The 71,359-nt window shown below is 46.8% G+C and overlaps 2 protein-coding genes and 1 long non-coding RNA gene across 4 annotated transcripts in view; 1 reads left to right on the top strand and 2 right to left on the bottom strand.

Moving 5' to 3' along the window:
* The window catches only part of PTK2B (protein tyrosine kinase 2 beta), a 102,365-nt gene extending 70,333 nt beyond the window's left edge, over positions 1-32,032 (bottom strand). For both annotated transcript variants that reach the window (XM_081810442.1, XM_081810447.1), the window contains exon 1: positions 31,835-32,032. The gene's annotated coding sequence lies outside the window, so the exon portion shown is untranslated. The remainder of the gene's footprint in view (positions 1-31,834) is intronic.
* Positions 32,033-37,537: 5,505 nt separating this feature from the next.
* Positions 37,538-43,695, bottom strand: LOC145718936 (uncharacterized). The gene is made up of 2 exons (XR_014142103.1): positions 43,220-43,695; positions 37,538-41,025 (listed from the first exon to the last, which is right to left on the bottom strand). It is a non-coding gene; the product is annotated as an uncharacterized LOC145718936 (long non-coding RNA).
* On the top strand, positions 43,654-70,724 carry TRIM35 (tripartite motif containing 35). Its single transcript, XM_081810433.1, has 6 exons — positions 43,654-44,192; positions 57,352-57,447; positions 58,650-58,880; positions 61,840-61,862; positions 62,664-62,782; positions 64,119-70,724. Exons 1-6 carry the CDS (start codon positions 43,758-43,760, stop codon positions 64,694-64,696), a joined length of 1,482 nt encoding a protein of 493 aa, XP_081666559.1. The 5' UTR covers positions 43,654-43,757; the 3' UTR covers positions 64,697-70,724.
* The last annotated feature ends 635 nt before the right edge of the window (positions 70,725-71,359 follow it).

The raw sequence follows: 71,359 nt of genomic DNA, 5'->3' as shown, positions 1-71,359 counted from the left end.
GCCAGGGTCCAAGGGTCCTTCTGGCTCCCTTAGAGCAACCTCCTAATTTTGCAGAGCAGGCGCCTGGCACCTGCATGGGAGACAGAGCTCTCCCAGCCCAGGGCTCTTTCCTTTGAAAAGCCAAATTCTCATCACCCTTCCCTTCATCACTCCACTGGCTATTTGAACCACCAAACATTTTATTTAGAGAATAATCAAGGGCCCTTTTTCCTGGTTATCATCTGGAAGAAGAAATCCCCAGCTCTAGACCCAGAGGGCAAAAGACATACAGTCCTGACCTTTTTTTTCCCCCCTTCCTGCTAGTCAAAATATACCAGGTACGATGGTCTTTGCACAAGTTTTTCACACCCCTTTTTTTTTTCTTGTCGTTCACAGCATATATGGCATCATTTTGAGGTAGTTCACTGCACCTTGGGGCATTCTGCCAGGGGAAATCCTGCCCCCGACACCCATCCCCCACATTTACATAGCCCTCCTCCCACCCCCCCCCCCCCCCCCCCCCCACCGCCCGGCCTGTACCTGTAGTGTTTAATCACCCTGAGCTCCTGCCACCTGGTCAGGGAGAAAGTTGGCTCCCAGATCACCTGGCTGACACAGCAAAGGGGTGGGGGGGGGCGACAATCCTTCCCCTTGCAAAGAACTCCTCCTTAGGTTGTCCTCTGGCCTTTGTGATATCTTGGCTTCTTTCCTTATAGCTGGTTGAGTCAGGCCCCACTTGGAGCATCCACTGCCTTTTCTTAACATCACTTGCCAGAATTGCAAATTTACATGGATTCCTTAGACTACCTGATCCAAGTCGGCCTCTCTCTTTGAAGGCTAAGTTCTGGGAGGGCAGGGAAGATGGAGTTTCTTCACTCAGCACTGTGACACTTGAGTCTAGTTGACTCGATGACATTTGCTGATTGATAAAATGAAGGTGGCCTGCCGCCTGTGTAAGAAGGTGTGAGCGTGTGGTTTACAGTAACTGTGAGAAACTGACCTAATGTGGCTGAGGCCCATCCCACTCCAAATGTGTAGAAATGCTGGATAAGACATAACAAACATAATCGTAATCGCACCCAAGCTGGGAAGAGGAAATTGGCAGAGATCAGAAATAGAGGGGGCTTGTGTCCAGAGCACTAAGGGAGAACTGAGGCTGTGGACACCTCGGGAGCTGGGGCTGGGGGGTTGATGTTCGCGTGGGTGGTGTCATCCCACTGCAGATGCTCGGGAGGCGGGGACTGAGCACAGAGAATGAACACTGCTGTGATGATGTGATTATGGGAAGGGCACCAGAAACACTGCTCACCAGCCCGCAGAGGTGAGAAAGCTTGACTTCCGCCTGGGCCCAGTTCAAAAAAGAAAAGAATGAAAAACCCAAACCGTGCCATTCTACCTAAGTGGGCTAGGAAGTCCAATCCAAGGAATTAAAATAAAAACAAAGCCAGAAGTGGTAACAAATGACTCAGATGTTTCCTCTGAAAAAGCACAACTCTGCAGGACCCTTGCTGAGTCAGAAATACATGGGGCCCCCTTCCCACCTCATGTACACACACACACACAACAATTCAAATTGACAAGCTACGCGGGCAGACAACCAACACCGAGGGAGGCTCAGCAGATGCAAATTATGGACTAGACAATCAAGAATGGAAGTTAATAGAAAAATTCAGGACTATACGAAGCATATTTGAAATCTTTAAATAGAGAAAAAATATTATGAGAAGTCCAAGTGGATGATCCTAATGGCCACATAGGGAAGGGGGACGTTGAAAAGCTAGAAACACAAAAACATGAGTTGACGGTAGTTTGGAAAATGGAAGGAAAACGATTACAGTCAGAGCCTTACGATAAGGTCTTTCTACTTTGGGGAGAAGGGCAACAATATTGACCAATGGGAGATTTTCAAGTCATGTACCAAAAGTGAGCAAAACAACTAGAATGACAGAATTGTAATATATAACTTCTAAATGAGGAGGGTGAAAAAGAAGGAAATAAAAGAAACACCGTGAATCTTCTGAGAGGCAGTAAGGTAGGAAAAAAGGCAAATATGAAATAATATAGCAGAAATGTCTTAGTAAATAGAAGTCTTAACAAATTTTAAAAAGCCTGAATTGACTCTTAAAAGACAAAGACCTTCAGACTCAATTTTTTTTAAAAAATCCAGCTCTATGTAGTTCACAAAAGACAAACCTAAAACATTAAGACATAGACCAGTTGAAAATAAGGGGGTAGAAAAGTATCAACCAGACAATTACTAAATGAAAGTGAGTTGATACAGAGATAGAAAACAACAAACTCAATTTGAAAAAAAAACAAAAAACAAAAAACCTAAAAATATGATTACAGGGAAATGACTTTAAAAAGGAAAAATTCACCAGGAAGGTATAATAATAAATAACCCAAACGCAAAAAATTCAAAATATAAAGCAAAAAATTAACAGAAGTAAAAAAGAAGTTTTTCTTTCCCAACTTCACTTGGCCTGCACTCCACAGAACTGTAGAGTGCATTCAATTCAACTGAACCTACAAGACTGAGCTATGCCTACAGCCCTATGTGGCGGTGGGACTCAATCTATATAGAAGGTGAGCAAAGAGGGAGGACAGTGAGAACTAATGGAAAAACTGAAAACCCACTACATTTAAGACCTTGCACTAGGCACTTACAAACCACCTTAGGCAACCTCACAGAAATCCAAAGAGGTTGGATTAATAACTGCAATCTACAGAGAAGAACTCAAAATTCAAACACATTTAGTAACTTTTCAGAGGTCACAAGACTAGTGAGCAATAGAGATTGAATTCAGACCATTGATATGATCTCCGTGAAGCCAGGGACCATTTTTCACCCTGTCACCCCAATACATCAAACTATGCCTACCATAGATTAGGTACTTGATAAATGCCCACTGCTATAGACTGAATGTTTGAGTCCCACCCCCCTCCCCCATTCATACACTGAAATCCTAAGACCCAGTGTGAAGGTATTATGAAGTGGGCCTTTGGGAGATGATCAGGTCATGAAGGTGGAGTCCTCATGAATGGAGTTAGCGCTCTTATAGAGGAGACCCCAGAGAGCTCCCTCACCCCTCCTACCCCGTGAGGATACAGCCAAAGAAGACTGTCTATGAACAAGGAAGTGGGCTCTTCCTAGACACAGAATCTGCTGGAGCCTTGTACTTGGACTTCCAGTCTCCAGAACTGTGAGAGATAAATGTCTATTGTTTAAGCCGTGTGTCTGGTATTTTTGTTACAGCAGCCTGAAGAGACAAAGACACCTGCTGAGTGAATGAATTCAGATACCCCCAACCTGTGTGTTCCCATTACGGCCAGAGCACCTACTTTACCAACTCCCTTAATCTTGGTGATCTGTCTCTTCACTCCACCCTAAGTTCCCCTCCAACAAAGCCTCTTCCTTTCTCCAGCCTGTTCACTGGCCAGTTCCCCCTTCCTTATCCAGAGTTTGCAAAGGAGAGAGAAGAAAGCCAGGCTTTCACAACATATCCAGATTGTCTCACAAACACAGATTATTTCCTCATAGGCTGGCAGTTGGGAAGCGATGTTCCTGATAGTTGCTAAAGGAGAAGGCAGGCACAGGGTGGTCCAATGCACTGGAGATTTGGGGGAGAATCCTCCCTATACCACGCAGCCAATAGCAAGCAATAGCTGCCAATAGCTGCTGGCAAGTGAGGTATTTAAACACCAAGTGAGGGCGCCTGGGTGGCTCAGATGGTTGGGCGTCTGCCTTCGGCTCAGGTCATGATCCCAGGGTCCTGGGATCGAGTCCTGCATCGGGCTCTCTGCTCCTTGGGAGCCTGCTTCTCCCTCTGCCTCTCTCTCTCTCTGTCTCTCATGAATAAATAAATAAAATCTAAAAAAATTAAAAAAAATAAAAAAATAAACACCAAGTGAAACTGACCTGGAACTACTGAGTGGTGAAAAAATTCTTGGGGACAAAAAAGTGTAATCAGGCAGAGGAATTTTTGTCTGTTGCTATTTTAACTTCTTATTTTGAAATAATTATAAACTCATAGGAAGTTGCAAAAATAGCTCACAGAGTGCCCTGTACTCTTGACCCATCATCCCCTGGTGGTGCAGCATAATATCAAATCCAGGAAACTGACATTGTTATAATACTGGGGTGAGAGGACAGACCTAATTCCATTTTCACCACCTTTCACACGGATTCGTGTGTGTGTGTGTTTGTGGTCCTATGCCATCTTATCTCATGTATATGGATGCATAACTACTGCCACATTCAAGATACAGAATAGTTCCATCACAGTGAAGGAACCCCCTTGATGGTCACACTTGTCCCCCACCTCTGCAAGTACTAATGTGTTCCTCATCTCCATACTTTTGTTTTAAGAATGTTGTTTAATAAATGGAAACCTTTTGAGACTGACTTTTTTCATGATGCATAATGCCCTTAAGAACCATCCACCCAGGGGCGCCTGGGTGACTCAGTCGTTAAGCGTCTGCCTTCGGCTCAGGTCATGATCCCAGGGTCCTGGGATCGAGTCCTGCATCGGGTTCCCTGCTCCGCGGGAAGCCTGCTTCTCCCTCTCCCACTCCCCCTGCTTGTGTTCCCTCTCTAGCTGGCTCTCTCTCTGTCAAATAAATAAATAAAATCTTTAAAAAAAAAAAAAAAAGAACCATCCACCCATAGTCTGTTCCTTTTTATTGCCGAGTAATATTTCATTGTATAGATACACCAGTCCCCCACTGCAGGACGTCTGGGTTGTTTCCAGTTTTGGGGGTTGATTAGAGCTCTTTCACAAGAGGGTGGCTAGACCCTTCAGAATTCCTGGTGAGCAGCCTCCACTTTCAGAGATGTGCCTGCCCAGATCAGGGAAACAGTTGCAATCCATTAATTGGCTTTTCAGCCATGGCTCATTCCTACTGATCCTTCAAGTTTTAAGTGGAACATCACCTTTTCTGAGAAGTTTTTGTGTTGATAACTATATCCTGGGCCAGGCTCCTGTAGCTCTCCATAATCCCCTATGTGTCCTTTGCCTCTGTACCCTCAGCTCTGGCTCAGGACCCCATGCTCAAAGAGCATCGTTGAATCACTAGATTGTCAGCAAGGCTATCACCGTGGTCCGTCCCTTCCATCCATCCTTCCTTCCTTCCTTCCTTCCTTCCTTCCTTCCTTCCTTCCTTCCCTCTCCTCTTTCCTTCTTCTTTTCTGTCTTTCTGTCTTTCTTCACAACAATGGTCATTTTCTAACACAGGCTATCCCTTCCTGTGATTACAACACACTCCTGAAGCAATGTCATAAAGGAGGATGGTCATCACCCGGTGGGCCATATTTCTTACTCAAACACTGTTGTAACCGTAATAAAGATAAGGCCACCAGGAGGGCCCTTTGGTGGTTTCATGGTTTTGCTATTAGAGATAATCTTGTAATGGACATCTTAATATGTAAGGACATTTCTGCATATCTGATTGTTTCATAGGAGACAGTCCTAGAAGTAGAATGACTGAGTCAGAAGGCATCAACTCTTTATATTTCTCAGTACATGTTGCCAAGTTGCTTTCCAGAAAGGTAGTTGTATTAGTTTCCTACTGCTGCTGTAACAAATGACCACAGACTTAGTGGCTTAAAATAGCACAAGTTTATCATATAGTTCAGGAGGTCAGAAGGCCTAAAATTAAGGTGCCAGCAGGGCTGTGTTCCTTCTGGAGGCTCTAGGGGAGAATCCCTTTCCTTGTCTTTTCCAGCTTCTAGAGACTGCATGTATCAGCTCCTGGTCTCTTCTTCCATCTTCAGAGTCAGTAGAATAGCACTTCCAACTCTCACTCTCTGACTTCTGCTTCTCTGGTCACACTTCCTTCTCTTGTCACCTGACCTTCCCAGATAATCTGCGATATCTCCCTCTCTCAAGATCCTTACCTTAATCGCATTGGCAATGTCTCCTTTGCCCTAAGTTAACAGAGTCATAGCTTTCCAGACTAAGACAGGTACATCTCTGGGAGGCCATTACTACGCACACACCTGGGGAGGATTAAAGCACTGAAACACTTTTTGAGCAAAAGGATCGCCCGAAGAGTTAAGAGGCAGAATAAAAAATAGCCATCTACTCTAAGAACACCATTCACTCAAGACTGAAGGGCAAGGCGGGCTTTCAATTTTAGGCAGGCGCAGTACAATAAAAATACCATTCTTGAAAATCAGAGCTGATTCTGCTTCGGGAAGACTGATGTTGACATTGCGTTCAAGCCCAGGAAAGGAAGAACAACCAGTAACCACATGAACTGGTCTGTTAAATCCTATAAGCAGGGCAGCATGACCAGGACGTCAAGCTCAGTTATCTCTTTCATATAATAACTGTTGTCAAACAGTCCAGCAGGATGGAAATGATTTATTGATGTGTAATTCATGACCTTGGCGCTTGCTCTTTCTGCAAAGTTTTATTTCGTCCTAGCCATAACATAATTATGTCTTGTCAATTCCCAAGCACTATAGAGGTCACCATTTCCCTTGTTTCTCAAGTTTAACGGTCCTCCCAAAGGCACACCTGCTAGCCACAGAGCATTAGCTGCTACAGGACCAAAGCTCGACTGTTTGGTCTGCCTGCAACGTCTCCTCCCCCTTCTTCAGAGAATTTCACTCACTGTCTTTGCAGGGAACTACCCCTTCTTCCACAGCAACTGAGTAATTCTAGTGGGGGCTGCCCAGCATGGTAGACCACCTCTTCTATCTGTCCCCTCTGCTCTGAACCACAGCATGGAACCCATTACCCAAGCTGGGGTAAACATGGCACCCCGCCCCTCTTGGTCTGTGTCAGGGGGGATTGGTCCAGAAATGGACACATGCTCTTAGCCAAACCAATCGGGTTCTTTGGCATTTTTTAAATGTTAGCCTAGGGAAACAGGCTTTCTCCTGTGGGTTAAAAAGCTGTAGGTGAGAGCCTGGAAGCAATTCGCAGCTATGCCCCCTGCCTTTTGCAGAGTTGTTCTGAAAGAATGAAGCCAATGTGCACTGAGAGCCAGAAAGGCAGAAGGGCAGACCCAGAGACACTTGGCCATGTCTGAGTTCCAGTTCCAGTTGCTCCTGAGTTCAGCTGCTTCCTAATTCTTCCTTAGTATGGGTATGTGAGCCAGTGTATCCTCTCTTTGGCTTTCTGTCACCGGCCGTAACGACAAGAGCACTAGGACAGCAACAGGTGGGTGACCCCTTCCTCTTTTTATTTCATTCTCAATAGCAGGCTCTCTTCTGCTGCTGCTGTTTATCTCTCCTGCTCTGGAGAAACATCTTCCAAAGCACTTAGTCAGGTCTAAGTGACTGAAGTCACTCCCAGGCTATTCACCATTAGGCAGCTGGACAGTGGGAAGCCACGCCCCCCAGAGCGCCCTCCCCTCCTCTCAGAACAATCCTACCACTGAGGTGCCTCATTTGTTCCAGTACTGGTCTTGGTCTGATCTCCAGTCATAGGGTAGATACGGGGATGTGTTGTGGTGACCAAAGTATGATCGCACGCGTGTGTGTGTGTGTTTGTGTGTGTACATTCGTGTAGCGCAGGGTCGGGGGGGGGTGGAGAATGAGGGAGAGAGAACACCTGTGAGTGAATGAGTTAGGAGCTCTGTTACTCATATGCATAGGTCAGCATGTACAACTAGGCCAAATTTGGTCCTTCCTATCCCATGAGATGAAAGGAGAAGGAGGGAGAAAAATCCTACAGCAGATTGGCAAGCGATAGGCATTGCATCTGAGGTGTTCTGGCAAAAACACCACTTTCTTGGACAGGGCGTGCCATCCTCCAAACTAAGGGTGACTCACTGACTTGATATGGTGGCTCTCCATCTGCCCCATTGCGTTTATCTTTGGCATCTTCTAGAACACAGCCTCCAATATTAACGACCCCATTGATGTGTAGCCCATAGCAAATTTGTGCTCTAGCCCTCTGGGCCTCTTCTGTAGTGCTCAATAAGTATTTCTGGAATTGAATGCCACTTAATCCTGGGACTAGATCAGTAATTCCAGGAGCATGCAGTTCTCTGCTTCTCTATCTCTTTGAGGTGACTGTGGCCTCCGTTGGCTTAGGGGAAGCAGACCCCAAGCTTCTTATTCAATACTTTCTGTTGTTCTTGTTATAGAGAATGCTGGGGCCATTTTACTATCTCCTTGAATAATGTGCATCCAAATAAATTCAAGCTCCTATTTTGATGCTTAAGCCAAAACAAGTTCATAAGTGTGGGCTGGTGCAGACGATCCGTCCCCTATAGACATGAAGTATACAATATTCTTGCTCTAACAAGCATTTAGAAGAGGAGAGGCTTTTCCTGTCTTTTGTTTTTGTTGTTCACAGGAACACATTCTGACTCTTACCTGGCCTTCTGTGTATCATGCATATGCTGGAGACCACAAATTCTATGGATGAGTAGGTGGGTGAAAAAAGCACTTTGGCAATTTGTCAAGATAAGTGTATTGCACTTTTAAAAAAAAGAATGGGGCAGTGGGAAGCCACCACCCATATTAATTGCAAGCTGGGAAGGGTCAGGAATCTCAGTGCTCAGAAGAGCAGAGGGAGTGTGGTCAGCCAGGGGGCGGCAGGCGGCTGGACCAGTGGGGCCCCAAGCAGGCCCCCTGAGTCACCCAATGACGGGTACAGCACAGCCCCGCTGTCAGCTCTCTGCCCAGGGGAAGTGGGGCCCAAACAGCACACTGAGTCATATTTATTGAAGAGACCACAGGAACAAAAGCTGTACACAGGAGCCTCTGCGGGGGATGGCATTCACACTGCTTTTACCACTCCATTAACAGCGTTTCTCTTTCCTCTACTGGATGGGCTACGTGGGATGTGGGTTAAGAAAATCAAACACAGGTTCCATTTTCACATTATCCTTCAGCGGGCGGTTTTAACTCTGTAGAACCAGGTGTGTTTTGAGAGATTGGCTTACAACTGACATTTTATTTTTAACATTCCCCAGAGAATAAGTCTAGGTTTAATTAAGAGAAAATTGTTCATGAAATCATCCTGGAAATTGTAAAATCCTGATCATTTAGAGTTAAGTATTAAATGGTGAAGACTGATAAGCAGCATGATTGCATTCTTATTGCAAAAGATCTTTTTGGAAGTCTGGTCCTAGCCTCAGATACCATGCCCAGGGGACAAGCAGAGGACAAAAAGTCAATGGATTTGGGAGCGAGGCAAGTTCTGCTCTATGTGGCTACAGGACCTTAGACAAGTCACTTTCCTGTTTTCTTACGGCTATATTTTTATTTGAAAAGTAAAAGAAACAATCAAGAAAGTAACAATCACCCACATTTCCACAATCCCAAATCAACCACTGTTAACATGTTGCAGACTATTTTCTCATTTGTTAACAAAGTGGTTAGACTGGGTGATTGCCAAGGTCCTTCCGGCTTAACATTCTCTGATTCTATGACTAATTAGTCCATGGGTTCAGACATACCGTAGATCAAATTTGTCTCCCCAGTGCTCCCCCACCAAATACCTATATTTTTAAGAAGTTAGTGGTGATGTGCTTAACCATGGACATTTGTCTTATATCTGACCTCTTGCAACTTCATTATGAAGCCGGCATTTGCAACTTTTTAACAGATAATAAAAGGCTCTGTTCATCTTTCCCTTGAACTCATGCGATTGGAGGATGGGTAACAGCAAAGTCTCTGAGTGAAGGTGCACCCCTCTCCCTAAAGGGCTTGGAAATAGATCTTCCAAGCAAAGCCAGAGCTTTGAGAGCTACCGTCTTTCCTGTTGACATCCGCTTTAGAAGGAGACCCTCCAATGGCCTGGAGAAGTCTCACTGAAGGCAGTGCCAATGCGTCTGAAATGTTCATTCATCCTTGGTGAGATTCCCAATCTTCAAGATTTCAATAACATCCGAATTCTATTCATTGGTCACACTTTCATTTAGCTTACCTGTAAATTCCTGACGTTACATACTCTAATCTCTTGCTTCAGCTATCCTCTGTTTGCAAATCCAGCTCTTTTCCAGGCCACTACTAAACACATAACCACCATGGAAGTATCCATGACATAAACTTCTAACACCTACACCAGTGATTGCTTCCCCAGTACCTCTATCACACCTTGGGCAAGTTCTGACTCATTTGTTTTCCTTATTGAAAGGACAGAGCTATATACATTCCCAAGCCAGAACTAGAAGAAGCCTCTAGAACATTCCTGGGCTGAGGTTTTGACGAGGTGATGAGCAGCCATCTTGGTCATGGGCCCCAGGGATAAGGGAGTGGAAGTATTATGGTGATGTATTCTTACAGCCACAAGACACATACTCTCTTTGAAAAGGGATTTAGTTCTGTCCACTGAGGCCTTTGGAGGGCAAGTGACTGTCATCTTTTCAGTTTGCTACAATTTTAGGACATCAAGGGGGTTTTAGACATTTTGGAATCTAACTCCTACCTTTTACAGGGGAAGAAATGGAACCAGTTTTGTCCAAGATAATTCTTATGTCTATAATTTGCAAACCACCTTGAAATGTGTAAAAGATACTGACACATATTTTCTCCTTTGAGCTTTACTGCAACTCTGTGCATTAGACAAAGCAGGTGTTCTTAGCTCCATTTTATAGGTGAACAAAAGAAACTTCAGGATTGTGGAGTGCAGGACCCAAGATCAGAGGTACTGAGTACTTAGCCTTCTTGTCACTGCATGCCATGGCCTCTTGAGAATCTAACAAGCACACTGGTTTTCACTTGAGGAAGAAGTAGGTCCCGAAGGAAGAATGAAGAGTTAGACTGTAGACCTAGAAGGCTCCTAGAGCACTCCAACTATATGATAGGCATCTCACTGGGTTCTTTCTATTCATTACTTCATGTAATTGCCATAATAGCCCAGTGAGGCAAATATTCCAATCCCCGTAGGAAACAAACACTTAGGTTGAAGAAACTTGACCCAGATCCAATAATGACAAAAAAAAGAGGGGATTTGGGATATATGTCTTCAGACTACAGACTCTTTTGCCTTCTCTACTGTTCTATGCTCCATGACACCCGGGGATTCCAAGTCACAGTCATCCAGTTTCTGATCAGGACACCAATTGAGAGCAGGAGATGGGCCTCAGTCCATTTGTGTGGCCTCTGGCCCAGTGGTCTGTGGCTGGGATGAAAGGAATGGAAAGGACAGAGGTGGGGCAGAGACATGGCTGATCTGAGGAGCTGGGGCTGTCCAGCAGCATGGAGGAGCATCTGAAAGGCAGAGGGCCCAGGCACTAGAAGAACAAGAGGGCTAAGTGGGGAGCGGTGGGCAGGGCAGTGCCAGAACACTGAAGAACGACCTCCAAATGGAAGAGACTGCAGAGAACGCGGTGGCAGGGAGGATGCAGGCTTGGTGCAGGGCAGGGCTGCGTGGGAGCAGAGAGGATTCTGCAAGCTGCCCTGCCTGCATCACAGGCATCCTGAGAACAAGTGCAAGCAGAGAGATCCGGCCCTTCAAGAACCACCTACCCAGCCGCCCCCATGAAGACATTACCCAATGCCAAGTAAAAGCTAAGCAGCAACCAATTTTGGGCCCCCAGATGATGAGCCAATATCTCTGGAGCATAATGCTGGCCACCCCTGACAGTTACCTTCCTCAGTTGCAGAAAGAAGCCAGGGAACTGTTTGTATTGTCTGCAGGGTTCCATGGACAGTGCTGGGAGGTGTGATCACACTTCCCTTACTGGTTGCTAAGCAACAGCATTAAGCCAATGTACAAGGCTGAAGCTCTAGGAGGTGTGTGTGGCGGAGTGTGTGCATGCTCGGGAAGAACAGCAGAGTGGAGTGGAAAGAAAAGTAGGCTTGTTGACTTTGTTTTGACTGAGAGATCTTGGCAGGTGAGGTTAAGAAGAACCCTGTCCTGCAGAGGGAACAAGGAGGAGACTGCAGTATTCCTGAATTGTGGGGAACAAGGGAGGAAACATCTGAGTATTTACAACAGTGGCAGAGGACCAAGTTCTGTTTAAAACTGTTCCCCAAGAACAGTACCTCAGAGTACACAGGTTTCAGGCATCTAGTTTCACTAGTTTTCAACTTCCGGGATATTTTGGGCTTATCCCCCCCCCCCCCCATATGCTACTCAGGGCTCATTTTATCTAGAGATAATTTGATTTATCTGGAGATCATTTTATCTGAAATGAAAGGGAAAGCGCCTTTAGTGTGTGTAACACCTGAGGCCTTTCTAGGTCCACGTTGCTAGGTGGAATGCTATTGAAGCAAGCAGAATGGGCTGGCTCAGGAGAAAGGAATTTCTCCATCTCTGTGGGTATCTAAACTGGACTGGACAACCAGTTGGCATGAAAGCTTCCTAGAAGAGTGACCTCGAAAGAGAAGGAGGGTGAAGCAGGGCAAGAGGCAGGAGGAACAAAGCCATGAGAGATGAAAGTAAAGGGTATGTTCTGAGAAGATGAGGTAAAATCAGCTTAACTACATGAAGGTAAGGTAGAATGTTAGGGGCTGAATTGTGTTCCCCCCAAATTCATATGCTGATGTCCTAACCCCCAGTACCTCAGAATGTGACTGGATTTGGAGACACATAAAGTAAGGACCACATAAAATTGGACCCTACTCCAATATGACTGGTGTCCTTATAAGGAGAGGAAATGAGCACAGACAGGAACAGACCATATGAGAACACAGGGAGAAGAAGCCCATCTACAAGCCAAGGAGAGAGACCTTCAAAGAAGCCAACCTCATCCACACTTCGATCTTGGACTTCCAGCCTCCAGAACTGTGAGAAAAATAAATGTCTGCTGTTGGAACCACCAGTCGGTGGTATTTGTTACAGCAGCCTGAGCTGACGAACACAAGAAAAATGAGAAGCAAGGCTGAGGGAGGAGACCAGAGACAAAATGCAGAGGATTCTGGGACCATGAAAGCCAGGCTGAGGAATTCAAACTTAAAGACATCTGTAGATGGATTTTACATAGTAAGTTTAATTAGCAAAATCTTTCTCAACCAAAGGCCCATTTGGAGAGGGGAAAGATAGGAGTGCATGGTGATGAAGAGGGAGGGACCACAGCTGAGGGGTCTTGTTTCTTGTGGAATGTTATGTCTACTGCTGGCCGTGACATTTTAAGATGGTGACAAAATCACTGATGCAGAAGTAGAGAGCCAGATGGGCAGGGCATCTGAAAACCATGTCATGCAAGGTGGAGGGAACACTGCTCTCTATGTTGAGCCTGGATCAGAAAATAATGGGTAGGTGGTCCCTCTCTCAGGGCTATCATACTGAAAACCAGTCATTATTCTGGGCTGTTCCAGAGGGCAGTTCTAGCACCAGTGGGTGAGTTTCTGACAGAGTTCAGAGCTCAGCTCAGTGAAAGGAGGAACCTTCTATCAATGAGAGTTTTCCAACAATGATGAGTTTTCTGTGGGAGATATTGTTCACAGGTGCCCAAAGAAAAGACCTTTTTCCATAAGAAGGAGTTTGAACTACATCACTTCAGTGGTCCACCCCCTCCTCCCCCACATCATTCTCTGTTCATGGAGGCATGTCTGGTCCTTTGGGACAGTCCAATATTTTTGTGACCCAAGGAGACTCCCCATTCACTCTTCCATTACTCAAGCAGCAAGGTGAGCAGAGAGCAAATAGTTCTATGAGAATAGAATAAAAATAAAGATCCACAGAACCTCTTTCTTGGGCTCTTTCTTTCCCATCTGCAAATGAGAAATGCAAACTACCTATAACACCTGCCATGGTCTTGCGCGACCTGAATCAGGTTCTCCTTTGCTTCTGGATTGCTGTGAACTTCCCCTGATGGCATGTTTAATGGATTTTTAAAGATAACTTAGTGCATGCCAGAGACCGCCCAAGCCACTAGCTAGGGTCGAGAGTGGGGAAGACTGTCTCACAGGGTTCACTGAGAGGCAGAAGGAGGAGGGTGCCCACTGTTACCCAAGGCGGTGTGCTGGGAGAGCAGCAAGAACAGGGCCACTCACTCTGACTACAGGCAAGAGCAGATCAGGAAGGCCTCACAGGGGTTGAGCACAGAAAGCCGAGGAGGGTTTCAGAGGAAGAACAAAAACGTGAAGAGGCAAGAGGGAAGGAAGAACATTTAAGTGGAAAAACAGTTCTCCTGGCAAAGGTGTGAGAGGTGAACCTCATTTTGGGAGGTGAGGAGTTTGGACACCTTTGGTACGTGACAGATCAGTCATGTCTCAGCCATCGGTATGAGCCTCTCCTGGTTCTCAAACTCAGCCCCCAGAGCCTGGAACTCTCATGGTGCCCCCAGGCTCATGAGCTCCTGGTCTCCTCCATGGGAGCAGTGGACATGTTTTCACTTGACTCATCTACATATGTGTCAACCCTGTCATAGGTTCTGCTTGTTTTCCATGGCTGAATCAACTGTGTGTAATAGAATTTGTCTACCTCCCTGGCTGGAGCAGAAAGTCTGTGTAGTGCTGACTATCCCCCATTGTCAGGAGGTTAGGTCCATAGTTTGGAAAGCAACGGCTTCCCTCACAAGCCCTGACTCAGTTTGCCTTTGCAGGGAAATGGGCATCTGTTCCCACAGACCTTGTTTTCCAAGCCATGAAAACCCTCAGGCAGAACAGCCACATTGTCCCCTCAGTGGTGGGCAGCTCCCCACTTTTTATCATGCTGCTCACTTTCAGGCTTACCCAGATATCAACACGGGCAATCTTGTCCCCAGGAGGTAGCTTCTTTCCTTAAACACGTGTCAAAGATGATGAGGTTTCTATTCCCTTAGGAGAGGTAACAGAATTCCTCCAGGAAGAAAACTGTATTTGTTTAGGAATATGTCTGCTATGGTCTGAATGTATGTGTTCTTCCCCAAATTCATATGTTGAAATCCTTCCCCCCAAGGGGATGGTATTAGGAGGTGGGCCCTGAGGAGGTGATTAAGTCATGATGGTGGAGCTCTTATGAATTGGTTTACTACCCTTATAAAAGAGACCCCCCCAGAGTCCCTCACTCCTTCCACCATGTGAAGACACAGCCAGAGAAGACTGTCCATGAACCAGGAAGTGAGTCCTCACCAGACACTGAATCTGCTGGTGCCTTGATCTCGGACTTCCAGCCTACAGAACTATGAGGAATAAGTGTCTGTTGTTTATAAGTTACCCAGTCTGTAGTATTTTGTTAGAGCAGCCCAAATGAACCAAGATAATTCTCTGCTAATAGGCAATGAGGCTTCAGGAGCCCAGGCAGGTATGTGCTCATTGCTCCAGAAAAGGAAGGGGAAAAGGACAGGAAGGAGGATGGGGAGGAGACCAGAGAAAAAGTGGACTTCTGCAGGATAGGACCCTCTTCATAACACTCTCTTCCTCCCTCCAGTTCTGCCATAAATGTTCTGTGGGGTTAGACTTCTTGGGGTAATTGGTGAAGGAGCTGAGCTCTGTGCCTTGGGGTGATGTGAACAAGCAAGATCTGGTATCACAGAGGTGGTGAGAAGCACAAGGAAGTGAGTCTAGAAACTGGCCCAGCAGAGAGCTTGGCACAGGACCTCGGGCCACCTGCCACAGGTGGGGTCTCCACCAAGCCTGACTAGAAGACAAGGCGGGCAGGGGCCCCGCATGAAATTGCAGTTAACACATACTTCTGTCCTGATAATATCTGGTGAATGTATTGAGTGCTATGTGCAACGCACCAATGCCAAGTGCTTTATATACATAAATATATGATCTCTTTGTAATCTTCGCAGTATCTCTTTAAGAAAAGCACTACGATTATTGCCATTTGGCATGTGGGAAAGCTGAAGATTGGAGGGGTTAAGAATGTGCTGGAGGCCACGGGGCTGGGAAGTAAGGAGCCACACCTTGAGTGTGAGTGCTGGCTCCCAACCATTACGAACACTGCCCGCTGATAGATTGTGATGTGAATTGTTTGTGTGCAGGCCGGATGTTCCTCTGCCTCCACCAGGAGACTGGATTGCCCCATAGTCAAAGGAGTAATAATATCAGGCCCAAGCTTGTGAAGGGAGGAGAGGAGTGGGTGAAGGAAGGATAAGGAGTTGGGGGATAACACACAAAGTAAGCTGAGGTTCTTGCCATTTTCCTGGAAAGTGGAAGGGGGGGTCAGGAACTGAGTTCTGGAGTCCTCTCTCCAACCTTAGGGCATTTTCCTTTAGTTACAGGACTCAGAGGAACACACACACACACACACACAAACACACACACACACACACAAGGAAGAAGGCCAGAAGGCAGGCAAGTTTCATGAATATGGTAGAGGTTGGAGAAGGGTTATCAGGAACACTTTTGTGAAGAAAAGCTGTGACCTGTTCAAGGCCCATTCAGGGAGCTGTGGGTCTCCTCCAGGGTGACCTTGTCATTAAATAGCTATAAATAAATGGCAAAGGACAGGAGTTCCCAGAGATGTACCTGAGTCACTCGGGTCACCATCAGCCTAGTGGCTTCATTGGACAGAAATGAGGTGAAAAGCAAGAACTAAAAGACAACCTTGGGGGAAAAGAAACTGCATTTGGAAGTTATTTGAGTGTTGAAGAGGGCAGAGTACGGGCTTGGCTGTGCATCAGCTGAGGGATCTGGAAGGAACAGAATCTGGAAGAAGTACAGGAAGAAGAAGAAGAAGAAGAAGAAAGGGGAATCAATCATAAAATGAAATTCCTGAGTCTGGCTTGGATGCCAAAGGCAGCACATTTTTTGCCTGAGGAAAACATTCTTAATACAGCTCTGGGGGTGGTATTCCTGAGTGATACAGATTAGTAATCAAATTATTTTCAAGGCTAATGAGCCCATGATGACCCTGGCACCCAGCCTCATCATCCCATGGACGGGGTTCAGCAAATGCCTTCTCCTGTCCGTCTCCTCGACCCTTGTACACACATTTCAAGAACTAGGGGCCAGTAAAGGCCAAAGGAAACAGATCTTGGTTTGTTTTTCAGACCTTCACCGATCCTGCAGACACTGATCGATCACCTCTTCCACAATACCTGAGGGGGGACTCAGTCACCGTGACTCACTGACCTCCAAGATTCAGAGCCTAATTGGGAAAGACGATGTTATGGACTGAATGTTTGTGCCCCCACCCCCACCCCCCAATCCTCATGTTGAAGCCCTAGCCTATAATAGGATAGTGTCTAGAGATAGGGCCTTTGTGGAAGTAATTAAGGTTAAATGAGGTCATAATGGTTGATCCTGACCCGATAGATTTAGTGTCCTTATGAGAAAAGGAAGAGCAACCAGAGTGCTCTCCCTCTCTCCTCGTGCAGACACTTGGAGGAAAGGCCATGAGAGGACACAGCAAGATGGCGGCAGTCTACAAGCCAGAAAGAGGGCCCTCACCAGAAACGCACCACGCCGGCACCCTGATCTAAGAATTCCTGCCTCCAAGACCTGTGAGAAAATAGATGTCTGTCATGTCAGCCCCCCAGGCTATGGTATTTTGTTATGGCAGTCTGCATTGACGAAGGCAGAGGGCACACATATAATCAACGACAGCACAAGGCAGAAGGAAAGTCAGGAAGAGGGTTGCGGGACCAGAGAAGGTGGAAGGTGAAGCCAGACTGAGGGCACTGGGGAGAAGGGCCTGGCAGGGGTGGTGCTCAGGTTAGAGACCGAGAGGTGGGAGTTTGGGAAGCCCAGGAGAGGCAGTCCTGACTGAGAGAACACCACGGACAAAGGTCAGAGGCCTGGAAAGTCCACCAAGCTCTCAGGGAGCCTTGGGCAGATAAAAGGTTGGGCTTCACGGGGGAGCCCCATGGAGACACGGTGGGTATTTCCACCAGGATGAGCATGAAACCATTTTTGTAGTGTTAAAAACAAAGCAAAGCAAAACCTAAGGAGGAAGAAACAGCTGCCCAATTCTGACTGCAGACAGAAGCTGGTGCTAATACACGCCCCTAAGAAACAGAATTGGCTTCACACTAGACTAGGTTGTCAAAGTGTGGTCCCTGGGCCGGCAGCATTAACAGCACTTGTGAGACTGTCCAAAAAGCAAATTCCTGGGCCCCACCCCAGGCACGCTGCATCAGAAACTGTAGAGTTGGAGCCTAGTGATCTGTGTTTTCAAAAGCCCTCTGGGTGATTCCGATGACACCGATGTTCGAGAAGCACAACTCTGTGCAACCCGGAGCAGCTAGGTTGCTTCCTCTCGGGATGTTCTCCAAAGTGCGTTCATCCTGGGATCAGGAAGTCCTCTGCCCACTCATCTCTTTCAGCAGCTGATGAGATTTTGACCATTTGGTTTTTTATTTGAATCCCTCTACTGCCCCTCATTTCCACAGGTTTTGGAGAGCATCTCTAAATTAGCACTTTTTCTTCCTGAAACCTCCTCAGGTCTGAACAAATGTTTACTGAGTACAGGTTTCACATCCTGGCATTTGCTGGAATATGATTGGGAGACAAAGAACCACAAGACAAGGTCTCTGCCTTCCACCATTCCATTAGCAAGGCATGTACTTGTGAAAAATAAATTTATCTCAAGATAACATGTGCCTGGCAGACATGGATGGTACAGCCAAGAACTCCGGAGGAGGGGTGCTCGGGGAGGGTGGAATGCGGGCTCTGTCCTGTGCCCAGTTCCTTTCCCCCCACCAGAGTTTTCTAGTCCTGAATACCCTACGTGTTCCATAATTCCTGTGAAATGATGCCTGTCTGCCCCATTGCTTTCCAAGTGGGTGTCCTCTTCACAGATTCCCCATTCCTGTAGACCGAACACCACCTCATCCTCTGAACTCCCCCCCACCCCACCCAAAGGCAAGTTGGTTCCTGCTCATCCGGCCAAGCCCCTCTCTGTTCTCACTGCCCCACTCATTCACCACACCGAGAAGTAAGGAGAAGAAAGCAGGAAGAGGGCTGCTCCTGAGGGCCAGCCCTCCCAACACCCCCTCTGGCCGCCAGCAGTGTGGGCAGATGTGACAGCAGGAACTCCAGGCCATGTCAACACGTCAACACCTTCCTTTACTGTCCCTTGCTTCCTGACCCCAACTCCAACCTCATGCACTCCAGAGTAAAGATCATAGGAACCTGCCTTTCTGTACTGCCATGGAGGTCTCTCTCTCTCTCTCTTTTTTTTTTAAGATTGTATGTATGTATTTATTTATTTATTTATTTTTAAAGATTTTATTTATTTATTTGAGAGAGAGAGAATGAGAGAGAACACATGAGAGGGGATAGGGTCAGAGGGCAAAGCAGACTCCCTGCCGAGCAGGGAGCCCGATTCGGGACTCAATCCAGGGACTCCAGGATCATGACCTGAGCCGAAGGCAGTCGCTTAACCAACTGAGCCACCCAGGCGCCCTAAGATTGTATTTATTTATTTGAGAGAGAGAGAGAGAGAACGAGAGTGTTTGAGAATAGGAGGAGGAGCAGAGGGAGAGGGACAAGCAGACTCCTCACTGAGCAAGGAGCCCGACCAGGGCTTGATCTCATGACTCTGAGATCATGACCTGAGTTGAAACCAAGAGTTGGACACTCAACCGACTGTGCCACCTGGGTGCCCCCATGAAGGTCTTTCTAAAGAGCAATATCATCTCTCACTTATTCCCCCTGCAGGATCTGAGTCTTTAAAAGCTATCTCTCCAGCCTTCACCCATGTCTCCGTCACTTCTTCATAGGTCTGGCCACAACGTCCATTCCGTTCTTGTTCTCTTGTCTGCTATTCTTCCTCTTTCCATGCCTCACTCTCACCCCAAACTCCGGAGTAGTCCTTTCCAGTTCACCCTGTCTTCTCAAGAGGGGACCAAAGGGGAAGAATGGAAGGGGCAGTCTCTCTCTGTGGAATTGGCTAGTGAATCACTGGGGAATGTGGTTTGTGGTCCGTTCCATCCCTGAGACTGGACAAGGCAAAAAGCCTCCAGTGATGGGCTCATGCCCGAGGCTACAGCAGCTCTGAAGTCCTCATGCTGGCAGGAAAGGCAGCGCTGGACTCCAGAACTGAAGAAATCCTGCTGTATACAATCACCTCCCTAAAGGTACTGCTCCCGTGACTTACGACCCTGATTCAAATCCTGCAGTCATGTTACATGATCTTTGGGTTTCTCAACCACGTCCAGGATACTGGGCACACTCAGATTCTCCCATTTTAAAGGACGTCGATAAAGATATTCTAGGCAACAGAAAATACAATGTCTTGTTTCCAACTTGTAACTGCAAACCTGTTTTTTCAATAATTTTATATATGGTTCTAGGTAGTGTAAATTAAAGACCAGTGCTGGTTTTCTCAGCAGGAATTAAGAGAGGATAAAGAGGGACAGATCGGTGTGGCTGCTTGATTGACTGGCTCACTAGCTTATAGCCCTTCTTTTGTCCGTTTGTTCATTCCTGAAGTTATTTGTTCATCCATCCATCCATTTTTATATATCTATTTTTATATATTGTATATGCTTGAATTTAAGGTAAAGCTCTTCCCTTCCCCAAATGATCTGTCAGAAAAAAAAGGCAGTATGTATTTTAGCCCTTACAGAATTTTTCATTGTATGCGCTGCCCTCTCAGCTACCCTATTTTGAACAAAAATATACTCTCTGGGAAAAGTATTAGCCTGATACCCCTTCAATCAATGCCTCCAAAAGGAGGCTTACAAAGGTCACCTAATAGATTTTTTTTTTCAGTAAGCCTGGTACTATAATATAGATTCAGTAACTTTTCTTGAGGTTATAGACTCGCAATTACAAGAGCTGAATTTTGTCATTAAAAAAACATTTAAAAGATCTTTTTTTTTAAAGCAATATACGAAATGGTTTTATTGTGAACATCAAAAACAAACAAACAAAAACCTTCTAAGGGATTTGATTAAACTTTTCAACAAAAAAGGCATACAAATAACCAATACGTACATGAAAAGATGCTCCACATCGTTAGTCATTAGGGAAATACAAGTGAAAACCACGAGATACCACTTCATGCTCACTAGAAGAGCTAAGATCAAAATTACAGACAATAACAAGTGTTGATGAGAATCAGGAGCAATTAGAGTCATTACACATTGCTGATGGGAAAGTAAGATGGTGCAGCTGCCGGGAAAGCAGTTTGGCAGTTCCTCAAAATGTTAAACATAGATCACATGACCCAGGATTCCACTCCTAGGTAGATAACTAAGAGAAATGAAAACACACGTCCACACAAAAACTTGTACATGTATGCTCCGCAGGTGCATTATTTACAATGGTCAAAAAATGGAGACAACTCAGATGTCTATCAACTAATGAATGGATAAACAAAATGCAGCATATCCATACACTAGAATATTATTTGGCAACAAAAAAGGAATGAAGGACTCACACATGCTACAACCTGGATGAACCTTGAAAACATGATGCGAAGTGAAAGAAGCCAGTCAAAAAATGTCGCGATATTGCATGGTTCTGTTTATATGAAAGGTCCAGAATAGGTAAATCCATAAAAACAGAGAGTAGATTAGTGGTTGCAGGGGCCTCAGGGGAGAGAAGAAGGAATGACTGCTGGTGGTATGAGCTTTCTTATGGGGCGAAACAAATGTTTTGCAACTAGGGGCACCTGGGTGGCTCAGTGGGCTAAGCGTCTGCCTTCGGCTCAGGTCATGATCTCAGGGTCCTGGGATCGAGCCCCCCCCTGCAATGACGGGCTCCATGCTCAGCGGGGAGTCTGCTTTTCCCTCTCTCTCCCTCTCCTTCCCTCTCTCTCTCAAATAACAAATAAAATCTTTAACAAAATGTTTTGCAATTAGACAGTGGTGTCTGTTGTACAAGTCTGTGAATATACCAAAATCCACCACATTTTAAAAGGATGAATTTTACGGTATGTGAAGTAGGTCTCAAGAAAGCTGCTATTCAAAAATAAATAAATATCTTCTGGATTAAAAAGAAATAGCCAACTCTCTTTAGACTGTAGGGACAATGATAAAGGCTAGAGCGTGGATATGGTTCCAGTGGCCAAAGGATGCTGAAGTCAAAGATGGGAGTGGAGCGTTGGATGTTTTGTAACAGGGGGAGTTGGAGAAATGTTGTATTTTAATTTAATGTATTATTTTGTACAGTATGTCACTTGAAACATGTCACTAAATATATTAAATATTACCCGAAAACATTTACATATTCACATCAGCTTTTTTTTTTTTTTTAAACAACCCTCCTTATTGGGAAGCACACATATGGTCAGTTTCAAGCACACATTGTATGTATCAAGTGCAGGCTGTGTGTCAGGCACCAGCTGCGTCCTCAGGAGAGTAACACCGACTCTCAGTACGGACATGGTTCTGACCTCAACAGAGCTTCCAGCCTCGTTCGTTTCAATTAAAATGGAGCTCAATTTTGAAGCAATTTCTATGAAAAGTTTTAAACTGATTATAAAACCTTGTGGGTCATTCCTAATATTTCGGAGTGCCATCAGTTCCTCGGAGCTCAGATGCAAATTCTGTACCTCTTCCCCATAATCATGTGCATTTGCTCAGAGGGGAAATTTCTTTTTTTTTTTTTTTTAAAGATTTTATTTATTTGACAGAGAGAGACATAGCGAGAGAAGGAACACAAGCAGGGGGAGTGGGAGAGGGAGAAGCAGGCTTCCCGCGGAGCAAGGAGCCCGATGCAGGACTCGATCCCAGGACCCCGGGATCATGACCTGAGCTGAAGGCAGACGCTTAATGACTGAGCCACCCAGGCGCCCTCAGAGGGGAAATTTTTTCATCTTGTCTCAGGCCGTTCATGTATACAGTTCCCTGCCACCCCCACGCACACACATGCCATGCCCCGGGCTGGATTCCTTACTTTGAGATCATTCTATATGGAATCTACTTGAATCTGGACCCATTCTCTAGGCCCCAAAACACATAAACAATCAGGACCTCAAGAACTGGAGGCCTGGAAAGGATCCAAGATGACCTGAGCCCCAGGAGACGCAGGGAGGGCCCCGGGACCACTGTGTAAGAGGGTTGAGGACCCAACAGGCACCTGTCTCCCCATTTTGACCCCGAGAGGGTCTACTTTTACCTGGTTTAACACAGGGCTTTCGCCTGAGATCCATTTTCAAGAAAGCTCTTCACTAGTTAACAAGTCCCCAAACCTCCTTATTGTATGAGCAAATGAGAACCCTGAAACTCAAACAGGCTGACCAGGTGACTCACCCAAGATCATGTGGCAGGACAGTGACACAGCAGGCAGTGACCAGACCCAGGTCTCCCCGTCCCAGAGCAAGGCTCTCTCTGTCCCTCAGGCCTCTCCCGGGGAGGGAACACAGGTTGGGGGCTAAGGATTTAGCAAACAGGAGCAGGAAGGGTTTTTCTTAGAGAGAAAGAGGGAGAGGACCCAGAGGTACCCTCGGACCAACGGAGGGAGGGCCACTCTCTGGAGATAAAGGAGCTGATGCGTACTAAGTGTTTTCCAATCTTGGGACTGCAGGATCCAGAAAGCTAAGAGCAGTGACCATGGCAAGCCCTATGCCTGTGCACAGTTAGGTCGAAGTCCGGGGTTCTAAAACCGCCAACCTGTCCCTTGCAAACCTCTCTTCCATATTCCCACGGCAATTTCACCCTCGACCAAGGCTCCCTGCTTTTCCTACACCCTTTCTCCTGTGGTTCAGTCTGGCCTATATGAGCTCAATACGCAGGAGGATAAGGGAGAAGGGAAAGGCAAGGATCCATGGATTAGAGAAACACGGGAGCAATTTATAAAGAGATTATTGAGCTCCTGCTCTAAGTCCCTGGGCTCTAGGAAACCTCCACATTCAGAAGAAGCTAGGAGCGCATCCTGACCCCTGGGAAGAATGTGGTCCCTGCTGTTACAATTGACTGTTGTCATGCCAGCACAGGGAATGAGGAAGACCCCACCTGGCCCAGTGAGCCATGCATCGGTGTGCAGGGAAGGAGGGAAACGGAACCTCCCATCCTGGGCATCTGAGGCAGTTAAGAAGGAGAACAAAATGAAGAGCACCTACCTGCCCCAGAATTTCACACTGGGATGAGCTGATAAATTATGGCAGATCAGGGGATGCAAAGAAGCCCTGAGGCTGCTGTGGGGGGCGGGGGGAGCAACAGGTTTCCCAGGGGTCATGCATGGAGCCTCTGGGAGGAGTCGGATTGGGGAAGGTGGACAGGGCTGCGGGCAGGAACACAGGACTTGAGCAAAGGTTTGATGGGGCCCAGACAGCATATCATGCTAGCGAGGGTGAAGGGCTTACTTGGAAAGTATGGGGGCGGGGCTGGGTTAGAAGGGTAGACAGAGGTCTCATTATGCATGGCACCAAAGAGCAAATTGAAGGAATCGGGATGTGTCTAGAGGCATGGGAGCTTCCGAGGGAACTGGAAGAAGGGGAGAGGCTCCTAGGTAATATCAGTGGGTATCAGCTAATCAGCTTGGCCTGGGCTAGAGTGGAGCCAGGGGGTAAAAGGGAAGACAGGAATGAGAGGCATGAAGAAGAAGTCTGCAGGATTAGTGATAGGTAAGATATGAGCAGAGAAGAGGAGAAAGGGAAGAGAACTTCAAGCTTTCTGACCTGGGTGTCTAGGAGAATGACAGGTGCGTGAATGGGAGGGTTGCCTGGAGGAAGAGATGGTTTGGTGTGAGAAACTGATGAATTTGGTTTCCGACATGTAGCACTTAAGGTGAACTGCTTGAGTGGAAACGTCTTACAGACTCTTGGAAATGGGGGGCTGAAGGGAGGAGGGTCTGGCTGGATGCAGAGCCCAGGAGTCATGTGAAGTGATGAGAGTGGAGGTGGGGGCAGCAGATCTAAGTGCGTGTTGCCCCTTGATTCTCCAGGAGGCTGCCGTGTAGAGATTGTCATTAGACTTGGAGACAGGCTAACATTTAGTGCATACCTAGCAAAGATGAAGTCTGCGGGAAAGGGCTTATCTGTGAATCAAGGACCCAGAAGAAGGAGAGGATTAAGGAGAATGGCAAATTATAGCTATAACCTAAACAATTTGATGTTCCCATAAACCCTACATCTATTTTTTTTTTTTTGAGATTTATTTACTTATTTTAGAGGGAGAGAGAGAGAGCACAAGCGTGAGGGGCAGAGGGAGAGGGAGAGGGAGAGGGAGAGAAAATCTCAAGCATTCTCCACACTCAGCGAGGAGCCTGACATGGGGCTTGATCACAACCTGAGCCGAAACCAAGAGTCAGACGCTTAACTGACTATACCACCCAGGTGCCCCAATGCTATATGTTTTCAATTCAACTAAGGACCAGTTTCCACTCAGAGAATGGAGAAGCCCACAGTTGACTAGCAGATATCTCCAGGACCCCCAATCATCCTGAATTACACAACTTATCCAGACTCTGAAGACATGAACTGTTATAACATGTCCTACCTGCTCCTCCCGAAACGTCAAGCTCTCTTTTCTCAGATCCACTTTACCTGCTACTGCTTAAGTTTGATCAGGCCCCCCTTCACTCCCACCAGCTCTCTGCAGCCTTCAGAATAAAGTCCAAACTCTTCAGCTGCCAGGTTCAAGCCTTATCTTACATTCTGCCCTTTATCTTTATTGTCCTTTGACACCCTTGGCTCCACCCAAAATGACTCATTCAAACTAGGCCTTCCCGCCTCACTGCTTTTATTTACACTCTGCTCTGACCACAAGCACCATCCCAAGTTTCCACGGTCATCCCCTACCCATCCTTTCGGAGCTTTTCCAAATGCCACTTCCTCCAGGAAGCATTCCTAGACTCCCCTGACAGAAATAACCTCTCTATCCTCTGACATCATCACACTTCATGAGTGCATTTTTTATGGCACTGCAAGTCCCCATCTCGTCTTACAGTTCAGTATCTTTATTTACTACCTCCCGACCAGGCTGTAAACTTACTGAGAAAAGATAAAATCCTTCCCATGTAAAGAAAGACTGACCCCGAGAGTCAAGGAGGTAAAGAGGGGAGAAAGAGTAAACAAATCTCCAGAACAAGTTACAAATGAGAAAACTAAGGCTCTGTGGGGCAATGTCACCCAGCGAGATAGTGACCGAGTCAAAGCTCAGACCCACATCTCTCTAACCCGCCACTCTTCATCTCTCCAGGGAGAGTGCCCGGGGTGCTTTCCGGGGCATTTTCACCTATGTCCGGGATTTCTCTGGAGGATCTTATCAGGGACGCTGTCCTTTTTCTTCATTTTCAAGTGAGAAAGGTGAGGTCTGGAAGAGTCAAGCCCGAAGTCGCACAGTTAGCGAGTGGCGGAATCTACGCTGGGGCCATGTCTTCTGACTCCTGATCCTCTTTCCACTAACCCAGGCTCCCAGCTTGCCTGCGCTGGGGGCTTGGGAACTCAAGCCCAGGACAGCCACTAAGGACTGCCTAGATGGGCATCACTGTACCTCGGTGCCCCATGTCCCTGTAAGTAGTGGAGGGAAGGTAACCAGCTGCTAGTAAGGGCGCCTTCCGAGCGTCAGATCCCTGGGAACCTGCCTGGAGCAGGAACCTGGGGTGGGGAGAGTGGAAACCTACCTAAGAGAGAGGAGCTAGGGTCCCACCGCAAATGCACCTGGAGAACGGAGATGTGCTTGAGGCTAGGGAGGAAGTAGGGGGCGGGGCCGACTCCATAACTTAGAAACCAGGAAAAGATGTGATGCTCCAGGGGCCAGGACCAGAGGAGGGGCTGTTCTCTTGCAGGTAGGAAATGGATCCCTGTCTCTCCCCATCCCTTCAGAGCAAAGCCTAAACTCAAGGCAGAATTCCCAGCAGGACTTCGAGGAGCCGCCTGGACCCTCGAGTGTCCCATAAGGATGCAGCAGCTGGGGGAGTCTGAGAGAGCCAGGTGGCTGGCAGACCCTCAGAGAGAGAAGGGGCACAGGAAAGGGGGACGGTCAGTCCTATGCCCTCAAAGCTGCTGGGCAAATTGGCCTAACCAAAAGGGAGACAACAATTAAACCCAGTGCCAAGTTCTAAACACTGGGCGAGGGGTGTTCCTGTGAGCCCCCCTGGCTAATGAGTGATGTGACCAGAATCTTTGCTGCTGGATTTCAAGAGAGAAAAGGCAAGAAGGGCACTGGAGAGGAGGAAAATGTTAGTGAACTTGTAGCTGTGAGATAGAAAAGGGGAAGGATCACCCTTCCGTGGATGTTGGCAGTGGTTGATCTTAGTTCCAATCGCATTGCCCAGCTGCCTTATGAAAGCAGCAGTTCCCTTTGTACTGGGGAAAGGGAAGGGCTGGGGGAGGCCTTGGGAACCAGAGGAGCATCCTTTCTGCCGCCCACCCATAGCCTACCTGGAAAACAAATGCTGCATTCCCATCCATCCGCGCATCGTGTCTAGGTAAAAAGGGCATTGGAATTTGCAGCCTCCAGCCTGCTTTCTTAATCAAACTGTCATCATGAGTAATAATTATCCCTTGGGAAACAGCAGAGTGACTCAAAAAGCGGTCCCCTCCCCCACTGCCACCCCCTCGCACAGCTCAGAGCTTTGTTCAGGGTGCCGAGAACCCCAGAAAGTGAAGCCACCAGCTCAGCTCGGGAAGCCTGTCTGCTTAAGTGACCATGCGGACTCCGGTGTCTGATGGGCAGTCACAAAAAGTCTCTTGGGCTCAAGAGCTCATTAGGGCTGACTGTTCATCAGATGCAGGGCAGGGGGGGTGGGGTGCGGGGCAAGAAGCAAATACTGCTGGAGAAGTGATGCTTGTCAGGGAGACAGCACGCAGGAGGAGGAGCCCCGAGTGCCGCCCTCTGAGGATGGCCTTTTTCCTCAGGGGCTTCCCACCCACTCAGATTAACCCTAAGTGTAAAAATATAACGATAAGGAGAGCCACACTTACTCAACACCAACCATGTGCCTGTTTTGAAGGACCGAATTTTTGCATTCAGTTGAGGTTATTAGGAAGCTGGTGCATAAGGCCATCTGGGATGGTAAAATATTGAAACAGGCCATGCGGGTTGGTGCACGCCTGCTCCCCCGGCCCCCTCAATCACCCCCGTCTTCCGGATGAGGAGGAGCAGGCCAAGGGACTTGCCTAACGTCAAGTTAGGGAGTCCGGGAGCTGGAGTTGGAACCCTGGCTGCCTGACTCCAAGCTTTTGCACTTGACCACCAGACTACCAGCCCTGTGTGCGTGACAGGCCACTGCCCCCATCCCTGCTCCTCCCCCTTTACCCTAGAACCCACACAGAGTCTAAGAGAAAGCCCCAATCACCGAGCCAGCAAGAACTTCTCTTAATTATCATACTTGCAGAGCCCCGACCATGCCGACTGTTGGGTATCTCCAGCCACCCGTGTGTGCCCACCTCAGAGCCCCATCCATCTGGGAGGCCAGGGCCACGCGGTCCAGAGCCCATGACTCCCGGGCAGGGGGAAATGCAGGGGCTGTTAGAGATCTACCACTCGAGGTCTGCCTAGGGTACGCTCCCTCCCTTCCCTTCCTCACCATCAGTGTGCTTGCCTTAGCAGTATTCAGGACACATGGAGCCATTGCCAAAACCACGCAGGGCCCCTTGCTAGGAGACATCCTCTTCCCAGGCTTTTCTGACCCATGAGAAATGGGTGTGAGCTGCGGTAGGAAGGTTTTGTCGGACACGGGTAGGGGTCTGTGTCCATGGGGGGTATGGATGCAGGGCCAGCTGCATACCAGCACTCGGTCCCTGAAGATCCTCTGTAAGTTGGACGCTGCTGAGTCCAGGATAAATTAGATCCCCCCTGGCTAGAGTTATGGGATGAATAATGTCTTCTGAAAGACCTGCTTGGCCCCAGAACTGCGCCCACATCAACAGTCACTAGCTATGAAATGCTATTTCCTTTGAGACAATAATAGGTTTCCCCCCACCCCTGCCAGGGTTCTAGAGTCAAAGCCACGGAATGCGAGAAGACCCAGTGACACAGAAGTCTTTTTCTGCAGGACCTTGCTGTGCAAAGACGCGTGACAAATCTCCAAGAGCCAGCTCATCTGAACATTTCACCAGTGGAGCCCCCATAACTATCTCATGGCATAGAGTTTCTTGGAACACTGTTTGGCGGGTGCTGTTCTAAAGAGTGGGGACAAAACACTCACCACTGGGTAGGGGGATGGGGAGTTTCAGCCATTGGAAAGGGACCATCTTTAATTCCACGGTCCCCACAAGGGGAACACAATTTCCATTTCCTCTTTCTCGTAACAAATTCTTAACTCCCTCCAGTTCCCTTTTAGGAGGCCCCTAAATTGCTCTCACAGATTCTCCCATTAAAGTCAAAACATGGTTCACACGGCACCCCTACTTCATCTACTGCTGCAATGAATCTATTTTTCTAAGAAGGTACTCGTAAAAATGGGAATGATGGCAGTCAAATTTTATAGTGCATATGTTTGTGCCAGACACTGTTCTAGCTGTTTTATGTGGGTTCTCTTGTAATTCATTCACATTTTCCTTCCGTTAATTCTGCCCTGAGCCACCACCACCCCCTGCAACCCCGCACTACCCTCCTCCAAGAGGAGAGCTGGGGATCTCCTCCCCTGGAAACAGGTCACATGCAAAGGGAAGGGTAGAACTGAGAAAAACAATTCAGGCTCTCCCTCTCTGCTTAGGAGCTAACCCACCCTGTCACTAGAAGCAGGACCCCTACCACATTATTTCCCCGGGGACCTCTGAGTGCTCGATAAATATAAACAGAAATCAATGAGCCCCAAGCACTTTGTGGATGCTCTTTTGGTCACCCCTGTGCAGGGGTTACAAAAATTAATATTGCCACTTTTTCTTGACCGCTCACTAGGCAATCTACATACATTATCACAGATCCTCCCAACAACCTGTTATTCCTGAATTCTTTCAGAAAAGAGATTCCAGGGCTCCAAGGAGCTAAGTGGTTTACATGGAGCTTCACAGTGGGCAATTGGCCAAGCGGGGATTTGAATCCAGGTCCAACAGGCTCCAAAGCCCAATCTCTTTCTGAGGCATCACAGTCCTTCAGCTGTGTAGATAAACACGCAGACCAAGAATTTTTTTTTTTTTATAAAGAAATAACATGGTCAGTCAGTGAAGGAGTCCCAAACTGGAATCCAGGAGGATTGGTTACAAGATAAATATGCCCTGAAGACTGTTCTCCTGGTACCTGGGCACTGCCCATCCTTCACTTCCCAGCACGGGAGCACCTTCACCTTCCTTCTAGAAGAGTGTTGCGAGATAAAATACCGGATATCCGGTTAAATTTGAACTTCACATAAACAATACCTAATGTCTTAGTGTAAGTATGTCCCAAATATTGCACGGGCTATACTTATACCTGAAAAATATTCATGGCTTATCTGAAATTCAAATCTGAGTGTCCTGTGTTTTTATTCGCTAAATCTGGCAACCCCACCCTAGAGTCAGAGGCATGCTGGGAAGTCTCCTGCCTGGCTCTAGGTCCCAAGTGTTGCTCCAATGGGAGTTGCCATGGCAGCCTGAGCAGGCCCTTCTGGAGCTGTCTCTACTTACCTACTCCCCCCCCACCCCAGCTTCACCTCGCCCCTGCACTCTCCATGCTCCAAACATGCTGAGCTACTTTCAGTTTCCTGAATGTGTCATGCTGCTTCTGGCCTCAGGTCTTAGCGCTTTGCTGTGTTCTGTGCCTGCCTTCTTCCCTCTCTCCCACTCTCTGGCCACTTCCTATTGATCCTTAGGGTCTCCACTTGGAGTTGCTTCTGCCAGGAAGTCTTCCCTGACACCCTGATCCCTGCCCCTTCCCATACTGCAGCACGCAGCATCCGCTGTCCACCGCGCTGCTTGCTCCAGAGAGCGGGGGTGGGTCACAAGCATCCTTGCGTCCCCACACCTGGCACCGACATGTAGCCTCAGGTAGTAAGTCAGCAGATGCTTATTAAATGAATGAACGGATGGATGGAGACTGTCCAGGCAGAGCTCGTCTCTTGAATGTGACTGCTTCCTTCCTCCCTTCTATCCTTACTCACTTTTTCATCTCTTGCCTCCTTTCCCTCCCTCAGAGTTGTGAAAGGCTGAGGCTTAGGTCCACAAGGGCACATCCTGGCCTGGACTCAGGTGAGGAGAGAGCAGTCAAGGCTCAGAGAGGTCTCCTCGTGCCCCTTACCTGGTCATGCCATACCCACTGTCCCCGGGGGCTCACGTCTAGCTACAGGTCAGCGGAAACTTCTCCTCGGCTTCCAAATCCTCCTGGCACATGCCCCCTCTGTGTGCAAACTCTGCTCCCCTTCTCCCCTTGGCCCCTTTAAGGGAACCTAATTGGACTGAGCCCCAAGTTTGGGGTGTGGGGAGACGCCAGTGTCAGATGGCTGAGGGTTAGGGCAGGTGGTGGGGCTCGGTGGGCCAGAACATCACCCATATGTTCCCTGTTCACCCACCCAAGGCTTTGCCCACGCACAGCCTGACAGCCAGAGAAGGCAGCACAGAACTTAACCCTTTTGTGGAATTTAGAAGGTAGTTTCACAAAGGACCAGTGAGCAGCAATCAGTGTTAACTTTAACCCCCAAACACACACACACACACACACACACACACACACACACACCCTAGAGTTCTGCCTCTATGCCGCTCAAGGAACCCGGCTTGCTTCCAGTCAGGGCTTGATTTAGAAGATGCCCTCTGGGGGGCAGGAAGTCCATGCCAGAGCAATGGGGTGTGCTGGGAATACGACCAGGGTGGGGGTGCTGAAGGGCATGGGGAGAGGGGAGAGTGGGGAGGGCAGGGAGCAGCTCAGAGGCAGCTCCTGAAGCTGGATTCTGAAAGCCCTGCTCTGTTGCTCTCTGATCTGACCTTTAGAGGCAGGTGGCGATTTTGTGCCTTCTCATCATCGCCCCCAACCTCCCCTCCCAGAATACGTTAAGAGGACAAAGCGGGAGAAACACCCTTCAGTGTCAAAGTAACTCCAAAAATAGAATCGCTCTGCCCCGGGGGGAAGGCTAGCAAGCTGGGCGTGCAGTGCACCCGCGGCTCCGGCCACTGAGTCCCTTCTGCAAGCACTCCCGCTTCCGTCCAGGTGTCCAGGTACGCATAGTCTCGGAATCACCCCCGCCTTCCAACCCCTACCACCCCGGCCCGCCTCCAACTTGTGGCTGGGCGCTCGGCCCGGGTCGCGGGAGGGGACTCACACCGAGAGAAGCACCGACTCCGACGGCTCCTTGGCTGGGCCAGGTGAGGCGCCGGCTGCGCAGCGGCAGGTACAGGTGGGTCTGGGGGCTGCAGCAGGTAGGGGGTTCGCGGCCGCTCCGGAGGCCTCTGCTGAGTAACAGGGCTGACAGGTTTGTGTTTTCCCCTCTCCTCCTCCCAGTTAACCACACCCCTGCTGCTCTCCTCCTCACTTCCTTAAAGGGTGGGGTGTGTTGTCGGTGGTGCTGTGTGTGCCGGCTCCAGCCTCTTACCATAAACCCTGAAATAGACGCTGCCACCAATTCCCTGAGCTGCACGTGCCCACCTGGGGACCCATCTCCGGAGCCCCAAAGGGGTCTTCGGCCGTGGCCGTGGGCGTGCCCTGTGAGCGGCTGACCCCTCCTAATTCCTCCCACCCCTCCCCTCCTCCTCCCACTCCGCTTGCAGACTTTTGGAGGCCACACTTAAGAGGCTGGTGTTTCCTCTCTAGCCTCCAGGGAGGGTTCAGAGTGGAGATGGTTACCTGGCTCCCATAATCTCAGCATCTGGGCCCCTCCAGGTCTCTCCCTGTCCTAAAGTGGCCCCAATCCCTTCAGGGGGCACTGGAGATCAGGTGAATATCACCAAGGGCTTTGGCAGAACCGATCCAGGTGCTTGTGCTGTGATAGGGCAGGACCAGAGGGCAGCGCGAGAATTGTCACAGAAGCTGGGCAGCCTTTACCCAGCCCCATCTCCGTATCAGCTGACTTCGCTACCCAAACAAAGAGGCTGGTTCACCTCTTTACTCAGGCAAGCAGGGCAGTGAAATGCAAGGCAGTGACTCAAGGGCACTTAGAAAACCCTTTTTCCCCTGTTGCTAGAAAAATTCCAGACTTTCCCCCTGAGTAGGAGGAGGTGAACAGGACTTAGCATAAGGTCAGAAAGCTGGTATGTCCTCAATGTCTCCCACATCCTCAAAGTTCCTCTCCAGAGCCCCTGCCCCAAACTTCTTCATTCTGGGTCCTGTGAAGGATTGGGATCTCCCACAGTTCTAGAACATGCTATTCACAGGGTCATCTCTGAGGATGGCGCCCCCTTGAGTTGTGCGGCCATAGGTGACAGCCCAGCATACATGATGGCCCCCCCAATACAACCTCACCCACTAACTCCAAACTCAGCCACCCCAGGAGAACAATAGGAAAATCCAGCATTTGCTGAGCACGTCTAAATGCCATCCAGTGTTGCTAAGAAAGCATTCCTTTGACACTATTTCACTTAATTTCTCCCATTTTCTGAAAAGAAAACCAAGACTTAAGATTCCTTAATTTGTCCAAGGCCACAAAGCTAGAAAGTCAATGTTTCTCAAAGTGTGACCAGAGGACGGATGACTTGTATCTTTTAAAATGCAGATACCTGGATGGCACTTCGGGTTTACTGACAATCAGAATCTCTGAGCCTGGGGCCCACCTGCCCAACCAAGGCAACTGACAACCCATTGGATGGGAGCTCATAGCCACAGCTGCAGGAGCTCCCCCTGGTTCATCCCATTCACCCATTCATGCTGTCCCCAGCACCAGGTAATGCTGGCAACCCGCAAAGCAGTCAGAAGGTGTCAGGGGAGACCTTGGCTAGGGCTCGGGGTGATCAGGCAAGTGGGACAGGTCAACTGGAGTTAGCAGGCAAAGTGTGGGGAAGACTAACGGACCAACTGACCGCACCACAAGCAGATTGTCAGAGGGCTTCGGAAAATGGGGGCTCCGTGTTCTTGTGCATGGGAATGAGGAGATGAATGTTGAGCAGTTGAAAGTTAGATACTTGCATTGGCTGTTGAGGGTCTGTGTTGGGCTGGAGGCAGTGGGAACTAAGGAGGAAAACTAATCCAAACAGGTTTAAGGAAAGGTGAGTTTGTGTATGCTGCTGCCCTGTGGCCAAATCCTTAAACTACAATCTAATCGGGCCCTCATTCGAGAAAAGTTTTCAGATTTTCAAAATTTTCAGAGGATGTTGAATTCTTCACAGATATTTCTTTAAAGCTCTGCAACCTAGTTCCTAGCATCGTAGGATAATCGGTTTTATTTATGAAAGAGACCTTGGGAAACTCCCTGGGATGGATACTGTGCCTGTAGGTCTCCCTATGTCCTGTCCAGTATCAGTCATGAAAAGTTAAGGTGACAGGGTCACACATGTCAGCCTGTTACCTGCCTTTTAAAAAAAACCTATCAGAAATGCTTCCAGGAGCCTAGAATTCTATGTAAATGGTCTTTTAAAATTCTACCGACATCTCATTGTGTGTTCTAAATTTTAAGATGGTAGCCAACGGAGCAGGTTTAGATGCACACGGGAAGGAGACGGTCAAGAGGGAAGAATGTGACCTTGGCCAGGCGAATCCATTTCTCTGAGTTTGTATTTCCTAATCTAGGAGAGTAGAGGAATAAGAAATACCTCCCCAACCTATTTCACAGGGTACTGTGATGCCCCAATTAACTGATAAGTATGAAAATATGCATACTATGGTGATTATTATGTTATTGTGCTATAACATGCTATGATTTTATTTTTAGAAATCATGGGAATTAGGGGCACCTGGCTGGTTCAGTCGGTAGAACATGCGACTCTTGATCTCAGGATTGTGAGTTCAAGCCCCACGTTGGTTGTGGAGCCTACTTAGAAAGAAAGAAAGAAAAGAAAGAAAGGAAGGAAGGAAGGAAGGAAAGAAAGAAAGAAAGAAAGAAAGAAAGAAAGAAAGAAAGAAAGAAAGAAAGAGAAAGAAAGGAAAAGAAAAAGAAAAAGAAAATAGGAATTAAATAGGGTAGGGTTCAGTGGGGAGTGATTACATAGGTAACTGTTATACAGATACAATCAAGTGTTCACTGTGACTGGAACTTTCATCCATCACCTAATGGGCCTTCACAACAATTCACTGAGGTAAATAACAGTATTCCTATTTTGTAGAAAGGAGGCTTGGAAAAGGTAAATAATTTGTCCACAGCCACCCAGAGCAGGGCTGAATATAAACCCATTATTGGCATGTAATGATACGTCATCGGAGTCTCTCTATTATGGATAATGGAATGAAATCACGTAATGTAAATTTGTTATTAGAATACATTTCATTTTTGGGCGCCTGTGTGGCTCAGTTGGTTAAGCGTCTGACTCTTGATCTCAGCCCAGGTCATGATCTCAGGGTTGTGAGTTCAAGCCCCACATTGGGCTCCGTGCTGGGCATGGAGCCTACTTAAAAAAAAAAAAAAAAAATCAGAATACATTTCATTTTAAAAGAATAGTATAAGTGTTCTGAGCAAAAAAAAAAATGAACAAAGAAAAAAGTCATGGGCACAAGGATTAAATAACTGAAATCCTTCATCACCAAAGGACACCTACCTCTAATTAAACCAGGCACTACTGGGTTTGCTAAATGAACCACAGTTGGGGCCAACTCCCCCCCAAAACGACAAAAAACTCCCCAAACCTCAAAACCATGCCCTTGACTTCAAAAGGACTCTATTCCATTCATGAAGGCACAGCTGGCTGTCCTCCTTTCTTCCCTTATAATAGAATCCCTGATTTTTAGTTGGTCCTAGGCTGCCCCAAATAAAGACTGCATGTCCCAGTCTCCTTTGCAGGTATGGCCAGTGATTAAGTTCTGGGCAATGGTTGGTGAGTGCTAGTTATGTGTGCAGCTTCAGGATCATGCCGTCAAGGGAAGGGGCAAGCCTCCACCATTTCCTTTTCCACCTGCACCGAATGATGGAACCCAGAGCCACCATCCTGGTCTGTGGTGTTGAGAAATGAAGTCTGGGTCCCTAGTGCCATCAAGCCACAATGCTAGCCCTAGACATGGTCTGGGCCAACTTGAACTTTTATATGAGAAATTTAAATTTTTCACGTCGCTGCATTTGGGGCTTTTCTGTCACCATAGCTTCAAATGTACTTCTAATATACAATCACTCAGCCTATTTTCTTTTGTCTCTAAATTAAGGCAGAACCTCAATTTCCTCATCTATAAAATGGGAATAACTTACTACAGGGTTGTCAGAAGGACTAGAAATAACACATGTAAATTTCCCTGCTAGTGCCATGGCTCATAGCTGGCAATAAATGGAAGGTATTATATCCTGTTGCAACTTTTAAAAATGTGTTCCTGAAATAAAAATAATGGTTACTTTAAAATACTCCATCACTGGGGCGAATGGATGGCTCAGTCGGTTGAGCGTCTGACTTGATTTCAGCTCAGGTCATGATCTCAGGATCGTGATATCGAATCCTGTGTTGGGCTCCACGCTGGGTGTGGAGCCTACTATAAAAAAGAGGGGGGAGGATTTACCTAAAATACTCCACCATACCCATTCCCCCAAATGTGGAGGGGAGAAGTGAGACAAAAATAGCAAATTTGATTACTGATGTAAGCTGAATGATGGGTAGGTGGGGGTTAATTATACTGTTCTCTCTCACATTGTGTTTGAAAATGTTCACAGTGAAAAAGTTAAAATAAATGAAATCTTTCCACGGAGGAAAAAAAAAATGGATTCCTGGACGTAATCCAAAGTGAATCTCTTCGGGAAAAATAAAACCATATTAAATCCATTAAGAAATTAATTTGGGGACCCAAGAGGGAGGGCAGCTGGAGAAGTCAGAAGAATGTTTTTATTTTCCTTTTAAAGACAACAGGCAGAGTCTCAGTGCCACAGAGGGAGGGCAATTTCCACAGCTCCGGGCACCGCTGTCTGGCCTTGCGCAGCTCCCCAGGATGGCTGCAGGGCAGTGGGCTGCAGGGTGCTCGTGCAGGGTGCCCGTGTGGAAATGGAGCCTGCCTGCTGCCCTGCCCAGTTCGGTCCAGCTCCATGACTTCTGTGACTTTGGCTTTCTTGGCTCTCAATCCTTCACTCCCACCTGTGAGGGAGCTCGCCGGGTCCCCACAGCCTATGGATAAGCTCTGAAGCAATGGCATGGCCATATGAACCTTGTCTTGCATTACTGACATCTGCAATTCTAACAAATGTGGCTGGCTCTCTGTGCTTAGCCCACACTAGGAAGCATCAAGCGGCATTGAGAGCAGGCTGCTACAGGCAGATTAGCTGTTAGCAGCAAGAAGCGCCTCTAAAAAGGAAAGAAAAAACGAAGTGCCTAGCAAATGCAAGAATGCTTAAAACACAGGCATCTGTGGCCATTTACAGGACAGAGACAAAGAACCCTACATACTGCGCTAACTCCTGAGGGCACCCCTTTATTACCCAGCGCAGCACAGTAATTATTGTCTATTTTGTAAGTCATGAAGGAAAGTTTACATTATGTTCTGCATCCTATATTTTAAGAGGGGGAAAAAAAATCACACAACATATTTTTTAAAAAGTCTATTCAAAATACTTGCAATAAAGTAATCGGGTGCTGAGAGAGAAATTTCAGGAACATGGAAAATCCATTTAGATTTCATTTTGTCAAGTACCAAGTTGCCTGTCTGTACTGGAGTATCTGACCACCCTACCTCCTTCACAGTGAAGAGCAGCAGTGCGTAACCTTCACGGGGGACATCCAAACAAGGGGCTGAAAGCCTGAATGTCCACAGAGGCAAGGCAGGGGACATGAGGGAAGCTAGCTGCATAGGGTCTGTAGCAAACTGGAGAACAAATGTCCCTCATTTCAGGGAGCACCTGCTATTCAGTCTACTGCCCTGCAGAAGAGGAAGCTTAATGTAGCAATGCAGCAGAGCTTTCTTTTTCTAAAAGCAAAGACAGACAATGAACTATCCAAAAAGGAAATTAAGACAATAACTCCATTTGCAATAGTATCCAAAAGAATAAAATACTTAGGGATGAACTTCATGAAGGAGGCGGAAGACTGTAAAACATGGCTGAAGGAAATCACAGGACATAAATAATGGAATGGAAAGATAGCCTGTGTTCATGGATTGGAATACTCAGTAGGGTTGTTAAGATGTCCATACTACCCAGAGTGGTCTACAGGTTTAATGCAATCTCTATAAAAATCCCAACAACATTTAATGCAAAAAAAAAAAAAAAATCCATCCTAAAATTTGTATGGAATCTTAAGGGACCCTGATGGCCAAATAATCTTTATAAAGAACAGAGTTGGAGGTCTCACACTTCTAGATTTCAAAACTTATTACAAAGCTACAGTAATGAAAAAATGTGGTACTGACAGAAAGACAGACATATAGACCAATGGAATAGAATAGATAGCCCCAAAATACACTCTTGTGTATGTGGTCGAATGATCTTCAACAACGGTGCCAAGGCTATTCAATGCAGGAAAGGACAGTCTCTTCAACAAATGGTGTCAGGAAAACTGGCTATTCACATGCAAAAGAGTGAAATTGGACCCCTCCCTTACACCATATGTAAAAATTCATTCAAAATGGAGGGGCTCCTCGGTGACTCAGTCGGTTAAGGGTCCAACTCTTGGTTTTGGCTCAGGTCATGATCCCGGGGTCCTGGGAGCATTGGGCTCTCTGCTCAGAGGGTGCTTACCCTCTCTCTCTCTCTCCCTCTGCCCCTCCCCTCGCTTGTGCACTCTCTCTCAAATAAATAAATCTTAAAAAAATTAATTCAAAATAGATTGCAAACCTACTCGTAAGATCTAAAACTATAAAACCTTAGGGAAAAAATAGGGAAAAGCTTCATGACATTGGATTTGACAATGGTTTCTTGGCTATGTCATCAAAAGGCAACAAAAATAGCTATAGATCAATTGGACTACATCAAAATAAATAATTTCTATGCATCGAAATCGACAAAGTGAAAATGCAACCTACAGAAGGGGAGGAAGTATCTGCGAGTTATATATCTGATAAGGGGTTAAAATCCAGAAGATAGAAAGAACTCATACAACTCAACAACAGAAAATTACCTAATTTAAAAATCTGCAAAGGACTTGAATCAACATTTCTCCAAAGATGATATCCAAATGGCCAACAAGCATATAGAAAGATGTTCAAGACCACTAATGATTAGGGAAATGTAAATAAAAACCACAAGGAGATATCACATCACACCCAATAGGATGCCTACAATGCAAAGAAAAGAACAGAACAAGTGGAGGCCAGGATGTGAAGAAATTGGAACCCGTGTGGCACTATTGGTAGGGACATAAAATGGTGCAGCTACTATGTAAGACAGTATGGCAGTTCTTCAAAAAAAGTAAAAGTAGCATTACCATTATGATCCAGAGTCCACTTCTGGGCATATATCCAAATGAACTGAAAGCAGAGCCTCGAAGAGATGTTTATCTACCCATGTTCATAGCAGCATTATTCACAAGAGCCAAAAGTGGGAGCAACCCCAGTGTCCATCGATGGATGAGTGGATAAACACAAATGTGTTCTACCCATACAATGGAATATTATTCAGCTTTAAAGGAGGAAGGAAACGCTAACACAGGCTACAACATGGATGAACTCTGAGGACATTATACTAAGTGAAATAACCCAGCACAAAAAGACAAATACTGTATGATTCCACTTATATGAGGTACCTAGAATAATCAAATTCATAGAGACAGGAAGTAGACTGGTGATTGCCAGGAGTTGGGGGAAGGAGGGAAAAAGATTTAATAGGTAAAGAGTTTCAGTTTTGCAAGATGGAAAGTTCTGGGTATTGGTTGCACAACAATGGGAATATACTTAACATTACTGAACTGTACACTTAGAAATGCTTAGGATGGTAAATTTTATGTTTATTTTAGCACAATTAATTTTAAAGAAATCTTGACTTTTTATGTAAAATCTCCTAATTTGCAAATGTTGGCAACTGTCCTGAACCTATAGTTGCCTACCTAATGGCAATTTCCCTCTCTTTCTTAATAAATAGCCAAGTCCCAAATGTATCTCAGTGACCATCTCTCTACTTCCATGACTCAGGTAAATCCTGACTGGTTCAAGTCAATCATAGTGGTCTTATTCCTCTTGCCAGTGATGCATTTAGAGGTGAGTGTGTGACCCAGTTCTGACCAATAAGGTGTGAGGAGAAGTCTTCTGGAGGGTTTTAGAAAAGGTTTCTTAGCTCTGAAAATGAGACATAGTAGAGGGAAATGGCCCTATTCCATTTATGGACATTGGCTGATTATCAGGGTAAGATGCCTGGAGCTGTTGCAGTAATTTTCCAACCAAAAGGAAGCCATAGGCAGACCTGCAAGATGGAAAGAATCTGGGGTCTCAGTGTCTTTGGGTTGGACATAGCCTTCTTGCCTCTAGACTTTTGGTGATATGAGATAATCCATCTGCTTACTGTTTAATCATTTTGAGTTGCATTTTAAAGGTGGAGGCTTACCAAATGTCCATTGACTGATGAATGGATAAAGAAGTTGTGGGATATATTATGTATAAAATATACTTTACATATATTTATATATATATAAATATATATAATGGAATATTACTCAGCCATAAAAAAGAATGAAAGCTTGCCATTTGCAATGACATGGATGGAGCTAGAGTGTATCATGCTAAGCAAAATAAATCAATCAGAAAAGGACAAATACCACATACCATATGATCACTCACATGTGGAATTTAAGAAACGAAACAAGTGAACATAGGGGGGGCAAAAATGAGGCAGGCAGCCATAGAATAGACTCTTAACTAGAGAGAACAAACTGAGGGTTGCTGGAGGAGAAGTGGGGGGCGGGGATGAGCTAAATGGGTGATGGGCATTAAGGAGGGCACTTGTGATGAGCACTGGGTGTTATATGTAAGTGATGAATCACTAAATTCTACCCCTGAAAATAATATTACACTGTATGTTAACTGGAATTTAAATAAAAACTTGAAACAAAAACAAAAAAATAAAAAAAAAAAGTTGAAGTTTAGAAGATCATAAATTATATATTATACAGAGGGGAAAAAAACATGTGGATCAAATAAAAGAAGTCTTCAACCAATCTGACCCAGAGGCAGGCAATTCACTACCCTAGGTTTATCCCTAACCAGTTACATTAACACTACTTCTTATGGAAGTTCTCCCTGCATTATTCAAACTAAATCAGAGCCCCTACCCTCCTTTTTTCTCCGTGGTTCAGGCTTCAGAGAAGGCCCCAGTCATCTCTATGTCCCACATCAAGCATCGGACTATAGTGATCTCCTTTAAGACTTCCATGGTATTTCTGTTGAATAAGCTCAATCATGTTTGCATCTCTGGTTGCCTATTTCTAGAAGTTGCTCTTGCAATTGCCAGCTCTGCAACTGTTGGACTCAGCAGCCATCCTATAGAACATTATCCCTTTATTAGTCTTTGATATGAAATCTGATTTTCATATATTAACAGAGTTACCCCAGCTTTGACTCCTGTTAGCGTATCTTTTTCTATCCTTTTTACTTATTTGTATGCTTATATTTAAAGTGGGTTCCTTTTAGGCAGCATACAGTTGGGTCTTAGTTTTCTTTTAAAATCTAATCTTGTTAATCTAATCTCTGCCTTTTATTTGCAGGAGTCACTTTCTAGTCTAGAAAAGAAAAAAAAAAAGAATTCACCCATCTTTCTGCACCTAGAAATTTTTTTCTCTAACACAACATTTGAAAAATAGTTGTCATTCCTTACATACACTTTCATGGGTATAGCAGGGGTTTGGAAAGTGGCAGTGCTTGGCAAGAATGCCTGGGGTCTGGGATGGGGCAAGTCAGAGACAGCAAGAACTGCCAGTGGACTTTTGCATTAGTTCGGTAGGTATAACAGAGAGCCTGAACTTCAAGGTCCTCTGGAAAAGTTCTTCAGAAGTTGGTGACAGACTGTTTATAGTCACCAAGATTTCTCTTTTCTGGTCTCTGGGTAAGTATTAGTCACCCTCTTTACTGAAATTATGCAAAGCATAAGAAAGTTCAGAGTGTTTGAGCTGCTGCTGAGAACTTGGAGCATTTAGTTGGATCTTTCCTTTTATGGTTGAGGAAAAGGAAGTCAGAAAAGTGCCCTGGGTCATGCCTTTGGCTAGTGGTGGGCCTTGGAATAGAACCAAGTCCTTTCCGGATTTCCCGAAAGCCTGGAGAACTTTATTGGTTGAACGGTAACTTTTGTATTCTGCTTAAAGAAAATAAGATCTATTTAATTTCTATTCTTCACCCCCGTTTTGATTTGTGGCCCCACTCAGAGTCTGAGAAAAACAATGACAAAACGAACAGGGAAAAGCCTGTAAGAACAGTATGAAATACACAGATAGCAAAACAGATAGACTGACAGAGCACTGGGACACACAGATAAGAGAACACAGTGAAAGAAAAGGAAACTAGAAAACAAGATTTTCAGGGAGGTGCCTGGAGTGTAGGGTTATTAGCCCCATCTTGTGGCCTTTTCAGAGACTGCCTCTCAGGTTAATTTTTGAATCAGTAACTGTTAACTCCAGATGTGATCTAGAACAGTGGGCCTCAAGATTTAGTGTGCCTGGGAATCCCTGGAGAGCACGTGAAAATGCAAATAGCTGGGCCTTTCTCTCAGAGAGGCAAGTAGATCAAAGTGGGCCCAGGAATCTGCTTTTAAAAAGCTCCCCAGGTAATGCAGAACCATGAACCATGCATAAGAAACAGTGCAGAAGGCAGTAATTGGTGGTGTTCATCCCCTTGGGTTTGTGGGAAACAGGCTACTCTGAGGAAAAGTTTGAAAGACAACTGTCAAGAACTATAAAACGACTGAGATTTTAGCCGTTTTGCAAATTAACAAGTTAGCCTGTAACAGGTTCAAGAATGCTGGTAGGTGAGAGTCCTGCATCAGAGAGAAAGAGAGGCTCATTACTAACGTTGGTAACAATAGTCCGAGAATTATCATTTGGGCCACTTTTCCGAGCCCCGATTCCCAGAATCCTCTGTGATGAGGGCCATGGCAGGCTGCCTTATAGAAGAGCAATTAGAAGCTCAGGGAAACAGAATCTCTCATAACGTAGATTAAGTCGGCCAGACCTTTGCCTAGAGGGAGCCATTATTTGTTGTCCAAGGCTATTCACCACAGAAACATCCTTGAAAAGGTATTCCAAAAAAGGCAGTCAGTGCCTCTGCTCAAATACAGAAAAATGACAACTGGAGAACTGTCTTCCAACAGAAACCGGGAAAATGGACGTGTGTCAGGGGAAAGGAATCCTACATCTGAAGGCTGTAAAGTGGTCAAACTGAGGCAAGAATGGGGAGTTGGGAGAGAGTCAGGCCTGCTATAGCAGGTAGGAATTCAGCCTGGATTCTACTTCCCATAGCTCGCTTCAAAGCAATCCCTACTCTTTCTGTTTTAACGGGGGCCTGCCTCATGTAATGAGTACTTTCCGTATTTAATTTTAATCCTCACATCTCACGTAGACAAGTGATACGAGCACCATTTTACTCATTAGGAAACAGAGTTTGGAAACATTGTGACCCGCCCACTTATGCAACCACGGGACAAAAGGGTCTTTTTAGAGGTCTTCCCACTACCCACTTCTCTCACCTGTTTCCTCTTTACTCCAGGGTACAGAATTAAGACTGGCCAAACTAAGTGAACAACGAAAGCAAGGGTGGGGGACAGATCTTTGCCTCTACTTCGGAACCAGGAAGTGGAGCGCTCGCTCTTTCCCAACCGCGCGGACCAGAAATTTCCAGGGAGTGGTTGAGGAAGAGGCTCCTGAACTTCCTGTCGCATTTCAAATCGGAAATAGGTTTCCCGTGACACGGAAGCCCGGCAGCACAAATGGGGAGTTTCCTTCTCCCTAAACCTGGCCAGACCGCAGAGCACCGGCGACGACCGGCGACGACCGGCAAGGATCGCAGAGCGCCGGGGTCCGCCCCGCTCTTCCGGGGTTTCCTGCGCGGATCGGAACTGGGGCGGAACCGCCAGAGCGCGCCCCTCGCGATTAGACGGTGCTGCTGTCGCTCAGCGCTCCGAACGGAAGGGGCCGGGCGCCGCTCACCGCAGGGTCCCGGAGCCTCTAGGCGGGTGGGAGAGGCGGGAGCGAAAGTTACAGGTTTGGGGTCCGGCGGCCGGGGCGATGGAGCTGGGTCCCGCCGCGTCCCCTGGGCCTTCCCGCTCCTTCAAGGAGGAGTTGCTCTGTGCCGTCTGCTACGACCCCTTCCGCGACGCCGTGACTCTGCGCTGTGGCCACAACTTCTGCCGCGGGTGCGTGACCCGCTGCTGGGAGGTGCAGGTGGCGCCCACCTGCCCGGTGTGCAAGGACCGCGCGGCCCTCGCCGACCTGCGCACCAACCACACCCTCAACAACCTGGTGGAGAAGCTGCTGCGCGAGGAGGCCGAGGGCGCGCGCTGGGCGGGCCACCGCTCCCCGCGCCTGTGCCGCCCTCACCGCGGCCAGTTCAGCCTCTTCTGCCTCGACGATAAGGAGCTGCTGTGCTGCTCGTGCCAGGCCGACCCCCGGCACCAGGGGCACCGCGTGCAGCCAGTGAAAGACACTGCCCACGACTTTCGGGTAAGAGCGGCAGTGTGCGGGAGGTGGCCGAGCGCGCACGTGGCAGCCGGGTCCGGACTGCAACTCAGCACCCCTGGGCCCCCGCGGCTCCCGCCACTGCAGCCTGCCAGAGCTCTGTGCCCAGGCCCCCGCCTGGTCCTGCGGCCAGGACCCCCAGCGCTCTGACTTGGCTAACCTACAGAGGGGTCGGCCCAGGGGACCTGGATGGGTGAAGAGGGATTGTAAACAGAAGTGTGGGAACTGAGGTTACACGATGCTCCCAAGACGGCCCACCCACTTCTGAAGGGCTGAGGCCAGCACCCTCTATGCCAGCAGGGTGTGGCACGGGCCCGGTTGAGAAGGACAGGTGTGGGTAACGCCCAAGAATCTTGGAGCTTGGCATACTCAAGTTAGAGGTGTGGGAGTCCAAGACCTGGCCTAAAGGTCTCCCAAAAGGGGTCACATACTTCCCCGACCTGGCCCTATGTGTTGTGTAGGAGTGGAGAGGCTTTTGGCATTGGCTGGCTGGTTTATTCTGGATCTCAGCACCCCAATGCCTAGAGTTCCTGTGGCTGTAAATAAAGTGAATGGAAAATACTTTGGTATAGAAGTAACACGGAGAATACTTTGGTGTAAGAAGGAAAAATGATCAGAAAATAAGGATTAGCCAACTTAGGAGTTTTCAGAATTTTTGACCTTAGCCCATAGTAAGCTCATGTTTTGACCTTGCCCCCTATTTTTTCTGTTGTGATCCGGAACACCCTTATGTATTGTATCACTTGAAACAAAAGTTCTGTGAAAATGTCTGTTGTATTCTGGCATTTTCTGTTATTTTATTTTTATTTATGGTTTTATTTAAAAGATTGCAGAGGGTGTGAAACACTAATTTATTTCCTCACCTACTAACACATGGGTCAGACCCACTGGTAGGAAGCTGAGTGTATTGAAAAGGAGGCACTGTAAGAACCCCTAATGCCTGGTCTCCAGACACTGTTTTTGTTTTGTTTGTTTTAAGGCCTTTCTTAAGAAATATTGAAAGTTGGTTAGAATTTCATACACATTTAGACAGAGTTCAGGTGAAGGGGAATGTCTTTAGTATGCATGTTTGAATACTACAGAACTTACCAAGGGGATAACCCTATAACTCCTGTTGCCTTATTTGTTTAACAGTGGTCCACAACAATGCTTTTCCCCATTACCACTGGCAGAAGTGCCAGGTCCTGATGTGGGACAGCTAAAGTAAGTGCATTCTGGGGGCTGGGGTCGAGGTAGGGGGGGCACCATGGATCAGGTCATGACTCATCACCATGGGGCTGTCACAGGTACAGATCAGGAAGATGGGCAGGAGTCAAGGCCAGGAGCACTAAGGCAGAACCCCTAGGTCCGGGCTAATCCAGGGTTCAAGATTAGTGAGTCAGGTGCCGGGAAGCAAATAGGGTCTAGGGACAACTTCCTGTTCCTTCAGCAGATGCCTTGTACTGCTTGGTCCCAGGGGTACTGCAAGGCATAAGATAAACAACAATTCATACCTTCAAGCAGAGACCTGAGGGATGAGGAGGTGTTAGCCAGGTGAAGAGAGTGAGGGAGGGTATTTTGGCCAGAGGCAGCAGCATACGTAAGGGTCCAGAAGCTGGGAGGCCTAACTTTCTAGGCGCTAAGAATTTCAGAGTAGTTAAAATAAGGTTGGAAATGCAGAAGAAGCCATGAGGCCTGAGGCTTGGCCTTTATCCTAAAGACGGTAGGGAGCAGTAGAAGGGTTTTACACAGAGGGATGATGCAGTCAGATTGATAGGCACCCAGGGCGATGTATGAGGAGGTAGGGAGTCTAGTCCGGAAAGATCTGAGGAGAATGCAAGCCCAGTGTGCTCAGCCTGATGCAGGGTGGAACTCATTCAGCGTGTTAGACAGCTGTGTATCAAGGACTTGTGTTGTGTTGTGTTCTGGAACCTGTGAGGGGTGCTGAGGCCGCAAAGGTAAGACAGAGCCCTCACCCTGTGGCGCTCATGGCGTAGCAAGGGAAGTCAGACAGTAAATAGACAAGTTGTTGTGCTGGCTGGGTGCAGAGCAGTGTGGGAGGGCTGGAGAGGTGAGAAGAGGCTGAAGGGGCTGCTGTTGGGTGCCGTGGGGAGCTCTGAAAGCTTCTAAATAGGGACTTCGTGGTGAGATGTGTGCTTAGAAAGATCACTTAGGCAACCCTGTGAGGAATTCGACAAAAAGAGTAATCGTACCAGCCAACACTTTTGGAGCGCTTACTGTGTGCCAGGTGATCTTGGTGTGTTTACATGTCAATAAATTTAATCCTCACAAAACCCCTGTGAGGTTGTGTGTTAGTTTCCTATTGCTGTTGAATAAATTGCCACAAACATGGCAATTTAACACAGCACACGTGTATTTTCTCACAGTTCTGGAGGTCAGAAGTCCTAAAATAAAGGTGTTGGCAGGGCTACGTGCCTTTTGGAGGCTAGGAGAGAATTTATTTGCTTGCCTTGTCCAGCTTCTAGAGGCCGCTTCCTCCATCTTTAAAGCACATCATTCCAACTTCTGCTTCTTTTTTCCCATTGCTTTCTCTGACTCTACTAACTTCCTCTTTCTTATACGGACCCTTTGATTACATTGAGCGCATCGAGACAATCCAGGATAATCATCCATCTTAAAATCCATAATTTAACCACATCTATAAAGTCCTCTTTGTCATATAAATAATACATTCACAGCTTCTAAGTTCTAAGATGTGGACATCTTTATTCAGCTTACCACAGGTAGGTACTATTCTCCCCATTTTACAGACAGTGACACTGAGTCTCGGGTTAAGTAACTTGTCCAAAGTCACAGAGCAGGTATTATAGAGTTCACCTGGAGCCTTGTTGGGCCCCTACTCTGGTCATGGACTTTGAGAGAAACTTCTTTGGTCCCCAGGTAATACTTTCCCTGCTGGCTCTCTGTTCTGGGAGCTGTGAGGACAGTGGGTTATGTGTGGGTATTTAAGAGGCTCGAGTGGATGAGGACCACTATCCTACCGTGTGGGTCCCTACTATGTGCTAGGCGCAGTATGTTCAGTAGAGGACAGAGGAGTCCTAGCCCCTGGCTTCTTGGAGTCAGATAGGCATAATTTAATAATAATCGACTGACATTCCTGTGAGGGACAGTACAGGAGGTGACAGACGGCTGTAACAAGGAGCCTGCTCTTGTCTGGTGGGAGTGATTTCACAGAGACCTGAGGCTTAGAAGGAGTTCACTAAGTGAGGGGCAGCAAGCAGCAGTGGTGGGGCAGAGGGCAGGGAAGGCAGGAATCCAGAGACGTCTGGACAAGGAAGGTAGGCGTCCGGAACAGATCCCAAGGGGCATCCAGGGCATGTTAAGAGATCTGAGATTTTGTCCTAAAGACAGTGGGGCGAGAAGGGAAAGAACTGCTGAGCTATCCAGACATGCCATAAGGGTTGAGACCAGAGCGCTGAAGTGCGTGTTGGAGCTTGAAGGGACAGCCTCTAGCACTTGTTTCTCAAACTTGAACAACGCACCCAGTCTTCTTAAAGGAAAAGCTGTTCCAGCACTGTGACTTAAAATACATTCCGTACATACAAACGCTAAGCTAGCGTAAATTCCTCTTGCTTATTGCACATATAGGCAGTAAAACAACAACAACAGTTTACAGGTAAAGCACAAAAGAAAATCAGTTCAGTTCTAGTTGAAATATTCATCACCAGGCTTTATTTAGCTGAAAGGAAAGCACTGCTCTGGGTGGCTGTGAGGCTTGTCTGACAATGTTTGGGATACTCCTTTACGCTCATCTGTGTGGTTCCTTGATTTGCCAGTCTGAATTTCCCTCTTTGCAGGTCTGAAACTTTTCCTGCGCTACAATTGACCTTCATTTAGATCTAGTATATCCTTCACCCCTTCACAAATTAAGTGTACTTCTGTTCTATCATTATGAGGCCAAGACAATGAAAGTAGTGTAGTTTGGTGTCAAGGTAGTTGTTAACAAATACAAATGCCGGCACTGCAGTTGTAGGAACTGAAAGCGTGTGTCCACACTGTTTATAAGGCAACTTGGAAAAGGTTTACCTTAGGTATTTTTGTTTGTTTGTTTGTTTGTTTTTTTAGGTTATTGAATGAAAACACTAATTGAAAACTCTTGTGGAAAACTTGCAGGTCCCCAAAAACAGGCCCAGAGCCGTGGGGCACTGTGAGGAGATGGTTCTATTTTACTAGTGAGAAAACAGAAACTTGGAGGAATGCAGCAACTCCTGGCATTGGCAGGGAATGGCAAGGGTACATCTAGGATTAGAACTCAGATTTCCTGACTCCCCGTCTGGTGTTTGCTCTGCCTTGCATCATCAAGGCAAGCCTGCCCGACCTCCTGCCAAGTCCCAGGCCTCGAACTGCCTTGTCCAGTCCCCTTTCTTACCCATCCCATGGGACTCACATGAGAGTCATTCTCTGCCCTCCAGCCTCCTCCTGCACCGGCCCCAATCCATTCTCCTTCTGGGATTCTTAGAATTAGTCTGGCCACATCTTACCTAGGACTGTTCCATGTTTTCCTTAAGTCTCCCCCCCCTTTATAATTCTTTCCCCCCTTTTCCTAACTATGCACTCCCAGTTGGATTCCCCCTTATGGACCAGACACTACCAGGTCCAAGTTGCATGGACATTTACTGCCTGCTTGGTAAGGCATGTGCCCAGGGGTGGGGGCTTACTGAACACTGCTCACTGAGGCTCCTGAGTTACCAGACCCCCACACTAGGCACTGTGGTGGACACCTGCTTCATGAGGAGGACTGAAACACCACGGGGAAAGGAAGAACGGGAGACTGGGGTGCGGTTGGATAAGAAAGGGATAATGGACGAGACGAAGTTGTCTTGGATGCATTTATGCTATCCTTGTAAGAAACCTGGAGAACAGCCAGTAGGAGAGTTAAATTATCCACCACTAAGTGGCACCTAATGGTAGTGAGAGCCAACACAGGCCTGGTGTGCTCTTGGAAGCACCTTACGTAGATTGGCTAGTGGGAACCTCATAGCAATCCTGCGAGCTAGGCAGTCTCATCCCTCTTGCCCTCATGAGGAAACTGGTGCAGAGAAGAGAAGGAATTAGCTCAGAATCATCTGCTGCAAAACAGAGGAGCAGGGATTTGAACTTGGGGGCCAGGTGCCAGAGCTCTTCACTGCTGTGTCAGTCTGCCTGAAAACAAATGTTTGAATTAGATAGGGAAAATGACTACAGGCAAATGCCTAGAAACCCTGGTGATGGGCTAGGTAAGCATGGACAGACAACTGCAGTCTTCATTTTTACAGTGAAGTTTGAGAGTCTGCAGAAGCTTTCATGCCTTCATTTTTAAGGTGTGGAGCCTGACCGCCAGTGAGAGAGCGAGCTTTTGCCAAAGTTCTCACCAGTGGTTAGTGACAAAGACAAGGGTAAAAATCAGGTCTCCCGACTTTCAATCCAGGAGGCAGTGTAGCGTAGTGGAAAGAACATAGGCGTTCGATGGACTCCTTGACTGGGCAGGTAGGTAATTGAGCATCCACTTTGTGCTGAGCCCTGGGGATATGCATGGATAGGACAGTTTCTCCCCTTGCAGGGCAAGCGTCCTTTCCTTTCCTTCTGCAAAGGTTTATTGAGCACCATTGTGCTGGGCCAGAAGACCTGCCCTTTCTTGGAGCCTGCAGCCTTTCCAGGAAAGTGAAGTGATTGATTATCCAGGGTAGTAAGTGGGACGATAGAGGTGTATGTGGGAGCTATGAGAGCCCAGAGGATGTACCTGAACTCTACTGGGGAGATCAAAATGGCTCTCTGGAGGAAGTGAAGGGAGCCTGAGCTGAGTCTTCAAGGCTACGTTGAGATAGTTGCAGGGTGCAGACAGGAATTAGTCAGAAGCAACAGTATACACAGGGCCTTGGAAGACAGAAAACCTGGCTTGGGCTAGACAGCCCTGGCTACAGACATGACTCTAGCCTTTGATAGGTACCTGAGGGATGCTGTGACAATCTTGGGAAATAATATTTATTCTTTCTCTTACCTGTGCCCTTCCCATTTTCTGTTATACCACATAGCACCTGTGTTAATGGATGTTTTGGGCAAAACAATTTTGTAAAATCCTTAGGGTATTAAATATACTCTTGAAACTTGTTGCCTAAGGGATCAAATTGTAATTTTTAAATAAACGATGTAGACTATATAATCACATTCTGAATCCTTTAGTGTAAATAAAAACTTCCTGTTTTGCATGTTTATAAATAAGTAATCCTGAGTGTCGTAATTCGAAACTAAAATCAGAGCTCATTTGCTGTTTTGGGCTTGGGGTCTGGGAGATGCTCCACACCTGTCATGGGCCATTTAGCTCCATCCAGGGCCGTGATGACCCGTATTCGTCCTGACAGGGCTTCATGGCAGAGCCCCCTCTAGTCAACCTGCAGCTTCTGCTCATTCAGCGCGCTCTTTGGGCTACATGCAGTCCCTGAATGGTCTGTCCATGATACAAGTATGTTTAGTGTTAAGATCAGAATATCTAAAGCAAACATGGAAAGTATATTGTTGAGATTCACTTGAATTCATACTTTTTACGTGCAGTATTTCCTAGATTCACCACTAAATACATGGAAAGGGAAAAAGTGGAATAAAACATGCATCGTAAATCCCAGAAAAGGGGAAGAGAAGGAAATACTGAATAGGTGGGACAAATAGCACAGAACAAGGTGGTAGGTTTAAATGCAAATGTATCAGGTAATTACGTTAAATATTCCAAGTTAAATGACAATTGTCAGATAGCTAAGAAAACAATCCAGTTCTGTGCCACTTAAATAGGATTATGACAACAGATGAGAAAAATCAATTTGTTGAAGTTCAGTATACTTCTGTGATTTAAAAAATTAGCAAACTAGGAAGGGAAGGAACTTCATTAATCTGATTAAGGATATCTACTGAAAAGCTTAGAGCAGATACCATATTTAATGGTGAAATATTGAAAGTTTCCTCATTGGAGTCAAGAAAAAGGAATGCGCATTTTGACCAACTGTATACAGTTTTGTGCTGGAGATCCTAGCTAATAAAGTAAATCAGGAATCGTAAGTAAAAGGTGTAAGATTAGGAAAGAGGGAAACTACACTGGCATGATGTGCAGATAATATGATTCCATATATCTGCATAGAAATTTCTGTTGCAGAGAAAATAAAAAGATGCTACAGATAAATTATGAATATAAATGAGTTTAGAAGGATACTGGTTGCAAAGTCAACATTGAAATCAATCGTATCTCTGTGTATCAGCAAATATAAAAAAACATTTACAATAGTATAAAATTTGGGTATCTAGCAATAAATGCAACTGCAGAAATCTGGCAGGGAAAAATACATAATTTCATTGAGAGACATCAAACACTAAGTGGCAAAATATACCATGTTCATAGATTAGAAGACTCAGTATTTAAAGATGTCAGTAAACTGATCTGTAGAGTCAGTACTATGCTAATCAAAATTCCAACATGATATTTTGTGGAATTTGGCAAGCTGATTCCAATATTTGTATGAAAACTCAGAGAGCTGGGCTCCTGGGTGGCTCAGTCAGATGGGATGAGTCCCACATTCGGCTCCCTGCTCAGTGGGGAGCCTGCTTCTCCCTCTGCCTGCCCCTCCCCCTGCTTGTGCACACATTCGTGCGCTCTCTCTCTCTCTTTCTCTCTCTAATAAATAAATAAAATCCTAAAAAAAAAAAAAACTCAGAGAGCCAGTGATTGCCAAAACAATCTTAGGAGACATTTAACTCTTAATATTTTACAGCTTTCGAATTAAGGCTGTGTGATGTTGGCAGAAGACAGACAGGTGGGCCAGGGGAACAGACTAGAGAACTGGAAACATCTGTGTTTGATGTGTGGTGGAGGTGGCCTGTACATCAGTGGGGAATGCTAGTACTCTAAATAATGATTCTGAGGCAGCGAGCTCCACGGTCACACCATTCACAGGATAGACTCCAGGTTATCCACATTGGACCTAAATGAGAAAGGAAAGCTGTAAAGCTTAGAACAAATAATATAGCTTATCTTTGTGACCCCAGGATGTGGAGGGTTTTTTATTTTAGCAGTTTGGGAAGGGAGGAGGTATTCTTAAAACCAAGGAGCCCTAATTCTAAAGGAAAGGCTGATAAATTTGACCATATTGAAATTAAGAAATATAATATGTAATAGAGTATTATATATTCTATATATTCTATTCTGTTATATATATTATATAATAGAACATACTTATTACACATCTAACCCATGAAAAGACATATATTGCACATCTGTAATAAATTCCTACAAACCAGTAGAAAAATGGCAGGCAACTGCATTGAAAAATAGTCAAAAGGTTTGAACAGGTATTTAAAGATAAAGATCCAAATGGTTAAGAAACATTTTTCATTAACATCACTTGTGTGGTGTAAACTGTTACAACTGCTTTGGAAAACAGCTTGACATATCTACTAAAGTTGAAGATTCACATATTTGTGGCGTCTTCCTGCCTCCAGGGATATTTTGCACAGAGACAAGTGTACCTGTGCGCCAGATATATATAAGAAGGTTCATGCTATTTGTATTGCTTGAAGATTGTAAATGAGCCAACTGTCCATGAACACCAGAATGGGTAAATGATTGTGGCGTGTTCATAGAGGGGAATACAATGCAACAATGAATGATAAACTTACATACAATAACGTGTTTGAATCCTACAAACCTTAATGTCAAGGTAAAGGAAACAAGACACAAAAGAATGCATACAGAATGGTTCCATTAATATAAAGTTTAAAACCAGGCAAAACTAAAGTATATTATTTAGATTAGGGATGCATATATAGGTGATAGAACTATGAAGAAAAGCAGGGAAATGCTATACAAATTAGGATCTTTGTTTCCTCTGATAGGAAGAAGGGGATAAGGTTGAAACGGGGGCACATCCTGGGTGTGATTAAGAGGTGTTCCGTTTACAACTACTTAAGGCACATTTATGTTTTATGCCAGAGCAAATTAATTGCCAACAATAAGAGATTGAAAGGTAAAAAACAACTCATTAAACTTGAGAGAAATTGAAGGGATTTCATTGAGGAAGGAACGCTCTTGGTAAGTGACAAGAAAAGGCTAACACTTCTAAAGTTTTCATTTTATAGGTTTTAAAAATTTTGAGGTATAATTTATATACAATAAGATGCATAGATCTTGGGCGCCTGGGTGGCTCAGTTGGTTAAGCAACTGCCTTCAGCTCAGGTCATGATCCTGGAGTCCCGGGATCGAGTCCCACATCAGGCTCCCTGCTGAGCAGGGTGTCTGCTTCTCCCTCTGACCCTCTTCCCTCTCGTGCTCTCTCTCTCATTCTCTCTCTCTCAAATAAATAAATAAAATCTAAAAAAAAAAAAAAGATGCATAGATCTTAACTGTTGAGTTTGAAGAGTTCTGAATGTTACACACACCCTATACTTGCCTCCTCAAAGGAACTAATAGAACATTTCTGTCACCTTGGAGAGCTCCCTTCTTCCCAGCCAGTCCACCAGGAGGCAACCACCATCTCATTTCTGTCACCTTATTAGTGCTGCCTGTTCTTGAGCTTCATGTAAATGGAGTGATACCATATATGCTCTTTTGTATCTGGCTTCTTTCTGGCAAAATTTATATATATACTTATTTATATATGTATATTACATCTATGTAAATTTTATGTATATGCATATATACATATATAAACATGTAAACACATATACAAATATGTGTGTATATATATTTACATATATAAACTTTTTTTTTTTTAAAGATTTATTTATTGAGAGAGAGAGAATGAGAGACAGAGAGCATGAGAGGGAGGAGGGTCAGAGGGAGAAGCAGACTCCCCGCCGAGCAGGGAGCCCGATGCGGGACTCCATCCCGGGACTCCAGGATCATGACCTGAGCCAAAGGCAGTCGTTTAAGCAACTGAGCCACCCAGGCGCCCCTACATATATAAACTTTTATAAATTCATATATATATATACACACATACACACACACACACACATATATACAAACGTGCCCATGTACTGTGTGTCAGTAGTTCCTTTCGTATTGCTAAGTAGTTTTCCATTCTATGAATATACCATAATTCAGCCATTTCTTCATGGACATTTGGTTGGTTTCCAGTTTGGGAATAGCCATTAGTTTTTAAAATGTGTTGTTTAGTTTGACATTTATGGGAGGAAGGTCATTAACATGCTAGGTTATTGAAGGAATTGGGCAAAGTATTGACAGAATTATAAACTTACTCTAGAACTAAAGAAGCTGACAACAAATTTGGGAATAAGATGACACTTTCAGAAACATAAATGGCAGGCAGACAAACATAGTACTCGCTCTCTGAATGAGATAGGGTGTGTAGTGTGGCTAAGAACATGGCCTTTATTGTTGGATACAAGTCCTGGCTCTGCTAAAGTCTAAGTATAATTTTGGCAAGTTGCTCAACTCCTCTGGGCCTTATTTTCTCCTCTGTAAGAGGAGTGTAGTGCCTGCCTCACAAGAATGTAAGAATTAAGTAGCATGGGGCGCCTGGGTGGCTCAGTTGGTTAAGCGACTGCCTTCGGCTCAGGTCATGATCCTGGAGTCCTGGGATCGAGTCCCACATCGGGCTCCCAGCTCAGCGGCGAGCCTGCTTCTCCCTCTGACCTCCCCTCTCATGCTGTTTCTCTCATTCTCTAATACATAAATAAATAAAATCTTTAAAAAAAAAAAAAGAATTAAGTAGCATGATCTCTATTAAGTGCGTAATTTAGTGCGTGATGCATAGCGCATGTGCAGTAGTAACTGCTTGTTACTAATAGAACCATTAGTGGATCTCATCAACTCACACCTCAGAGAAGGGTCATTTTGGGGTTGGTCTTCGCTGAATGACACCAGAACTCTCCAAGTGCTTCAAAAGTTTGGGAAAGGACAGGGACTGTCACCCCCCCCACCCTACGCCCCTACCATCCTCATCCGCCTGTAACTCCCTAGCTGTCAAGGTTGAAGGCAGAGGGCTGGGCTGCGTTGTTTTGGGGCCAGCACACCCCTGGGTAACGTGTGTGGGCAGTTGCTTCACTCCTGTCATCCACGCTTATCACAGAATTGTTTTGAACTTTATTAGATGACTTTGTAACAAAACCTCTTCTGCCACAAAACATTAGGATGGTATTTCACTAGCCTTGTGGGATATTCATACTGATTTGATTTTGCTTTTGAGGAGGCACCTTAGAGATGTTATACTACAGAAAACAAAAAGATCTGTTACCTATTCTCAAGAAGATCCTAAAAGTGGCCAAAATGAATAGAAAAGAAGAAACCTGCAGAAAATGAAAGCATTTTCTGGAGTACAGCAGTTACAAGAGTGGGCTCTGGAGCAGGACAGACAGCCTAGTTATTGCTGCATAACAAATTACCTCCAAAAATAGTGGTTTGAAACAAGCAATATCTATTACTTCGTGGTTTCTCTGGGTCAGAAATCTGGGTATGACTTAGCTGGGCATGTCTGCTTCAGATCTCTCCTGATGCTGCGGTCTCATTTGAAGGTTCAAGTAGGCCAAGGTCACCATTCGAGCTCCCTCACTTGTGTGGCCACTGGTGGGATTACAGTCCTCATGGGTTGCTGGTTGGAGGCCATCCTTAATTCCTAGCTCCGTGGGCCACTCCATAGGCTGCATCACAACGTGGCAGGTGGCTTCCATCCCACTGAGCAAGCAACGGAGGGCGAGAAAGGATGTGCACAGGCTTTTAGTCACCTCATCTCAGAGGCAATATCCCTTTGCTTTGGCCACATTCTGCTGGTTAGAAGCAAGTCATCAGGTCCAGCCCATGGGGAGCAGATTCTACCAGGGCATGAATCCCCAGAGGTGGGGACCACTGGGGCCATTTTAGAGGCCCCGTCCTTCAATCTGCCCTCTATTCCCCAATGGTTCCTGTCCCCCTAGCATGCAGAATACACTCACCCCCCCCCCAAGATCCCCAAACGTCTTACCCCATTACAGCATCCACTTCTGAATCTCGTCATCTGAATCAGGTCCAGGTGGGGATGAGGCTTTTGAGGACAGATCTCTATTATGTACTGCTGCATAACAAATCACCCCCCAAACTTGGAATCTTAAAGCAGTAGACTTTCCTATCTCACAGGATGGAGGGATCACCAGGAGCCATCTTAGGGGCTGCCTACCACCACTGTCTAGGTTCACATCCTTGTCCTGCGACATACTAGCTGTGTGCTCTCACTTCCCTTTTGTGTGCTTTTGGCTTTTTTTTTTTTTTAATTTATAAAATGAGTCTAATCCTATTACTTACCTAATAGGGATGATGTGATGATTAAGTGACATAATTTGTAAAGTAATTTACACATTCCCTGGCAAATAGTAAATGCTCAATAAATGCTAGTCATTTATAATTAATGCCACTAGAATTGTTACTATTTTTCCAAAGAAAAACTTGGTAAGCTTTCTCAGAATGAGGAGAGAAAAGGATAAAAATGGAGAGAAATGGATAGTCCTTGAATACAAAAGGTAGGAATCCAACCTCAAACTGGTAATGGTTCTTCAAGGAGTCCAAGGAGATCAGAGCAATAATGGTTAAGTTTAAAAAAACAAGACTACTAAACAAAAAGTATTTGATTAAAGCAGTGATTAAAGTATTTTGCATGGCCCATGCACTATTGGAATATTGCAATAAGGTGGGGATGTGGGGAGACATGTAGTTTGGATAAGGCCCTATAGGATTAACTGGATCGACCTGTAATCAGACCTTTTCATTACTGACTGCAGGCCAGTCCAGTTTAGAAAGTCATTAAGAGAGCCTGTGAGCACATTGTCTATATAGAGTGGCAACAGCTCAGGGGTTCATGGACGGCCTGGACCAGCTGTAGGCCTGAGTGGGATGCCCTTCTCTGTGTACTATGGCCAGCTTGAGAGGGAACGGGTCATTTACCTCCTCGGCTCTGTCTCCCCATCTGTACCAGGTATAAAACAAAGGGGCCGGCTAGAAGGTGTCTGAGAGAGTTTTATACTAAAACCTAGATTCAAGGTCAGGGCTGTGCCCTGCAGCGTGTGGACAGATGGGTTGAGTAAATGTGGCTGAGCTGTACCCCCACTGAAGTGGGACTCCAGCTATAAATGGAGTATGCCCTGCCCCTGCCTGGCCTCCAGCCCTAATGTTCCTCCTTCTCGTTCCTCACGGCAGGCCAAGTGCAGGAACATGGAGCACGCGCTGCGGGAGAAAGCCAAGGCCTTCTGGGCCATGAGGCGATCCTACGAGGCCATTGCCAAGCACAATCAGGTGAGTGCTCCGGCTGGGCGGGGAGATTAGGGATACCTGGGTCAGTGGGAGAATTGGGGGGGGGAGAGGCGAGGGTGGGCCCGCCCTGACTGTGGGTGTTGACCCAGATGCAGCCTGCCTTAGCCCTGAGGGTCTAGCATAGTCACGTCCTAGGTTGCTGGTGGTGGCGGCCGCGTTGCCGTGGCCTCTCTGAATAGAGAGCCAGCAGCTGTGGGAGGGGCGTGAAAAGTGACCTGTGCGGTCTGCACGGTGGTTTCAGACCAGCTTGAACACGTGCCGCACTCGACCATCTACCCAGCTGCGCAAGCCACCGATGACCTGGGGCTCTTTAGTTATTCCTCTTTCCCTTTTCCTCCCCCGGTCCACTCCATCAGCGGTCCTGGCCTCTCTAACGGAAAGTACATCTTGTCCGCCCGACGCTGTGTTTCCCCCGCCACCCACCATCTTGGTCCTGTCTCCATTGTTTCTCACCCGGCCTCCTACTTGGGCTCCAAGCTTCCACTTTTTTTTTTTTTTTTAAAGATTTTATTTATTAATTCATGAGAGAGAGAGAGGCAGAGGCAGAGGGAGAAACAGGCTCCCTGCTCTGCAGGGAGCTGCCATGCAGGGCTCAGTCCCAGGACTCTGGGATCATGACCTGAGCTGAAGGCAGATGCTTAACTGACTGAGCCACCCAGGTGCCCCTGTTCTAACTTTTTAAAAAAGCTTTTTGTAGTTATGATTAGGGGTACGGATATTGTGAATGATTCAGCTTTAAAATAAGTGCTTTCTACTACTCTTTTGTTAAGCCTCTGCATCAGACAGATTTGAAGTCCTAAGATGGGAAGGCAGATAATTTTTAAAAGCCGTTGTTATTTACAACAGTTCGTTTCTGTGATTCAGGATTTCCCTTGCTATGGTGTACCCAGCCAAGATACAGAATATTGTGTGTTGAGGAAGATACAGATGACAGGTGTTATCAATAAGCAGATTTGATGTGATTTTTTTAATTTATCGAGACAACCTCATGCTGTGTGACTTTAAACTTAAAAATGTGTGCTAATAAAACTGCGTCTGTATTTTACCTGTTGGGGTTCCACCCACGGTTTCTGTTGAAAAGAGCGCTCCTTTGCTAGAAACCTGAGAGTCCTGAGGCCAGGTGCTGCCTGAGAGGTTCCCTCCGGGCCTGAGCCTCCGTGGCCCCGTCCTGCTCTGGGCTGTAGGTGGAGGCTGCCTGGCTGGAAGGGCGAATCCGGCAGGAGTTCGACAAGCTTCGCGAGTTCCTGCGCGTGGAGGAGCAAGCCATCCTGGACACCATGGCCGAGGAGGCGAGGCAGAAGCAGTGTCTGGTGGAGGAGAAGATGAAGCGGCTGGCGGAAGACACCGAAGCCCTGGCCCATGAGATTGAGCGGCTGCAGGTGGAGATGAAGGAGGATGATGTTTCTTTTCTCATGGTGAGGGGCTCGCCATCTGGCTTCAGGGACAGGGAGCAGGTGGTCGGGAGCCATTGGGGAGCCAGAGACTGGCAGGTGCTGGGTGGGGGTACTGGGCCGGAGGAGCCCCTGGAGGAGGTGCCCTGCTTGTCAGGAAGCCAAGGGGATTTTCAGCAGAGCGGGGTTCCTGAGGACTTTCTCACTTCTGTCTGCCTCTCCTTTCCTTGTCCCTCTCCCTGCCTCTCTTGTACTCTTGCACTCTATTTCTTCTCTTTCTACTCCTTAATACAGCAGAGTACCTTTTAAACAAGGTGGAAAAGTTGTGAAGGTAGTGCTGGGTGCCCCGTAGACCCCTCCTCCTAGGTCCTCCCATTGTTAACACCTTATATCGCCTCGTGGCGCATTTGTCCATAGAAACCTGACCTTGGTGCATTGTAATTAACTAAACTCCAGACTTATTTGGAGTCCACCATTTTTTGCATTAATATCCTCCTTCTGCTCCAGGATCCAGTCCGGGGACCTACATCGCATTTAATTGTCCTGTGCCCCGGTCTCTGCTGGTCTGTGACAGTGTCTTATTCTTTTTGTTTTTCATGACCCGAGGAGTGCTGGCCAGATAGCCTGCAGAGTGTCCTCCCACTCTGGGTTAGCCTGATGTTTTTTCCATAATTAGACAGGGGTTATAGGATTTTACAAAGAAGACAAAATGGAATATTCTAAAATTATACAATTATTTTAATTTTTAAATTTAAATATGATTTTTGGTATTCTCTGTTGCTTTCTTAAGAAAAGGATGACTCTATTCTCTCTTTTAAAAATACATGTTTCGTTCATTTTCTTTATTTCTTTTTGTTTTTCACCCCCCCTTCCCCTCTCCCCCCCCACCCCATGATTCTTATGGAGACGTGTCTGTAACTGGAAAGCTAGTTTGGAAATCAGTCGGGATAGCGAGCGATCTCCTTTACTTAGAGAACAGCTGAACTCTCTGGAAAGGGGAGACTTTGTAGAGTGGATTGAGAAGGGACAGGTACATCCTCCATTCAGGCCAGGTGTCACATCCTGGCTGGGGACTCTTGTGGGTTTTCTGCCTCACACAAAGCTTTGAACCCTGGTGTCTCCCGTCTCCAAAATGCCCCTGATGATAAAATCATTTGGTGGGTTCTAAAAGCTGGGTTCTTTGCTGTTTCTGTTCAGGAAATTGGGAGTGGCCAGGACCTATTGTGCTTTCAGGGATGCTTTTGTGACTTTTTTTAAATTTATATATATATATATATATATATATGTAACAGCTTTATTGAGATATAATTCGTCTACTGCATAATTCACTTATTTAAAATGTACAATCCAGTGGTTTTTACTCTATTCACAGAGTTGTGCAGCCATCACCACAATCAACTGTAGCACGTTTTGTCTCCAGAAACAGAAACCTCATACCCTTTAGCTGTCGCCCTCCTCTGCCCCCCACCCCCACCATCAGCCCTCAGCAAACGCTAATCTCCTTGCTGCCTCTAAGGATTTGCCTTGTCTGGACACTTCCATGAATGATTTCCATAAATGGAATCCTATCAGATGCAGCCTTTTGTGACTGGCGCTTTCACTCAGCATGTTTTGAAACTATATCCTGTTGCAGCATGTATCAGGACATGGCTGAATAATATTCCATTGTAGGGATACACTACATTTTATGTATCCATTCATCAGTTGATGGGCATTTGGGTTGTTTCCATTTCTGAGCTGTTAGGAATCACACCGCTATAAACACTCATGTGCAACTTTTTGTGTAGATGTACTTTTTCCTTTCTCTTGAGTATGTGCCTAAGGAGATTTACTGAATCATATGGTAACTAGTAAGTTCAACTGTTTGAGGAACTGCCACACTGTTTTCCAAGTGACTGCGCAGAGTTTATATTCCCATGAGCAGTGTATGAGGACTAATTTCTCCACATCCTTGCCAACACGGACCTTTTTACTTTCCTTTTTTTTTTTAATGGACATTGCAGGGCTGTGAAATGGTATCTCATTGTGGTTTTAATTTGCATTTCTTCAGCTAATGCTGTTGAGCATCTTTTCAGGGACTTGCTGGCCATCTGTATATCTTTGGGGAACTGTGCGTTCCAGCCCTGTGTCCATTTTTTAAATTGGGTTGTTTGTCTTTTTCTTGTTGAATTATAAGGGTTTTTATATATTCTGCATACTAAACCTTTATCAGGTTTATGATTTATAAATAGTTTCTCCCATTCCATGGGTTATTTGTTCGCTTTTTGGGTAACTTCATTTGAAGTACAGAAGCTTTTCACTGTGATGGATTCTAGTTTATCTGTGTTTTATTTCCTGTTTGTGCTTTTGGTGTCATATCTAAGAAACCATAGCCTAATCCAAGGTCATGAGTTTTATAGGCTTAGCTCCACATTTAAGGCTTTGAGTTAATTTTTAAAATTTTTGTATATGGTGCAAGGTGAGAATCCAAGTTCATTCTTTTGCATGTGGATACCCAGTTGTCCCAGCACCGTGTACCGGGGACCATTCTTTCTCCATCGAATGGCCTTGGCACCCTGTAGAAAACCGATTGACAGTAAATTTGAGGCTTTACTTCTTGACTTTCAGTGCCCACTGGGCTATGTCTGTCCTTATGTTAGTACCACACTGTCTTGACAACTTTTGCTTTTAATACGCTTTGCCATTGGGAAATGTGAGCCACCAACTTTGTTCTTGTCCAAGATTGTTTTGGCTATTATTCTGGGTCCCTTGAATTTCCATATGGATTTTAGGATCAGCTTGTCAGTGTCTGCAAAGAAGCCAGCTGGAATTTTTGATGGGAATTTTATTGAATCTGTAGATCTGTTTGGGGAGTATTGCCATCGTAACAATATTAAGTCCTCTAATGGGATGTAGGACTCCTTTTGAGGTCAGAAACTTACAGTTTTTTTTTTTTTTCCCTCTGTGTTTATGTCTCTCTCTCTCTTTTTTTTTTCTCTTTTAGAAACACAAAAGCCGAAAACGCCGGTAAGTTGCCAAGGCTGGTGGAGGGGAGGGGAAAAGCAGGCAGAAATACCGGGGGTGCCCATTGCAGTGGCTCCAGGGCCAGGCAGGTGATGAAGCCAGCTGGGTGGAACCCAGAGGGAGTGGTGGGGACTGGCCAGGTGGAGAGAGTCCTCTTTCAAGTCATCCCACTTCAACTGGGAGTGGTGAAGTGTTGTTTTCCTGAGTGTGGAAAATGACCATCCACTGTGCGGGGAGAGAATGCGTCATCCTGCACACGGCTTGTATTTCCCAGCGGGTCCTCCCAACATTTAGGCTTGTCTCTTGGTTAGCCTCTGTCCCTGAGAGAGGCTGGTTTGTGTTGATGGCTTTTGGGTTCACAGTGATGAACTATACTCCAGTCCGAGCTGCACAAAGATGGAAGAGAATGCTTAGGAAAGTAATGAGTTTCCTGTCACTGGAGGTGTTCAAGCAAAATGATACCTTCAGACATTGGGACTAGAGGACCCTTAAGGTCCCTTCTGCCTCAGACATCCCATGAGCAGATATATACGTATGACTTCTGCCCACAAGGATGGGACCTATGTCTGAGAACCTCTTATTTATATTTTTCCCAGCTGGGGCAGGTTGACCCTGCATACTGAATCCTGAGGAGCTGTGAGCAGCCTAGTTGGCTACTGGCTCCTGTCCCATCAGAGCCCAGCCCAGCTTTGTCTTGGGTAGGGTGGCCAGGAATGAGTCCTGTTGCCTGTTTCCTGCTCACCCAGTTAGGCCCAGGATGCCTGGCTTTGGCCCTGCCCACCCGGCCCAATTCTCCTTTTCCAGCCTCTTCTGCACCATGGAGCCAGAACCGGTCCAGCCCGGCATGCTCATCGACATCTGCAAATATCTGGACTCCCTGCAGTACCACATCTGGCGGAAGATGGTCACGTCTGTAGAATCCGGTGAGTGGGGGCGCAGCCAGGGGTTACAGTCAGAGAAGGCACTTCATGTGAGGCGGAGAACCAGCCAGACTCATTTCTTTCAGCTTCCCACCCTGTAGGGCCTTCTCCAGCCCCTTTCAGACAGGTCCCTTGGTGCCCTCTCCACCCCCTGCCCCACCGCTCAAAGCTCTCTTGGCAGAACCCCTTCCTCTTTGGGTCCTGACACTCGGCCACCTCTGCAGAAAGAGGAACCGGCTGCCCTCTCTTTTCAGAACGGTACTGTATAGGTGATGAAGGGACTGAGTGTTTGCATCCCCTTATATTCATACGTTGAAGTCCTAACCTCCGATATGATGGCATTTGGAGGTGGGGCCTTTGGGAGGTGATTGGGTTACATGAGGTCATGAGTATGGAGCCCCATGATGGGATTAGTGCCTTGATAAGGAGAGGCACCAGAGAGCTGGCTTCCTGACCCTCTCTCCCCCCTGTGAGGACATAGCAAGAAGGTGGCCATCTGTGAACAAGGAAGAGGGTGTCACCAAAACCCAACCACGCTGCACCCCAGTCTCAGACTTTGGTCTCCAAAACTATGAGAAAGACAGTTCTGTTGTTTAAGCCACTCAGTCTGTGGTATTTTTGTGCACAACCCAAGCTGACGGTGACGTCATGATTTTATAGAGACAGCTGTCAGTGACCCAGAGGAATGTTACGTGTTTCTCTCCATCATACGGGAGTTGTGTGAGCATCCAGGGTCCCTGCTTCTATTGGTTTCCTGTGGCTGCCGTAACAAAGGACTGCACATTGGATGCCTTTAAATGACCGATTTACTTGCTCACAGTCCCCAGAGGCTAGAAGTCCAAAATGAAGCTGTCAGCAGGGCCATGCTCCCTCTGAATCCTATAGGGAGAGCCTTCTTTGCCACTTGCTGGCTTCTGGCATTTGACGGCTGTCCTTGGCTGCCGGCTGTAGCCCTGTGATCTCGGCCCCTGTCGCCACCTGGCCGCCTCCCCTCACGTGTCTGTGTCTCTTCTCCTTTGCTAAGGACAACAGTCATATTGGGTTAAGGTCCTACTCAACTCCTGTCTGATGTCATCTTAAGCACATCCTAGTCACGTGACCCCATTCCCAAATAAGCGTGCCTTCCGAGGCACTGACAGTTAGGACTTGAGCATCCCCTTTGGTGGGGCACGATTCAACCCGTGGCATGGCCCCTTGGGCCCCGACGGCTCCCTCTGGGCGCTGCGGCCAGGCGGGACGCAGTGGGTCGCTCTGGGGGGATGGCAGGCACCACTGGCATGGCAGAAGGGCGGCACGTGAGGTTTGCTGATTCCCCCCCGCCTCCCGCCTCTGCTCTCAGTGCCCTTCAGCTTCGACCCCAACACCGCGGCCGGCTGGCTCTCTGTGTCCGATGACCTCACCAGCGTCACCAACCACGGCTACCGAGTGCAGGTGGAGAACCCCGAGCGCTTCTCCTCGGCGCCCTGCCTGCTGGGCTCCCGCGTCTTCTCCCAGGGCTCCCACACCTGGGAGGTGGACCTGGGGGGGCTGCCGAGCTGGCGGGTGGGTGTGGTGCGGCTGCGCCAGGACGCTGGCGCCGAGGGCCACTCGCACAGCTGCTACCACGACACCCGCTCTGGCTTCTGGTACGTGTGCCGCACGCAGGGCGTGGACGGGGACCACTGCGTGACCTCGGACCCGGCCACGTCACCTCTGGTCCCAGCCATCCCTCGCCGCCTGCGCGTGGAGCTGGAGTGTGAGGAGGGCGAGCTGTCCTTCTACGACGCCGAGAATCACTGCCACCTGTACACCTTCCACGCCCGCTTCGGGGAGGTGCGGCCCTACTTCTACCTGGGGGGCGCGCGGGGGGACGGGCCCCCTGAGCCTTTGCGCATCTGCCCCCTGCGCATCACTGTCAAGGAGGAGCTGGATGGCTGAGGCCGGCCAGAGCCTGCCCCGCGCCACCTGGCACTTGGGTCCTGGTCCTGCTTCCTTTGTGTCCGTCTTCCTCAAGCCGTGCTCACCTCAGTACCTCTGAACCGTCCGCCTCCTTGCCAGGATCTGCCTGCTGACCAGTCCTGTTCTTTTGCTGTGGCTCCAGGCCCCAAGCCGCCTCCTTCATTTCTGAAGTCATCCGGGGGACACCTCACTCCCCAGAGTCCTGGCCCCTTCAGGATGTGAATTTTCTAACTCCGAATTCCAGGATGTCTGGGGATGATGTTTGCTTCTAGAAGAATGGGCCCATTTTAGCATGTGGGTTTTATTATCTGGATATGGTGAGGCTGCAGTGGGAAAGAGTGGGTTATTTACAATTCCCAAGAGGAAGGCCCCACCACGTGGGCCGGGGGAGCCACCAGGGAAGCACCAGGCCCCTTAGGAAGCAGAGGGAGTTGAGGAAGCACCAGGTAGGAGACTTTGTTGTGGTTTTAGTGACAGAACAGGCTTGGGAGGGCTCTGTCTGGGTAGACAGGTTTGTGATCTGCTGGTTGGAATAATTTTGGCGGGCTCTGGGGCAGAGGGGCTGCCCCCAGTTGTCAGGGATGACGGGGATGGGGGTGGGGGGGGGATGATCAGGAGGGAGTGTTAGAGCCCTGTGAGAGGTAAAGGAAGTGGTTGGGAGTTTAGCCCAATAGCTTGGATTGGTTGGTTTGCATATGAAAGGCGTGCACCCAGGGGAGTTGATTGCTTTCCCCGGGAATTGGCTAGCCCTGGGAGGAGCAGTTTCCCTGTGGTCGGAGTATCAAGAATACGGAAAATAAGAAAATCTAATTCATACAGTGCCGCTGCTATGGCTTTGGGGCAGGACCCAGGCCCAAGTCTGTCACTTTATACCAGTATTTTAAAACCGCTCCACAGAGCCCCCTCTTGTCCCCTCAGGGCGGAGGCAAGCCTGCTCAGGTCAGCTCTGATTTATCTATTTACACGCTTTGAAAGACTGTTGCAAACATGATTTTAAAAACCACAGTTTAGACCCGTTCCTGCTGTGGGCCTCGATTCCCTCATCTGTAAATGAGGTAGGAGGAGTGGAAAATTATGTCCTGTAGTTACTGTGAAGGAAGCAGCTCTGATTCATTCTTACAAAGTCATGAGAAAGGAAGGAAAGAGGGGTCCTTTTTAGTGAGGAGGTAGGAAAGGGAGGATTTGGTCCGGGGAGGGGGGCCTGGAGGGAGAAGGGCGGAGGTACCTCTCTTGGCCTTTGCTGGCCTCAGCCTGCTCCTTCTCGCTCTATTGCCCCCTGTGTTTTCATCCTGATTTCGTCTGCCTCTGCCCTGCCGTGCCTACGGACCTGCACCTCCACCTTTTCTTCCTCGCACCTGCCTGAAGAGTGTTTTTAATTGTCAGCTGTCCTGTCCTAGGAAACAGCACGGTGGAAGGAAATACTGGCCTGTAGGGGTGGTGGTGGTCTCATCAGGAGCATGTTCCTGACCGAGAACTCAAGATTCTCCTGCCTGTGCCCCCGGTAAACAGAAAAGGACATTTAAACAGAAAGGACGATTCAAAACCATGAGGTGGTTATAAACATGATATGTACGATTGGTGGGGGGCACAGGGAAGGACGCGGTAGGAGATGCTACTGGGTGAAGGGGACCAGGTTGGAATGTTGGCAGACTGGCATGTGCACGTCCCATCTGAAGGCAGTCAGTCTCAGGGAGCTCAAGGCACTTTGGCGGCCAACACATATGAGACCAGTGTGCATTCTCTAAAGTATTAATCTAGCCCATCAAATATAATCTCTAGGACAATCTTGACCTGGAATTCTTTTGTTAGTTATAATAAACTTTTAAAAATGTTTTTTATTTCCAACTTAGATATTGGAAAGGGGTTTTTGAATAGGATAATTTGGATAGACTGGACCTCTTTTTTTTTTTTTTTTTTAAATAAAAATGATATTTGAGCTAAAACCCACTTTTTCTTTTGACATTTTCCTTTCGGTGTTCTCGTGAGCATAAGTTCATCCATATTGTAGCATGTATGTGACCTTATTCCCTTTCATGATCAGGTAATATGCCATTCTTCAGCTAATGAACATTTACATTGTTTCCATTTTTGGCCATTACAAATAATGTGTGGACATATGTTTTGTGTGGATGTATGTTTTCCATGCTCTTGGGTATCTGTCTACCTAGGAGTGGGTTTGGTGGTGCATGCATGAAACTCTGTTTAACCTTTTGAGGAACTGCTAGGCTATTTTTCAGTGGAGCTGCGCCATTCTTTATAATCATCAGAGGTGCACAAGGGTTCCGTCGTTCCATATCCTTGTCAACACTTGCTATTGTCTGTTTTTTAACTTAGCCATCCTAACGGGGGTGAAGTGATATCTCATTTTGGTTTTGATTTACATTTCCCTGATGACTGATGATATTGAGCATCTTTTCATGTGCTTGTTCGCCATTTTTGTATCTTCCTAGGAGAACTGTCTTTAGATCCTTTGCCCATTTTTGACTGGGTTACTTGTCTTTGTATCATTGAATTATAAGAGTTCTTTATACATTCGGAATACAAGTCCCTTATCAGATACATGATCTACAAATTTTTTCTCCCTTTCTGTGGGTTGTCTTCACTTTCTTGCTGATGCCCTTTGAAACACAGAAGTTTTTAACTTTGATGATGTCCAGTCTTACTTTTTCTTGTTACTTGTACATCCTAGAAATCTCCCTTTCAACACTGCCCTTAAGCCCAGGTACCCCAATTTTTGGATTTTGGCATGGGCATGGGGCAGGTCACCTGTTGACAGAGAGCCCTAGTGCACAAGTTTCTTCTTCTTTTGAACCCTTTCCTACCCTTGCCTTCTACTCTTGCTCATCCCCATGTTAGTTTCCTCCTTGTTACTACATCCAGGCTGAAGGCTGCAGTCCACTGGGCAGCCTCCCCTTCTCTGTCTCCTCTTACCTTCAGTCCATCCCATGTGTTGATGCCAGAAGCATCAGTCTCGCCTCTCACCCAGGTGACCCTGCTCCTACCTGCCCTGGTACATTTCTCCAGGGTGCAATTTGGAGTTCATTACCCAGCTCCACTTCTGTTACCTGGAGTCCCTGACGCCCCCTGCCCCCCCCCCGCACAGCTCCCACCAGCCCAGGCTTCTCAGGACATCTTCAGCCCCCTGCCTGGCTTCACACAGCTGGCTGGGTTGGTTGGTTGGTTGGTTTTTCAGCTGGCCATTTTAATTGGATTGTCCTGGCATCTGTTATACTGCCAATTCTGGTTACATAGTCCCCACCACGTACATGCTGTTTCTCCCCGGGCACACTCTTTACTTTACTGAGCTCTTGTCCTCATCTGTAAAAACGGGGATCATGCCCACCTCATAAAGGTCTGATGTAGCATGCCTGCGCGTGCTGTCGCATGGTGAGCACTTGGGGATGGCAGCTGCTGGAAGCATGCTTGCCAACACCAAAGGAGATAACCTGAGGTCCCCTCAGTGATCTCCCTGGCTTCCTGTCCCTACCATGTCGGCCACCAGTTATTTTTAGGTCACAATGTTATATTTAGTCACCTGGGCCCTCTCCTTCGTTGCTTCCTTCTGCTAGTGGAGGATGAAATTTCCCTCAACAGTTTCATCATCTGTGTGTTGATCAAATAGTGCAAGTCTCTCATGACCCCTGTCGTTCACGGAGTGGCTGTGCCAGGGTCCTCGGCACGTGTGCCGTCCTGGGCTTTTCCCAGCTCCCCAGAGTGACGCCTGAGAGCCCTCCGCAGCAGCTCCTGCCCCCTCTGCCTACTCTCTCCCTGCAGACTGCCCAACCTTCCTGAGCCCCTGCGGACTTGTACGCCTCTGGGAGTGCTTCCTATTGTTTCCTCGGCCCGCAGGGCCTGATGGCCTCCTTCATTTGCCTTCAGTTGTCCTGGGCTCGGTGCTACCTTCCGAGATCTGCCCAGGGCTTCCCTGGCTGCCACCACACGTTGGCATAACCAGGATTATTGGATGTAGACACTGGAATTCAGGGAAGCTGTCCCTGAAAGCTCCACATCTTTGGTAAGGAGAAAGCCTGGTACCCGAAATCTAGGCTCCTGGATCCAGGTACCCACCAAATGATTTTTCAGCTATCTAAACCTTTTGAACCACGGCGCTCTCATCTAAAATGAAGATTAGAGGTTTAGGGTATCTACCTCAGACTGTCATGGAGATCAAATGGGGTAATTTTTTTTTTTGGTACAAATGAGATATATCCTAAACATAGGACAGCCCTAATACATGTTGGCCGATTTTTCAGGAAGTGGGAGATTCTGAATGTTGACATAATGATGCACATTAATAAATCCCAAAGGAAATTGAGAAATACATGTTCTCTATCTTGGGAGTGCTCAAATTTCGTGAGATTTTTTAACAAGGATCTATACACACAGGATATAGGCTTATGAAAAATTTCAGCACTGTGGGAAAATGCTTATGTCGTAGTGACCGAGAAAAATAGGGTTCAGAGTTATGCATACAGACATGCAACACACACAAAAAGACCGGCAGGATCTTGTCTATAATTTGTGTGTATTGTTTGAGTAGATAATCCATTTATGTGGCTGTAAATTTCAAAGGTACATAGAATAGTCTCCCGCTTCTGCCCACATACTCCGCTCCCCTCCTGTGGACAATCCATATTACCATTAAAAGAAAAATCCTTCCAGAGATATTTAATGCATAGCACATACTCTGTTCATGAGTATATTCTGGTTCTCCCAATACAATGTCACTTAGGAGCATATACTCCAGATCGGTATCCCTAGGCAACCCAACCAAGAGGAGAATACCCCAAATAAAAGATGTTATTAAAGTATTTTCCTGTCGTCAAGGGGGAGGTATGCCATGGATGTTTTCATGCATTCAGCCTAACTGGTGGATTTAGCTTTTCACTTGTGTTTAAATATTTCACGCTAGGGGTGCCTGGGTGACTCAGTCGTTAAGCGTCTGCCTTTGGCTCAGGTCATGATCCCAGGGTCCTGGGATCGAGCCCCGCATCGGGCTCCCTGCTCGGCGGGAAGCCTGGTTCTCCCTCTCCCATTCCCCCTGCTTGTGTTCCCTCTTTCACTGTCTCTCTGTCAAATAAAGAAATAAAATCTTTAAAAAAATAAATATTTCATGCTAGGTTTTAAAACAGGGAACGCTATGGAATTTAGTTGCTCCTGACATTAGAAGATAAACCTGAGACCTCAACATCTGTTTTTAAAATTTCAATCCCCAGAAAGGTCTCTAGGGACCTAAATAGCCTAGTGGTTACCAGGTTGGGATGTGGGATTGGACAACCTGGTTCAAAGTCTTACCATCCACTGTGTGACCTTGGGACAGTTATTTGACTTCTCAGTGCCTTAGCGTCATCATGTGAAAAATGGATATAAAATACCTCAAGGGCGCCGGGTGGGCTCAGTCGGTAGAGCAGGTGACTCTTGATCCCGGGGTTGTGAGTTCGAGCCCCACATTGGGTGTGGCAATTGCTTAAAAAAAATAAAATCTTTAAAAAAAAAAAAAAGGATACCTTAAGACAAATGGCGATAATAAGCCACCTCATAAGGTGGTTATGGGACTACATAAGCAAATGTGTAAAACGCTTAGGATAGGTCTGGCATGTACTCCGAGGTTGAGAGTTTACTGTTGTTTCATTCACCTGGTTCTGCTACTAAATAACTGTGAGACTTAAGAGAAAACTGTTCAACTTGTCTTCTGTAAAAAGGGGAACTGGGACACTTGCATAATTGTTTCAAGGCCTTTTCCGATTCTAACATCCTGTGATGAACGATCTGTGTCACTAGCTGAAACCTAGTGTCCTGCACGTGGTAGAAACTGCTGCTGCAGGTGAGGTATTTAAGGACCCGGGTATGACACCAGGAGCTCTGCCTACGTTTTGAGTCTGGAAAAAGGACTAGAGTCATAATGTTTGAAGTGTAACCAAGGTTATTCCAGAGAGGGGCAGGTCTTGAAAAATTATTGCTACAAACAGTAATCAGTCACGCACAATAAAACTATTGTCCCGTTCCAGAGATGGCTCGTGTTGATTGTACGTGCGCGATTAAAAACGATGTTGAGTACGTGCGCGATTAAAAACTCATCCACGGTGACTGTGGTCTTCGTGGCGGCAGAGCTGTTTGGATCGGGCACAAGATGACCGACCGATCGTGGTGGGGAGTGTAGCATCTGCCTTCAGGGGCTCCCAAAATGCAGCTTCTCACACTGGCCCGTGCTGCCCTTTCCTTCCTCCTGCGGCTGGAGGACTGGGCAAGATGGATTCAGCGATCAGCGATCGGATCGCTAAAGCCTGATGCCCCCAGGGCAGAGGGAAGCTTCCCGGCTCTGGGCGCTCTTTGTCCTTGTTCATGGGTGTCACTTGGGTGGGTTCGTTTTGCTAGGGAACAGCCTGAGGAAGATGGGAGATTTTGGTTTCTATGGATACTTGGGCTAGCTGGGATTTACATAATGTATTTCAGAGAACAGACAGTCTGGGAACAATGTGGACCCAGGAGGAACATAAAGGCACACCGAAACGAGGTGCAGGGCACGGGAAGTCAAGCTCCGTTTCAGCCCTCGTCCAGGAACGGGAGCCTGGGACCCAACCCGGCACATTGGAGAAGAGCCACGCGGAGCCCTGAGGATCCAGGGAGGTGGTGCGTGCACAG

Source organism: Leptonychotes weddellii, chromosome 2 (assembly GCF_054177405.1).
Source record: "Leptonychotes weddellii isolate Sample4059 chromosome 2, ASM5417740v2, whole genome shotgun sequence".
Classification (NCBI taxonomy): Eukaryota; Metazoa; Chordata; class Mammalia; order Carnivora; family Phocidae; genus Leptonychotes; species Leptonychotes weddellii.
This window is presented reverse-complemented; position numbering and strand designations above follow the sequence as displayed.

Bases quoted from the DNA above. Each gene is read 5' to 3' on its own strand.
- TRIM35 (XM_081810433.1), top strand. From the start codon at position 43,758: ATGGAGCTGGGTCCCGCCGCGTCCCCTGGGCCTTCCCGCTCCTTCAAG. The intron at 58,881-61,839 runs GTGAGGGGCTCG...TTTCTCTTTTAG, and splicing joins ATGATGTTTCTTTTCTCATG to AAACACAAAAGCCGAAAACG. The intron at 62,783-64,118 runs GTGAGTGGGGGC...CTCTGCTCTCAG, and splicing joins GGTCACGTCTGTAGAATCCG to TGCCCTTCAGCTTCGACCCC.